The sequence below is a fragment of the Asterias rubens genome, chromosome 7 (assembly GCF_902459465.1).
Source record: "Asterias rubens chromosome 7, eAstRub1.3, whole genome shotgun sequence".
Classification (NCBI taxonomy): domain Eukaryota; kingdom Metazoa; phylum Echinodermata; class Asteroidea; order Forcipulatida; family Asteriidae; genus Asterias; species Asterias rubens.
In genome coordinates, this window is record NC_047068.1 from 14,382,026 (window position 1) to 14,453,175 (window position 71,150).

Consider the following 71,150-nt stretch of genomic DNA (forward strand, 5'->3'; position numbering starts at 1 on the left):
AACTTATATATAAAATAACAAACCTGTGAAAATTTAGGCTCAATCAGTCATCGGAGTCGGGAGAAAATAACGGGAAAACCCACTCTTGTTTCCGCACGTTTCGCCGTGTCATGATATGTATTTACTATAAATCCGTAATTCTTGCTATCGAGAATTACGGATATTGTTTTAATGTTTTCTCAAAAAGTAAAGTATTTCATGGAATAATATTTCCAGAGAAGTCTTTCACCAATACCTTCGGTAAACCCTGTAAATTATTTGTAAATCTGTGAACTTTTTTCTTTTTTTTCTGTACCGAAAGTGTATAATGGCTACAGCCATGATTATGTAATACAGTATACATGTATACTGCTTTGAACCAAGATAATGTACCACATTAGTGTGAAGTATTAATTGATAGAATTTTCCTTGAAGACCTGCTCAACGGACCAACTGTCTATCTACCAGCAACAACGTTTATACAAAATACCCAAAACAGCGAACAACGGAACACAAATTGCACAACGCACAATAAACACCAGCAGCTTGCCTACACGAATATCATCATTGAACCAGTAAATTTCAGTTCGGACCTTGACTGATTTTGTTTTCCAAGGTGCGTGTTTTTTTCCCGAGATTATTAAAGATTTGTACGCAATCAGTCTCAGTCGAAGTTGTGAGTAAAGCAACGAATGACAGGTGATCCATCACGAATGATAAGAATCGAGCCAAGCAGATAGGTTTGTTGTTATCCGAGAATAATATCAGTTGTCAGCTCGATCCCTTTGAGTGTATAGAAAGTTATATCACCGTTATCTACAACAGCAACCAGGAGTGTTATGGTACTAGCCTGCTGTAGGAGGCGGGCTAAAGTTAGAAGATCTGGAACAGGGTCGCTCACTCTGTACGGAAAAGAGAAGGAGAAAACATCAGATGACTATTGATAAGTCCCATATTTTGTTTTAAAGAAAATACTGTATAAGGGTTTTACTGTACACCTCTCAGTGCTTTTAAAGTCCTGCAGTATACTACTACATTGTACTACTACATGTAATAAGCCTCAAGAGTATTATTTCAATTCATAAAATGCCTACATTATCAAATTAAGATTAAATATTTATAAGTCTACTTGTTTTTTATATTCCTTTTAAAAAAGAATGCAAGTGCCAGCACGCCTACACTGGTGAATGAACACAAAATCTGATAGTGTTTTGTGACTTCTACTAGCACTATAGTACTACTATTTCTGTGCTACTACTACTACTACTACTACTATATACTTTTATAGCGCACTTATACTCTGATTTTAAGCACTACTGTGCTATTGTCCTTGCAAACTGTTAAAACCAGGGTAACATCACCAAGAATGATAAAGATACAAAATATGAAAATAATACATTCACAAGAGCAGATATTATAAAATGAGAAACAGCGGCAAAAATACAAGGATACAAAATTACAAAAAGAATACATATTCACAGAAAGAATGTATTTTCACAGAAGCAGATATTACACACGTATAACATGAGTAACAGTGCCCCCAAAATACAAAATAACACAAAGAATACATTCACAGAAGCAGATATAATAACACGAGAAAGGCAATCACAAAAGATGACAGAAATCAACAAGTTGCAGATTGGGGTTTATCACAGATATTTGAACAAGTGTGTTTTCAACAAGGATTTAAATAATGGCGAAATTCCCACTCTATGACCAATGTCATGGAGATGGTAATCAATCATTACATTGTGCATCTGGGAGCAATGTTTGTTGGGAGAGGGTTGGCAGAGCCCCTCGCCCCTCCCCCCACACACATACTCAGAGTCATAGCCCCCCCCCCCTACTGCCATCCCAAAACATGATTGAAAAATGCACAGATCAATTCAACTTTCATGTATTTCCAATTCATTTAGGTAAACAAAACACAAGGTAGTGAGTAATGAATAATATTTTACAAGCAAATACAGTAATTATAACACAGTGAAGTAATACAATATGAAACAAACATTAACAAGCAAAGGCAATCATATAAAAACCAATAAAAACACATGGTGATGGAGTTGGAGGGGGCCAATAATAAGCAAAGCTTGTCGAGTACAGACCACCCCCCCCCCCAACGAAGAAAGCAATACCACCATTCTATTAGGCAGTGAATGGTTTGATACATTCAAATGGAAAAAAATGTGTCTTTGCTCCTGCTTCTCACCCCCAACCAGATGGCAGTGTCCGGTTACGCCATTGCTGGTGAGCACACAATCTTGCTTAACACAGAAAAATCCCGCTAAGCAGAATAAAATTACCAGGCAAAATAGCATGTTGTGATTGTGTAAGCACAATATTATTAATATTATATTGTGTATGGCTGATCCTTGCTTCATAGAAGACAAAACTTGCAAAGCCTATTCTGCTTAGCAGCACAACGAAACCGGGCCCATTAATTTTGGTTTGAAAGGAGAACCTACATGTATATTTCTTATGAAACCTACCTTGCAACTACGACATGAAACTTTGGCCTGCCTGGCTGAGTCTTCTTGAAGGTTGGACTGGGATGGAAAACGTCAAATGCTAGCTTGACATTATTAGAGCCCTGTGTAGGGGACAACCTAAACATGGACATAGACAGAGAGAGAGTGAGTGAGGGGCCTGCAATTATAATGCAGGTATGAGACTGTTTGAGAAAGAGAGGTTCTGAAAATTAGAAAACCAGACCTTATTTTCATTTTATTTTATGCAAGTCGCCAGACACAATAATTTTTTCGATATAGGGTTTGGTATAGGGTTTGGTATAATCAACCCAAAGCCTGGCTGGTAGAGCAGAAAGCACTACCTCCCCAATTTTACAGAGCAAGTGTCACGAGTGGAATTCAAGCCCACGCTCTATTTATCAAACACCAGAGCTTGAATCCGGTGCCTTCCGCTCGGCCATGACACGCACAATTTATCAGAAGAAGTCTATAGATATCACTTCAAATAGAATTTAAAGATTTTGTAATAACACGAGCCATGTCTCTCAACCTTGAGATAGTGAGTTCACATCTGACGAGAAAATCTGAAGGCAAAGTGATGTCATGTTCACTGTAACCATTTAGCAATTAAGAATGCCCACTGACCGGGATCAAGCAGGTTTATAACGGCTGCTTGTGCCAAAAAATAAGTATTAAAATTAGTAGAGAGGGTCAGAAGAATGTAACGGAAGGATGATAAAAACTCACCTTGTATGTTCTGATGTCATGTAGGAACTTGAGATAACCTGTAGTTTATTAAGTATATTGCCTGTAGAAACAAATGATGAAATCAAATAGTTTCAATAAATTTATCTCGTATCAAGCCATTGGAACACTGTTAAGGGAGAACACTGATAATAAGCAATCAATCCGACAGTAAAAGCCACGTAAAATATAAAGATCCCGAACAAATTACCCTAAGAACCTACCAGAAAAATATTTCAAAATGACACCAGTAAAAAATGATAAAAGGAGAATACACAAAATACCAAGTCATTGGTCAACAATCCAAGGTAACACTAACCTGTGTAAGTTGCATCACCCGGCCGTACTAAGGGCTTGACATCTCCACGCCAGAGATGATCAACAGGGCTATCAAAGATGTCTTGATCAGCTCTCCGGGCTGTCTCCTCCATCGACAACATCTTCTTGTATTCACTCCAGTTGGTTGGAGCTCTTCCTTTGTTCAGGTGTGCGTTGTTTCCTTTATCCCCCGCGTTGCATCTGGTCTTTCCCTTAGAGGAGCAATCCTTCAGCATCTCACCGGAGGTGGCGATCATGTTAGCGGAAGTGTTCAACAGGTTCTGAGATGTCTTCATGAGTTGCTCTGCCTTCTCGTTCTCCGTTGAGCACTGATCATGCCTTCTTGAAGCCCTGGATCTACTCCTTTCCCATGGGTTCTCATGCTCAATCGGCTTATCTGCAAAGTTGGGAAGCTTGATCGTCTGGAAGTTCCAGCTGGAGTATGGACTTGAGATAGGATCATTGTCTGCATTATCAATCAATGATGGCAAGAAGGTGTCCAGGACATCATCGATATTAACGGAGGTACCTGACGGGTAGGATGTGCCGAGATCAGAGCTCTCCCAGTGTGCGTTGGCAGGTTTGATCAGTTTGTCAAAGTTCTCCTTCTCCACCTGGTAGTTGATCCGCTTCAAGCTTGAAAAATCACACTTGGTCGGGGAATCTTCCGACGAAGGCGGCCTGTTTATGACCTTTGCGCTGTCCAAACTCCCATCTTTGATGCTATCCGAGAAGATCACAAGGTCCTTTTCAATTTCAAGTTTGACTCTTTTCGTGGGACGTCTTAGAAGACTATCTCCATCTGTTTCTGATTCTGTTCCGCTGGTACTAGTCTCCAAGCTCCTCTTCAAGGGGTTCATATCATTTTCATTAGACTGCATGAATCTCTTATGATAATTCAATAGGTTAACTGAAGCACCGTACACAAGCGGTTCTGGTTTGACAGGCTGCACCAATACAGGACTGTCAGAGTACAAGGAACTTTCATCGCCAGACGATGGCAAGTTGTTGACGATGCTGCTGGTTTCAGAGCCGGGCAGGAGCGGGTTAGACCGGCAGGTCATTGGATCCCCTGTGACCGCCTGGTCGTTGGAAGCTCTGCTCGAGACACCGGCAAAACTGATACTACTCGTGTCGTTGCTGGTCTGCTGACCATCAGGCAGAGACGTGTTTGATGACGTGTCGCCATAGCGACCCATCTCACCGCTTTTGATATCCGTCTCGTTATCATCCCCCATCTGCTGGAACCAGCCCTGGACTTTGCGGTAGACTTTCTTCTGATTGTGACGATACTGATGGAGCTGGATTCTGTACTCATAGTCAGTGATGTCATTTCTATAGGGACAACAAACATTTTATCAAACTTGGGCAATTTTCTTTAAATTTTTACACTTGGGACCTACAAACGTCTCATCTGAAGGACGCAGTAATAATGCCTCAGTGTCTTGCTCAAGCACACAAGTGTCATGAACCCGCACTCTGTTGATCAGAAAGCAGGACCTGAGTCCAGTGTCCTTATCGGCATAACCACAACAAACCACAATGAAAACCCCTTAATGGGAAAAAGTGGATAGTAAAGTGGGCTATAGACCGTATTGAATAACACCTTTTTGCTATGAAAAGTCTATGAAAAATCTTGTAGGGCAAACCGTATGCGTGCCAAACGCATTCACCATGCAGCTCCCAACATTCCTGGTTCGATTTCTACGGCACATGCAAGCACACACGCACGCACACGCTCACAGACACCATCTTGTAGGTCAGATATTTGAACGGTGACGTCATATTCAATACGGTCTCGGAAGAATTCCGCAATCATTCTACACGAAGCCTGCAATTTAATCTTTTATAAGAAAAGGCCACATGCATGTTGCAACACTTCCAGTGAAGATTTGAAAGTCTGTTGGAAGGTTTTGAAGGGGCGGGTATCAAGGCCAAGACTGGGGCAATGGGAGACTTTCTGGGACGATAGAGGGCAGCAGACTTACCGGGTAAATCCATTGTTCTCAGAATTATGCGCATGTTCAGAACTACAGAAACAATGGAAATTTACCCGGTATGTCTGCTGCCACCTAGTGTTAGAAAGTCTCCTATAGCGGCCATGGCCTACATGTAATTCTGGGGCCTGCAAACAAAATAAAATTGATCTGTTTACGATAACAAATATTCAAGTGTAGTCACTTACTCTCTGTGCCTAGTTGTTATGTAGCCCAAGCGCATCAGATGGCAATACACCTGCAAAAATACATTTGCAAATTCAACTGGATTTTCTAAATATTTTGCCAACATTTTAATTTCATAAAGTAGCGATACTAAATCTTGGCAAGCCATTTGTCGTCATCCAAATCTTTAAGAACATTTTGTAACACATCATATAATGTTCCACTCACAAGGTTTCTATCAAATGCCAAACTTCCAGGATCCTACAGAAATCTCAATATGAGAACTCAACACACTTGAGCTTTTGCAAGGAAAAACTCCACAGTTTATACTTGCCTTGTTTACAAAATGTTTTGCCTAGTGCATTCCAGGTCAACTCATGGCAAGCAAGACATTACACTGATCCACCTAGCAAATTTACATTTTTATGTTACAATGACCACATAAAGATCAAGAATTGTCAAAAATAAAATTAAAATAAAAAACAAATTTTGTGATGTTTTAAAAAATTTGTAAATACTAGTTGCTTATATCTCATCAAAAATGTAAGATTTAATTTTCTTCCATTGATCTGTGTACAATTTTTGCCTGTTGTGAAGTCCAGGCTCTGATGTAAACCTGTGCCTAGTTTCATAGTTCGGCTTACTGCTCACCCCAACCTCACCCCAACCCCGGGCCTCACCCTTAATTCCCAACCTCACCCAAACCTTCCAGTCTCACCCTCAACCACCTGGCCTCACCCCTAACCCCCAACCTCACTAAACTGAATTGACACCCACGCATCATACCTGGTAATGTTCCAGTGAGAAGTGTTCTGGGATCATGAGCTCATACGCCTCTTGCTGTGTCAAAGGAACACCATGGTGCATAAGCTCCATACAATTCTGTCACACAGATTAAGGAAGAAGAACCTCAATTAAAGGACCTTGACACAATTAGCAATTACTCAAAATAAATATTAGCAGTAAAACTTATCTGGCAATAGCAATGGACAGCTGTTGATAATATAAAACACATTGTGAGAACGGCTCCCTCTGAGGTTACACAGTTTTTTATGAGGTAATTTCTATATGAAACCAAGAACTAATCTCGGAAACCCTGCAAAACATACTCCAGGCCTGTGAGCAGGTCATAAAAAAAAAGCGGACAATTGTTGTCCAGATTTTGGGCCAGCACTACGAACGTAATAAAAGGCTTTATAAATTAATTAAAAACTGAAGCGTAGACAACACATTCACAGAAACAAAGGCCACAATTCTTACATGTAACAATGTGTTGTGCATCCTCATTTCAAGATATTTTTGTAGCATTCCTTTAGGAATAAATCCACGAGCGCGATGAGTCCTCGTCGTCGACTGCCATAATTTTTACTTGTCGCAAAAAAATACACACAGCAAACACAACATACGTACACGTCGCGTTGGGGAAAACCATGTGTGCCTAATCTTGTCTCAAGGTGTTGGCTTTTTAGTAAAGCGCCCTCTATTGGTGCAATGGAACAATGACATTGAAGTACATGTAAAATAGACATCGCACTAAACGAAAAATTAACAACATCGGCTCCAATGAAAGACCAACACGGAGCATTTTACTGGTTCTAGCCCCCCGACTCACTTGTCAAAATCAAATTGCAATTAAAGTGCTTCCCAATTCCAGGTGCGTGCTGCTTGACGATCTACTTCGGATGTAAAAAAAAGAAGGTAAAAGCGGAACGGGAAAAAAGCGGAGCCCGCAAGGAAAACAAGGAACACGAAAAAAGCGGAACCCAATAAAAAATGCGAACTGGGAAAATTAAAAAGAGCGGAAATCCGCTTTAAAGCGGAGATTTTACAGGCCTGATAGTCACACACCAAAAAAAATCCTTCAGGAGAACCTCATTTGACCTTACCATTTCCAGAAGGAATAAACCTTCCTCCGCATACACATATTTCTTCCCACCCGAGTGGTAACCCATAGTTTGCCAGAATTTGCCCTGCAGAGGAGGAAAATATATCCAATTAGTTTAAGGTTCTTTAAAATATTATGTCATTTACTTTTTTTAAGAGAAAAGAGAAAAATGGGCGATGATTTTAGCCAAATCCCCAAGAAAAAAAAGAGAGAGAAAAAAGCAGGTTCATGGCTCTTGATCCATCTTCGATTATCTATTCTCAACAACCAAAACCTCTTGTTAATGTGGGATGTTGCAATTAAATAACGGTCAAGTTATATAATCAGTCTAACATCGTCACATTATTTTGTGTCTGCAGGGTAAGGAAGCCAAGGCAGACACAGTGGGGAGTTCTGCCCTGGGGCAAGTCTGCACATTCGTCAATTTCAGATCATCTTAAATAACAAAGAATTTATTTTGTTTGTAATAAACCTTGTTTTACCTTTTCAACTTTGACCTCGACCAGCTCTTTACAAGTGTTCCATTCTCCGACTGCCAGGTTTCCGCTGAAAGAGAATCCACATTCAAATTGATCCAGTTAACTAAACTGTAAGAAATTCAACATCAAACTTACTCCCTGCCACTTGTTGCCCTTAATGATTTATTCAGAAATGCAATTGCACAAAAACAAAATGGCCAACCACACTTAACTTTGTACAGCTAAGCACAGAATTGTGGTTAAGCAAAACAAGACTATCCTTGCCAGAATAAGACTACCAGCTAAAATAGAAAGTCCAACATACCATTTGTGACTGGTATCCTGCTTTATATTTGCATTGCAGACTTTTACTAAGCAATTAGTTTCTGCTTAAAGCAGCTATAACATTGGGCCCGTGTAAGCAGCTCCGTGAAATTGAAACCAGCCTTAGCTCAAGAGTTGCATACCATGACCAAATAAAAAAAATCCTGTCAGCATAAAAATATTGCCGAGCACGGAAAAATCTTGCACAGAGGACACAGCTAACCGGCCAAAACTCAATAAAGTTTAAATTTTTTTACTTAGCAATAAAAAGTATGAAAAAATATCACAGGCATGTTACTCGGGTGGGATTCGAACCCACGACCCTTGCAATTCTAGAGCAGTGTCTTACCAACTAGACTACCGAGGTTGCCCGGCAGCTAGAGGCAGTTCGAATCCTATGTTTTGGCAGCGGGTACCGCAACGATATAATAGATGTTAAATTTGCATCGGGGATAAAGAATATTAATTTTGGTTTTTACCCATACACCGATGTGTGTTAGCACTGTATACTCAGTACTTTCCCGAGTCCTGTGAAAAAATATCACAGGCATGTTACTCGGGTGGGATTCGAACCCACGACCCTTGCAATTCTAGAGCAGTGTCTTACCAACTAGACTACCGAGGTTGCCCGGCAGCTAGAGGCAGTTCGAATCTAGGCAACCTCGGTAGTCTAGTTGGTAAGACACTGCTCTAGAATTGCAAGGGTCGTGGGTTCGAATCCCACCCGAGTAACATGCCTGTGATATTTTTTCACAGGACTCGGGAAAGTACTGAGTATACAGTGCTAACACACATCGGTGTATGGGTAAAAACCAAAATTAATATTCTTTATCCCCGATGCAAATTTAACATCTATTATATCGTTGCGGTACCCGCTGCCAAAACATAGGATTCGAACTGCCTCTAGCTGCCGGGCAACCTCGGTAGTCTAGTTGGTAAGACACTGCTCTAGAATTGCAAGGGTCGTGGGTTCGAATCCCACCCGAGTAACATGCCTGTGATATTTTTTCACAGGACTCGGGAAAGTACTGAGTATACAGTGCTAACACACATCGGTGTATGGGTAAAAACCAAAATTAATATTCTTTATCCCCGATGCAAATTTAACATCTATTATATCGTTGCGGTACCCGCTGCCAAAACATAGGATTCGAACTGCCTCTAGCTGCCGGGCAACCTCGGTAGTCTAGTTGGTAAGACACTGCTCTAGAATTGCAAGGGTCGTGGGTTCGAATCCCACCCGAGTAACATGCCTGTGATATTTTTTCACAGGACTCGGGAAAGTACTGAGTATACAGTGCTAACACACATCGGTGTATGGGTAAAAACCAAAATTAATATTCTTTATCCCCGATGCAAATTTAACATCTATTATATCGTTGCGGTACCCGCTGCCAAAACATAGGATTCGAACTGCCTCTAGCTGCCGGGCAACCTCGGTAGTCTAGTTGGTAAGACACTGCTCTAGAATTGCAAGGGTCGTGGGTTCGAATCCCACCCGAGTAACATGCCTGTGATATTTTTTCACAGGACTCGGGAAAGTACTGAGTATACAGTGCTAACACACATCGGTGTATGGGTAAAAACCAAAATTAATATTCTTTATCCCCGATGCAAATTTAACATCTATTATAATAAAAAGTATGTTTCTAAGCAGTAATTTCTGCCTAAAAGCTGTATGAAATTGGGCATTGTGTAGCAAAATAGTCTTTCTCAAGTACTCACAGCTTAGTGACTCTCTTTTCTTGAAGTAACCCATCCTGTTGCTGATAAACTCTCTTCAGTTTCTCCAGATCTGTAACACGGAGTCTGTTCTCTTTATGGGCTCGCCGAGGGAGCCAGGTGTTAACGTGCCTGTAGCTCAGTAGCTCCTCTGCACTGTACGGCAAACGGAAAAGGAACAAGGGATCTTCTTAACCACGAATGTCACTCAATACTCTTTGAAGTGTTCCGCCCACAGTGGTCAGTGTCAGAAAAAATTGCTCCAACACTCGGAATTCCCCAAAACTACCACTGGGAAAATTTTCTCTATTTCCAAACACCACACATAATGTTCTGTACCTTATTCCATAGCAATGATATATACAATAGAAAAACTACACAACTGACTTAAAACAATGCTTTTCCGTCCATTTTTTCCCCCATGGTGGTAAAGTCCTTCATTCAATTTTATGCACACGGCTCACTACAATGTACATGTACATGTATGTAGGGTTTGCCCTTAACTCTTTCAGTGAGTAGCCGGCAGGACCAGTTGGCTTGTCATGCCACACGCCTATCATCTTGTTCACTTGTGCATAGTTTAAAATGTTTTTTGAAAGCAGGCCTATAAGCTTCGTTTTTTGTGGGGCAAGGGCACCATTTTCTTCCAGTTGAAGGGCACCTTAGGAGGACATTGTAAATTTCTACTGTAGCATTGAAAAGGTTACCAATGCAAAGACCAGGGGGCATGGAGGCAATCACCTTTGTTTGCCTCCACGAAGTATCACGCCTGAAACAGACTGGTCCTCATGTGTTTTAACTGGCAATGCCCCGTCTTGCCCTACTGCCACCTCGCTGGTTATGCAAGTTGCCATTACCTTTCTCTTTTTCGACACCACTAACCAAAAATGGTCTCAATCAGTGAGTAAATAAGCACAATTTGAGATGGATTTCCAAACAAAAGAGCCCTTGGCCAGTGGCCTAAAATAACATGCATGCCACGAAGGCAATGACCTCTGTTGCCCCTGGTCTTGGCCTTGGTGTCCCTTTGAAAGATTCCCATCAACTTCTAAGATTTTCCAATGAAAGTGCCCTTTTCAAAGTTAAAATGGCCTTGCCCTTTCAACATGTTCAAAGATGAAATTCCAGGTCTGGAGCACCCCCAGCCCCCAAATCCCCTCAACAAATTAAGAGCAAATCAAACAAAAACTTACCTTAGTACATCTGCCATATTGAAAATGAGTTTAGTATCTTCACATGAAGATCAGTGTCACCTTTAGCTCAGGTTCACGCTGTGAAAACCTCTTTTTATCAAGCGAGCTCCTTGCCTTTTGACAGCAATCAAAGGCAATTTTAAAGAAAGGAAAGTAGTCGAATGTTTCTGGTTACTAAACCCCTCCCAGAAAAAAAATTTGGAAGCCATGGTGTCCCCCAAAAAAACCAAAGGGAAAGAAAATACTCTTGTGTTTGGTTTAGTCAAACTATTGCCATTCGTTTGATTTTTTTGTGGTTGCTCATTACTGACCCCCTCCCCCACCTCAAAAAAATAATAAATAAATAAATAATAAAAAAAATCAAATTTTCACACAACATGCAAGTCAATGAAATGATCACAAATAGCATTCAAATGTATTTTGAGAAATGTAGTTGCAACTATGGTAACCCTCCACCCTCCCTCCCCAATGTCGGGAGAATGAAGGGTTAGATTATTGCAAATTCAGGATGGATAGTTTATGTTAAGAAACAATAACCCCTTTCTCTATAGGCTCACAAATGGTTTTCTGGGATATAGTGTTGGATGACAACATTTAACACAAATTTGCTGAAAAACATTTTTTTTATATACAATATTGGCCTAAATAAACAAAATTTACAATAACAACACGCATAAATCAGTACAAAATTATAAAGAACAATAGACAATTTGTAGTTGGTAGGCCCTACAATGTACACAGAGGGCACTAAAGGAGGTTAATGTGTGCAAGTGTTTACGCAAAAAGAACATCTATTGATGATCATCTAAACTTGATCTGCCTTCTTCGGCCGCGGTGAGTGTGACATCTTGCATGGGGTCTATTTTTAGTGACGTACAACAAAAATACAATCAATTTTGTTGATGTTGATAAATCGAATCAAAAAATTTGTTCTTTCCTTTTTAAATTTATAGTTAGTTTGTTATAATGTGTGACTAAATGCCAAACAGAATAACTGAAACTGATGGCTGGTCGATTTTGGCATCCCCAAAATCGGTGTCAAAATCCGCTAAACCACACAACAGTAGAGCGCTGTTTCGCATACACATACAGATACTGATACGCCGACACTTTGTGTGTTCACGTGACGCGTATCCGCGACTACCGTATTTTGTACACACGTTACGAACGGATACAGGAGCTCATCCATACACATCGTCGAAAACGGATAAGTAAACAGGACTGTTTTGCAGACTTTTAGTTGTCTTTTTCTCACGGACTTTCACTGGTATTGGAAAAACACTCACGATAGAATGGGAGCGCCCTCAACTCAATGACACATACCTAAATTTTGCGAAACATAATCCGTATCGGGTCCTACTAAAAGCCGACAACTCGCCGACAACGCCGACAACTCGCCAGAGCGCCGACAACTCGCCGACAACAAGTTGCAGACACCTTAAAAACAGCAAACAAACCAACGGTTTATTAAAACTATGTGCACTATTTTATATTAACATAAATACAACGGCTTTGCTTCACGAAAAGTCGTAGTTTTTTACCCGGAAAAAAAGCGAACTTCCGCGGAGCACGGTTGGACGCCATCTTGGCCTACAACCCGTGTTGCGACCATTCCATTATGGTACAGGGGTGACACAAGATCGGGGTGGGGGGGGGGGAGAGAACAGTGCGCGGGCGGGTGGGGTTGGCATTGGCCCGGTTTTATGGTAACTAGATTTATCCTCGCCTCATTCGTGACATGATTAAGATTGGGATGTTGATGATTATTATTAACAATAAAAAAACTTAGCCTACATCCAGTATGTGAAATTTATTTTATTAATTTTACATCCAATTTGTGAAATTTATTTTATTAATGTTATCAATTTTTCAGAGTCACAGAAAAATAATAGGAGACAAGAAAATTGCATGTGAAGAGCAGCATAAAAACGGTAAACTTTATGATTACTGCTGATCTTCCGATAAAACTTCTGAAATAAATTAAACAATACTTCAACTAACAGAGAAATATCCATCTTAAAAAAAAAAAAAAAAATACATAAAAATAAAATAAATAATGATGCTCGGTAAGGTAGACCAGTTTGTTGAAAATTGCATGCACGTTTCCCAGCACAAGTAATTCAATATTTTTTTAACGTGAAAACATTCTTGTTGGTTTTACATTTCACGCAATGGAGGTATAAACACTTTTAAAATTATTTTAGGATATTACCATTCGACGTATATATTGTCAACCCACATTGGTGTGTATTTTTCCGTTCCCTCACGGACCAAATACAACCTATGTCCTCCTATATTTACTCAACTCACATTTCTTAAAAAGAACTCGCTATTGGCAGACTTCATCAGCTTTCCAGAAATGAATACCGCAAGTCATGCACTAATTAATACCTTGTGGTTCCTAGTTTAATTTTAAAAAGTGAGGGCCGGCAGTCACATAACCCCAAAACTCAAGTTAACGGGTCTTATAATAGTTGTAAAAATATCCAGCTTATACCTTTTTTGCTATAATCTTGTTACTGTGACGTCCGTTCCTATAACTACTGACAAATATTTGATACAACTTTCAAGTTTGAACACAATAATTAATATAAAAATGTAAAGAACATCTATTTCCAATTCATTGATGTCCGTCCCTCACGCATAAAGAAAGCCGTTTTAAAATCGTTTGAAACTTAGCATTGGTGGAAATACGATATGCAAAGGTTTTCATGTGATGGCTAAATCTAATTGTTGAATTTGATTACGCTCCATGTAACTAATTTGCTTCTATTTTTGATTAGAAAAAAAAATATTCAATTATAATAAAACAATTACAAAATTAATTTGAGTGGATTTTCAAGTGTATCTTGTATGTGCCTCCAGGACTTGTATGTATGTGTTTTCACAGGACGCCCGCCCTCTGTTGTTATGGAAGTGCTAATTCATCTCACCCCTGTACCATAATGGAATGGTCGCAACACGGGTTGTAGGCCAAGATGGCGTCCAACCGTGCTCCGCGGAAGTTCGCTTTTTTTCCGGGTAAAAAACTACGACTTTTCGTGAAGTAAAGCCGTTGTATTTATGTTAATATAAAATAGTGCACATAGTTTTAATAAACCGTTGGTTTGTTTGCTGTTTTTAAGGTGTCTGCAACTTGTTGTCGGCGAGTTGTCGGCGCTCTGGCGAGTTGTCGGCGTTGTCGGCGAGTTGTCGGCTTTTAGTAGGACCGTCCGTATCTGTATCTGTATCGGGATGCTTGCGATACTTCTCTAGTGCCAGTGCCAGAGGCTAAAGGGCTAGGCTACGCCCATTTCCTAGTTTGCAAGTCAAAGCCTACGTTTTTGGCGTGCAAACTAGGAAATGGGCGGAGCCTAGCCGCTTAGCCTGGCAAGCCTACGTTTTAACATGCAGAATAAAGGTATGTGTCATTGAGTTGAGGGCGCACCCAGTCTATCATCATGAGTGTTTTTCCGACTGCATTTTCTCAACGTTTACGGTGGGCAGCGGAAGAGGAACAAAATTATTACGTCAAGCAACAGACTGTGGTAGTCATTATGATAAATAAAGAATGTATTTGTTCGATTGGGTAAAAAGAGGGATAACTTTCCGTATGGCGCCACCACCTTTTCACTCATTTTTACAAAAAGGGATATCTCATTAGTCATTGCGGTAAATTAGATACTAATTTACTATATTATTTCATATCGAATGAAAAAGTGGTGGCGCCATACGGAAACTTTTCCAAAAAGAGTGAGAAAAGGTACATCTTGGATTTGATATTGAGACAGAAATCAACAGAGAAAACTGTCAAAGTACTCACCTCGGTCTCAGCTCAGCACATCCGAACAATCAATCCCAGCTGTGAGTGCGAACTGAAAGACCCAATAGGCTATAAAAAACAACAAAACAGTTTTTAGTGAAAACAATTTTGTCTAGCATGGTTGGTGACGTTCAAATGTCTCTACAACTATGGAATACCTATAGTTTCACATCGATAGCTTGACAATGACACGTTCTTGACCACCTTATGTCACACACACGTTACATACAGCTAAGCAAAAGGTTAAGAAAATAAAAATAATGGAAATTCTACTCACGTGTTCGTCCACACCGCAGACGACCTGCGATGTATTTATGTACACATGTTATAAAAAGTGCGTATTATTCACATGCGGCGACACGTGAGGCCCCAAAGAAAAATAATCTTGTTGCTTATTTACATTTCTGCACCATTTTTGTCGAAGGGCATTTATGTCGGTACACTACACGCGTAGAAACATGGTACACAGCCAAACTAAGTGAAATCAACTCTAGATACTAAAACGATACGTACAAATTTATATGTGTTTTGGTGTTTTATCTATTAGATGGAATCAAAAGTCTGAAATTATCAAATTAATTTGTGTCACAATATATTGTGACTTAATTGGCAAGAAACACAATAATTTCTTTTTCCACGCTATTTTTAGACTTCTTTCCAAGTCTCATGTTTCCGTTTTGTAATAACTATGGAAATTACATTTCCCCCCTTTTTCTGATATTGTTAATATTCCAAGTATAGTGGAAATAGGTCGCTCTTCTGGTCACTCAAAGCATGGAGGTAGAATGCTCAAACTTTTCAAAGCATCTCAAAGTCCCTCGGAGCTCGGAGAGGGTAAGGAGGGGGACCTCCACTACTAGTTACCTCATTGCATGTGTGTGCATGTTAGTTTATCCCACGTGACCGTGTTTCATCATCATCATCATCATCATCATCATCATGTCGAGCGCCATCTAGAAGCTCGAGCCTGCCCAGTGATTTTTCTCCAGATGTTCCGGTCCAGCATGCAGGAGCGAAGTTCCTCAGCGCTGGTCAAGCCGGTGTCTCGTTTTAGTGTGTCTACAAAGGAGAGACATCTTCTCCCACGCGAGGCCTTGCCTTGGGTGGGCTCCCAGAGGATGGTTGGGCAAGCGGCAAGCTCCGAGTGGCGGACACAGTGCCCAGCGAGCTTGAGTCGGCGTTCACGGATCTTCTCTGTGGCCTTTGGCCAGCCAGCATACAGGTTGGAGTTTCTCATGTGGTCCTGCCAGGGGATGTTTAGGGCCATACGCTGCATCCTGGTGTAGCAGCCATCCAGAGACTTCTCCATACTGGTGGTGAGGGTCCAGGTCTCAGCTCCGTATAGTAGCACTGACTCCACTGTTGCGACAAATAGTGATCTTTTTCAGCCAACCAGAATACAGAAAAAGCAAGAGGTGTGTTATAATAAACAATAAAAAACGGTGTCCTGGGAAATATTATGTCCCCGGAGATTCTGTGACCCCCCCCCCCCCATCCCACCTCTCCGCCCCTCCATGGACTCTGAGGGAAGAAAGTCGGTTCAAAAGAGGGCGCACTATATATTATTAGCTATATTATTATTATTTTTTTTTTTTGGGGGGGGGTTAGTGGGTGGGCACAGAATTTTCTTCCACAAGGGTATTTCAAAAACTAAAGTATGCTGGCAAACAAAAATTACAGTGTTTGTTTTCCCACTTGACGCTGGAGTCCTTTTGCTAAAAACTGGGGTTGTATCATTTGCAGTGAAGACATATCCGGGTCATGTCCTTTTTGAGTAATTTGAATAATATGAGATAAGCAATTTAATCACCAATGGGTGAATGATTCGTATGCTGGACTTCCGAACCCCTGGATGGATGAGACGGCCTGCAAAAGGTAGACTTGACTCAAATCCCAATTAATCCCGTGCCATCGCTTGAAAACTGCTCTGCATCCCCCCCCCCCATCCCAAACCTGTTCCGCACGCGGGACCACTAATAGCTATAATGGACCTCTCGCACGAGAACGTTGAATAAAATCTATGCAAAAGGCAACCTGTCGGGGGGGGGGTGGGTGTCAGACAAGTCCCCTCGATTGGATTATTTGAATGAGAGGATGAAAACATTGCCATCCGCTGTGATGTGATAGGTTTAAAGGAAGTGGACACTATTGGTAATTGTCAAAGACTAGCCTTCACAGTTGGTGTATCTCAGTATATGCATAAAATAACAAACCTGTGAAAATTTGAGCTCAATCGGTCATCGAAATTGCGAGATAATAATGAAAGAAAAAAAAAATACTCTTGTCACACGAAGTTGTGTGCGTTTAAGGTCTCGAAATCAAATTCGTGGAAAATTACTTCTTTCTCGAAAACTATGGCACTTCAGAGGGAGCCATTTCTCACAATGTTTTATACCATCAACCTCTCCCCATTACTCGTCACCAAGAAAGGTTTTACGCTAATAATTATTTTGAGTAATTACCAATAGTGTCCACTGCCTTTAAGCCTTAAAAGGCAATAATATGGTCACACTATAAGTGCAATTTTTCAGGCAACCGTTTGGGTCAATAACCCCCCTGTATAATGAGAAGGAAATTTGGCAGCACAGCCTTTGATTGGCTGATTTCACAAAGAGTTAGGACTAGTCCTAGGAGATATAAAAAAAAAACACGTGTGGCTAGTCCTAAGTTAGGATGAGTAACTCATCGTCCTAACTTTGTGAAATCTTAAGACGAGTTAAGTTCCGTACTCCAAAGACGTAACGTATTGAACCCATCGTAAGTTAGGACATAGTTCGACTCGTCCTAACTCGAGATAGGATTAATCCTAGCGTTTCGTGAAATCGGCTGCAAAACTGAGGAGATGATTGTTGTTTTATAGCAAGCTGTACTCAAAATGAAACTGCAGTTTGTAACTGAATTATATTGTTTCAGGTTGCCTGGAACTGTTGCATGTTGCCTCGTGTGACATGTCAAGTGCACTTTGTAATTCTTCTTATGTACACAAATAATACACATACAAATCAATGACGAAAAGCCAATTATACTATAAAATATGATTTTTCCAGCCTTGTTTTAGTTATGTTAACATTAATTTGGGCCCCATGGAGCCTGACCCGAGACAAAGATGACCGGGATTCTGTGTGTCAAAATGACACAAAAAAGAGTCAAACTGACGCGCACAGAATTGAGTTAAAATCCCATTTTTAAAGCAACTTTCAGGATCAGCCTGAAAATAGAAATGGGTCAGGCCCTTGGATTCGGAATCCGGGTCAATTTCTGACCCTGAAGTTACTGACCCGGACCCGGAAGTGTTTTAGATGTGTGCAATACCTGGGGTGGGCTGTTCTGTTCACACGCTTTGATAACAGCCATGATTTCCAGTAATGGTATCCGTGTTTATGTAAACACTCATGGCTATAAGGGGCTCCCCCGTAGATATTAATAGCAGGCACCTTTGGCTGAATAATAAGGAAACAGCTCAATATTAATTGTGTTGACCACTCAAAAGGAGAAATAATTAAATACATAGCAAAAGGGGGTGTGATTATGCCTCCTACAAACCACCACAGCTGCGTCTGAGTGTTTTAAAAGTTGTTTAGAATACGCTTCCCCTGTATACCGGTGTGGCGGTTTCAGTCTTCCGCCGTGTTCAGTTTTCCGGGTGACGTAGTCGGACATATCAGCACGTTGTTCGAACGGTTTTAGCTTTCCGGCGTGTTCAGTTTTCCGGGAGACCTGTCAGATACCGCCGCGAGTACCCTGGCGAGTCATGTAGTTCTTTCAGCAGTGACCCCAAATTGTTTATATTACGATTCTTTTCTGTGTCGTCATATAATCTCTTGCCCCATCTTTACATGTATTCATGGGTACAACTTTAGGCAGGTCACACTCTGCTTGCATAAAAAACAACTCATACGATCCACGCGTTTGCCGCTAGTTGTACTCGACTCGTGGACGCCGCCATGACAGCTACCGGAGGGTAACGGATGACTCAATACGGCACTAAAAATGGACTACTTTCGCTTGCTGTGCGCAGGCATCGCATGACGTAATGCTACCGTATTTGGTCATTTGGAAAACTGAACACAGCTAAAAGTTGAAACCGCCACACCGGTGTTATCATTCTTAGTTTGAACGTTCAACCATGAGGACACCAACGGCCTCAATCAATTATTGCTGTCCTTTCTAATAAAACTGCCGCAAATCGAGATTTTACATTACAGTTAGATAAATCACTCGGTGTTAAAACAAGCAGAAGGTCCAGCGAATTGGAAGCTACTGTGAAGAAATTTTGACAGCCGTTTATTTAGTTCTTTACGTGGAGGGTAAGTAAGAATCCTATTGAAAACAGGTTTATGATTAACTGTTATTTGTTTGTTACTTTCAAATTTCTGAAGATTGCTAACGAAAGATTTTAAAGCAAACATTTTATTTACCATTTCTCCTCCAAACTGTGAAAAACATGCTCCAATTTTACGAAAATATCTAATTTTCTCAGGCTATACATTTTTAAAATGTATCAAACAATGTTGTCATTGAGCAACAAGGGGTAGACATCTACATTCCCGCCTCATTTCAGCTGGGTTTGTGCACGTCTCCCTGAAATATTTTATGAAATAAAACAGCACCATTATTTTAACATGTTGAATACAAGAAAAGTTGCTATAAATTACTCCCCAAAAAAGTGAAATAATATTTGAAGATGTAGTTGAAAATGAACCTGTAATGTTTAAATATTTATTTGTAAGCTTTGGTGTGAAAAGGGGGTTTCATATCTATTATCAAGAAATAATGGCAAATCTGGGCAAAAGGTGCGGAGAAAAGGTAAGGGGCGTTGTGTGATATGGGACCTTTTGCAAGTTGTTGACGATCTTGTTTGAGCTGAAAAGACAAACAAGGGACTTATAAAAAAATAATAGAAAGTGTATAAGCCTTTCTCAATAGCGTTACAGTTTACACAAAAATAATAACCAGTATGACCCTAAACCTCGAAAACGAAGTTGCAGCATCAATGAGTTCCTTTGCTTGCACCGAAGAGCAATACTTCTTAATTGTAGCCTGGGTTTCGTCGTTAAATTTTAACAAAAATCAAATCAACTTAACACAGGCTATTTCAATTTTGTTTTGTTGAAATAGCATTCAACAGTCAAAAGGGGGAATTTTCCCCAAGTTTGGCGTTATTTAATTCAATTTCATTCGGCCGCAAAACTCATTCAATTCCACAAAGCCATGCAGCAGCAAGAGCTTGTCAACCATTCAATTCCATCAAGGGTGAAGCAGGTAGCAGAACTTCAACTCAAGAATGATCAAAGTGAAAAAAAAATGAAAAAAAAATGACTGAAACAAATCTGAATGAGACAAATAACGGGGATATGTGCACGAAAACGAGAATAAATGTATTTTTCTGAAAAAATCTCACATTTCAGTGGCTTTAGGAAACATGCGTGGATGCGTGTTAATAAAATTGAATTTTTTGTTTACTTAAATTGGCCGGGGAAACCTATTACTAGATTTTGTAAGAAAAGTGGTCACATAAATATTACGACAAAATGATGAAAAATCTGCGCAAAGAAACGGCCAGGGGGCTTTGTATGAGATGGGGGCATATTCCTGTTGCTGACGAATCTCAATAGTGTTCAGTGCCTGAATAGTGTCTTAAAACAATATTCACTGTGTGCAATCTACAGGTAATTCTTAGGGATAAAGTGGAAGACACAAAGATTGGTAATCATGCCACCTGGTCGTTATCGAGAGAAGATGACAAGTGCTGTCAAGGACTACGTCTTCTCCTTAGATACATGGAGAGACAGATTCCCTATAACAAGATGGCTGCCAAAATACAGACCGAACAACATCATCAATGACGTCATAGCTGGATTGACCGTTGGGCTAACTGTGATCCCACAGGGGCTTGCCTATGCGAACATAGCCAAGCTTCCCCTAGTGGTAAGTCTAGCTCCACCCCTCCCCTTCTCCCCCTCAACAATTAAAAGGCACTGTACACCTTTTCACTTGGTGTGTTCCAATTATCTGCGAAAAATAACAAACCTAAGAACATTTGGGCTTAAATGGTCCGTCGAGGTTTTGCAAGAAAATAGTGAAGGGAAAAACACCCTTGTTGTACAACTTTGTGTGCTTTCACCTCTTTCCCCTAAACATTGTTACTACAGAGGGACCCGTTTCTCACCATGTTTTATCACAGCTCTCCATCGCTCATTACTAAGTAAGTTTTTAAGCTAACAATTATTTTGAGGTCCTGTGCCTTTAAGACTCCAAAAAGAAATATATAGTAGAAGTGAATTGTCGGTTGAATCATCATTCAACAATAAAAAGGAATGATTCAATTTCACTAGTTTAGCATTCACTGATCAATGCATGAGATCATTCAAATCTAAAAGGCCGCAAGACTGATTTCGTAAAAGCCAGCAGCAAGAGAGCTGGCATCGTCAACTATTCAACTTCATTATCTAAGAATGGTCTAAATTGTAGTCTTCTTGAATAGCTGAATATAGAATGGCTGAACAAAATCCGAACGAGAAAAACAAAATCATGTGTACACACGAAAACGAAATGGAATGCATTAATAGCTCAAAAGAAAACCCTAGTTTGAGTGGATAGGGGGAAATGAATTTTGATGCATAGTGTTAACGAAATTTAACTTTTTTTTTGCTGAAATTAACCGGGGAAAACCTTTACTTTTTTTATTGTAATGATAATCTCTAAATGAGTTGGGGTCGTTCTGAAAAATAAAGAAAAAAAACGTTGGTTTATACTCGACGTTTCGACCAGTATGCTCTGATCGTCTTCTGGAGAAAGACATCATGTAACACCATTTTTGTCCGCAAACCCTATTATCATATTTCCATTTTCCACCATGCAAAGTTTCAAACTTTTCTACTTATAACATCTGAAATTAAAACATATATATTTATTTTGTTTATTTCTTATAGTATGGTCTGTACTCGGCTTTTATGGGTTGTTTCGTGTACTGCATATTCGGCATGTCGAAAGATGTCACAGTCGGCCCTACAGCAATCATGTCATTGCTAGTGGCCGACTACGGCAGACCGCTTAGTACTGGGGCCGACTTGAACGATCCGACGTACGCTGTCTTATTAGCGTTCTTTGCTGGTGTCATTCAGATTGCTATGGGAATCTTACACTTAGGTTAGTATTGACACACATTCTAAAGAAATTAATCCTTATGGAGCATTTTTTTATGTTTCCTTTGTCACTGCCTTTGAATAGTTTCCCGTATACACAAATTTCTTTGTGGAGCAACCAAGTCTTTAAAATTTCACTGTATGGAGTCCTTTTGTTTTCCTTTTTTAAAGTTTTGTCATGGGTCTACTTAAGGTATCGAAAATGAGCACAGTTCATTCTGCCTTCGGTCATGCTCCCTGTATCCTCGATGCTAAATATTCATCGTATAAAAAAGACCAGCCTCGATTTGGTTACATTTATTTGAATAAATGAGAAAATCAAGATGGTCGTTCCATGATAAAAATCTAATTGTTAATAATACCCTTACCCCTCCCGCCTTTCTTCCCCGAATAACCAAAAACAGAAAACCGTTTGTGAATGCTGCGGCCAGAGATGCAGTTGTCTGGTAGGCCGGCCTACCGACTGTCTCACCTCGCTAAACTGTTGACGTACTCCAAGTTCTTGATGAAAATACCATTGAGACAGTTTCTTTCTGTTTTCTTAACAAGTAGCTACTATCTCACCTCGCTAAACCTTTGACGTACTCCAAGTTCTTGATGAAAATACCCTTGTGACAGTTTCTTGCTGTTTTCTTAACAAGTACAGCTACTATCTCACCTCGCTAAACCTTTGACGTACTCCAAGTTCTTGATGAAAATACCCTTGTGACAGTTTCTTGCTGTTTTCTTAACAAGTACAGCTACAATCTCACCTCGCTAAACCTTTGACGTACTCCAAGTTCTTGATGAAAATACCCTTGTGACAGTTTCTTGCTGTTTTCTTAACAAGTACAGCTACTATCTCACCTCGCTAAACCTTTGACGTACTCCAAGTTCTTGATGAAAATACCCTTATGACAGTTTCTTGTTAGCCCTATATAGGACTCTTCCTCTGTAGTACAATACGAAAGTGTTAGGCCGCCAGGGCTAAGCTACTATTCAGATGGAACTTTCAAAGGTTACTTTTAGTGTATATTCCTTCATAATTTGGCCTTAAAATCTGCATTACGTTAAAACCAACCATGACCCAATACGACCCTACCTATATCAGACAGAATTGGTTCTATTAATAAGTTATTTTGTTACTCCTGTGTAATTGTAAAGCATGTGGTAAATCAATTTATGTACAAAAGGGGTTCACTGCAAAATGGTGGTTTTAAGAATTAATATTTTACATGATTTAGAATAAAAATGTCAAGTGGCAAAAAATCAAGAAACGTTTACTTATTTTTTAAGATAAGAGATACACAGTTTTTGAGTTTATAAATTAAGTTTAAGATTTGTTTTCCCCGTCTAGGGTTTGTAACAAACTACATTTCATCAGTGGTTATATCTGGCTTCACGTCAGCTTCAGCGGTGACTATCGGCTTTGGTCAAATCAAAAACATTCTCGGCATACAGTTCCACTCAGATGTTTTTACGTATGACTTCCTTAACTTAGTGAACAACATCGGTGAAACAAGGTAAACATTAGACTGGTCCCCGATGCATGTCCTTATCCGCAAGGAAAAGAACAGGCTTGTATGATGTTTGTCGAATTTAACTGCAAATCTCCGTAAATGTGAAATGATGCGAGGTCAAAGGTGATTATCAAACCCTCATCACTTACACAGAGTTTGTATCCACAGCCCCGACCGCTCGGTGCTAATAAGCAGAACTAGGAAATGTGCCGGGGCCCAATTTCAAAAAGCTGCTTAGCATAAAATACTGCTTGACAGATTTCTCTGCTAAGCACAAAATGAGTGGGGCACCAGTCGCAACAATGTAAACTTATGGAATGTTGGCTGGTAACCTGTTCTTGCTAAGCAAGATTTTCCTGTGCTTAGCAGGTTTTTCACGGGCCTCGAGATGTGACGTCCGATGTTCAGGCTAGATCGATAATAGAAAAACAACATAAAAAAGGATGTGAAAAATAAGAACTGCTTATTATTATTACTATTAACGCCGCATTGGAACCAACCCCTCTAAAATCACCCTGGACCATGCAGAATACCGGGTAGGCCTACCCAGGGGCCTGATAACTTCCGGGTCAGGAAGGTCACTGTTAAACATAATGGATATCGCACGTCGTTCATTGTATTTTCTGCAGTTGGAAAAGTAAACACTGTATTCAGTGTTTACCTTGTCTTGATAACCAAGCCTTTACAATGTGATCATGTTTGAATGCTTACACGTGACGGGAAAGTCCCTTACCATGTTCAATGGTAAACATACAGAAGTCAAGGAAAATAGTAATGACGTTATGAACTAAAAATGAACACTATCTGCAAAAGCTAACAATGACGAGATTAGAAAGAAAAGAAAAACAATATTACAAGAATTTATTTATTTTGAAGAAAAAGTTTCCGGATGTTTGTCAGCAAGCATGACGTAAATAATATGTACAATGCAAGGGAGCTCGCCGTTAGAAATACAATGATGTACGTGTAAAACACGAGTTCGACACGAACTTGCTTTCTTAAGGTGTGCTATAATCACTCTTGAAATAAATGGCAATAAAAATATAGAAACTTATTTGGTTAGAAGAACAGCAGCCTGATCGGCCTAGAATATATTTTTTTTTACTGGATCAAAAATGTTTCGGTGGCTTTAAACAAATGTGTTTGATTAACCAAATGTGTTTTTACTTGTACATGTATCTTTATTGTTTTATGATCATATTTTATGAATCTTATTTTGAACCTTTTATTAATTATTTTGTTTTTGTGGTTAAAATTTTCTTGTAAAGCGCCTGGGAGCATTTTTAATGGATTTGGCGCTATATAAATGGTTTTTTTTATGAAAAAAGATATCAGTTATCATCCCCAAAGTTTGAATCTGAGAAACATAACTGTGTCGGTAACGTCTCTCAGAACGTGTATTTCAATTACGGATCTCGCAAGGCCATAACTGCTCAAGAGTTTCGGCGATATAACAAAATCTACATTGGGGGCCTTTACAAAATTATTGTTCCAAATGTTCAACCATGTGAAACACGGCATAGTGTATTTTTAGTTTTGATATTTGCATTTAGGCCCACTATTGTTTACGCAATATGAGGTCACCTCGCCATTTAGAACCCCCAGTAATATTCAATCACAGAGCTATATATATTGACTAGAGCGCTAACACCCCGTTATACACGCAAGGTTTTGAAGCCGTGTGGGCGCATCCATGTTTATGTACACACCAATACAAAAGCTTGAAATTTTGTACGGCAATTGTACGGCTATTTGCATGATCGTGCGTCTGTTCTTTTTTATGTGCCATCGAAGCAAAAAAAACAGCAAATGTGAACGCAAAATCTGCTGATCAGCGCACAAACTGCGAGCGTCATGTGCGTCATGATTAAAAGGCGCGTTTACCTTTTTTTAGTACGGCAACCAAGTCGAAGTTACGGTTTTCGTAGCGCGGACGTACGCGAGTGGACAGCTGCGTACGTATACGCACACGCAGAATGTAAAATAATCGCGGCAATGTGTGTTCTCTTAAAATTCCGAGTTCACGCAACACATCAAACATGTCTGCGCCCAGGGTGGCTTCAAAACGCAGAGCAAGTTAGCGCTCTAGTCAATATATATAGCTCTATGTATTCAATGGGAGACTTTCTGGGACGATAGAGGGCAGCAGACTTACCGGGTAAATCCATTGTTCTCAGAATTATGCGCATGTTCAGAACTACGTAAACAATGGAAATTTACCCGGTATGTCTGCTGCCACCTAGCGTTGGAAAGTCTCCTATTGAAACGGGTCAAACCGAACCCAAAAGACCCTTCCCATGAAATATGTAAATTGCACATAGCGCGTGCACACTAACGTTTTGGTTGGCAAAATAAGGGAACATCGCGCTGTTTTGTACACGGCTAATGGGTGCGTGACGTAGACGCAATTGCGCGTCTGCTTAGTGCAAAACTCTATAGACCTTTTCGCAAATACCGGGGCGCGCGCGTAAAGCTTGGAATTGGGTGCATTGTGGTCCAGCTGGTATCCAAATTTGATCCATATCTATCCCACAATAAACCTCATTCAACAGTCTGCGCTTGCGCATTGGTATTTGCGATGAGGTCTATGGCGTTTGCCAACCTATAGGGTCTGTACGCATGCGTGAATGTGATAAGCATATTTCATGGGAAGGGTCCATTGAGTGAATCTGAATTGTAATAAAATATTGACTGATTTGATAATAATTGAATGGCTGTGTGTTTCTCCTGTTGCTTAGATGGCAAGATGCAACTCTAGGATTCAGCTGCATTATTGTGTTGATTGTGTTAAGGGTGAGTTAGCTATAGGGATACCCCCCCCCCCCCCTTGCACTACGGTCGCACCACAATTTCCCCATTTATGCATCAATGCTCAAACTAAAATACTGAAACATATTTTTAAAGACTCTCTGCTTCATAAGAAGTATCAAATCAAATATAAACTATGATATAAACTATGATATACGATGCTTTGTGTACCGCATTCTTTTTTTCAACAATCTCAAACTAAAATACTGAAAAATATTTTTAAAGACTCTCTGCTTCATAAGAAGTATCAAATCAAATAAAAACTTTTGTTGGCATGTAAAATGTCTTCCCTTCCATGGTTTAACAAACGCCACCTTCAAAATATGAATCTCGGGACTCCCGGGGCCTACTAATAAACAAGTCACTTACAAGATGGAGGCATGTAGAATACTTGTAACTATGATATATGATGCTTTGTGTACCGCATTTTTTTTTTCAACAATCTTGTTTTTTTTTATCACTATGTTGGTTTGACTCAGATTTCACAAGAATCCCTTGCATAGCGAGTTTTACATTATGTTTTTTTTTTAAATTAAAATAAGTCCGAAATCCCTGTCACACGGCGCTAGTTCATTAAAAAATAACATGTAAAGGATTTAAGTACCTCTTGTAACACAAAACACAAAGCCCATAGATACAGGCAGTGGACACTATTGGTAATTACTCAAAATAATTATTAGCATAAAACCATACTTGGTAACGAGTAATGGGGAGAGGTTGACAGTATAAAACATTGTGAGAAACGGCTCCCTCTGAAGTAACTTAGTTTTCGAGAAAGGAGTAATTTTCCACGAATTTGATTTCGAGACCTCAGAATGAGATTTTGAGGTCTAGAAATCAAGCATTTAAAAGCACACAACTTCGTGTGACAAGGGTGTTTTTCCTTTCATTATTATCTCGCAACTTCGACGACCAACTGACATTGACCATAGTGTAAAGCGTCTCTAAACTTACACTGTTTGAAGATAATGATTGTAGAAAGCCTCCCGCAATATTTACTTACTGAGGTGCTTTGGTAACATTGCTTTATACTCATTTCTCAAAAACTTCAGCACCTCAGCAAGCAATATTTTAAGGGACGCTTTCTACTATCATTCTTTTCAAACTGTATAAGTTAAGTGTAAGTTTAATGTAATTAACCTGTGTACATTGTGTTTTGTGTTACAAAAAGTACCCCAGACCTTTAAAGGCATCTTCATCAATGTCACAATCACAATACCATTATCTTTGTCATTTCCATCAGCGTCACCGTCGTCACATACACCCCCGCACAATGTCACCATCTCATCACCAGTCACTGTCAGAATCTCTCCATAAATCCTTGTCCCAGGGAATGTGGTATCGTCGTAGTCTCTTACACCATAGCGTCATTGTCATTGTCACTGATGTCAACGTCACTCTTTTACCGTCGCCATCTTCATCTTCATGATCGTCAATGAAAGGTTGTATTCATATGTGAGTCGTCCTCAACTTGCTATTTTCCAATACGTATAATTATTTGATTTGCAATTTTTTTTATTGACGGGGAAACTAAAAACGCATTGTTGTCGTTTGTTTAGTTGGCCAAGAACAAAAGTCAGCACATCATTAACCAGATGACCAGCTCATCTCCATGGTTACAGAAAGCAAAATGGAAGGCCCTCTGGATTCTCGGCACAGGTTAAGTTTGTACCCCCTTCTAACCCCCACCCCCACCCCATTACACGTGGTCAATCACAGAGCTTATTTTACGTGAACATTTTACAGCTGACCATTTCAAGCGGGTCAAAGGAATATACCTCCGTGTCTAAAAAAGTTAATTGTTTTAGACAGATGCAACGAGATAGTACCTTTAAGCATAGAGTAAAAGGAGACTGGAAATAAGACGTAGTTCTTGCATGCGCACATTCCGAGAATTTGTTTACGTACATTAGTCTGCTGTTCCTATAGGGTCCCCGGCACATCGAATCTCCATAATAAGAAGTCGCCACTGCAGATAATGTCAAAGCTGAAAAACTACACTGTTATCATCAAGTACTTCCGTCATGTGCCCAATTTCTTAGATGGAATATCAGCTAACCACTAACTAAACCGTTATCGAGAGGAGTCATATTCATTGATATCCTACTCTACACCCTCTTCTGTATCTATTGTGACAACACACAGTTTAAAGGCAGTGGACACTATTGGTAATTACTCAAAATAGTTATCAGCATAAAACCTTACTTGGTAACGAGTAATGGGGAGAGGTTGATGGTATAAAACTTTGTGGGAAAGGGCTCCCTCTGAAGTGCCACAGTTTTCGAGAAAGAAGTAATTTTCCACGAATTTGATTTCGAGACCTCAGATTTAGAACTTGAGGTCTCGAAATCAACCATCTAAACGCACACAACTTCGTGTGACAATGGTTTTTTTCTTTCATTATTATCTCGCACTTTCGATGACCGATTGAGCTCAAATTTTCACAGGTTTGTTATTTTATGCATATGTTGAGATACACCAACTGTGAAGGCTAGTCTTTGACAATTAACAATAGTGTCCACTGTCTTTAACACCCCAATTTCTGCAGTGATGATGTATCAATACCATTCCCAAGCTGAACTCATAGGATGACTCTTAATACTTTGTTTTGTTCCAGGACGCAATGCTGTCGTGGTTGTGCTTGCTTCAGGTGTATCCTTTACTCTGGATAATTATGGTTATGATGGTGAATTAACTATTACTGGTAATGTTTCGTCGGGTCTACCATCCTTTGCAGTTCCGGATTTCCAAGCAGATGGTATATTTACGGTAAGTTGCTGCATCATAGCATATTAAATGTATGTAAATTTACTCTAAAATAATCTGTCCTGATCCGAGGATCAGGACTATCAACCAATGCATTTCTGATCTGGCTGTTCTGTGATCCGAGCTGGTCTTTCATTACCGGCCTATGGTCATGACACGTGCCCGCCCATGCGGCACAACCATTATTTGCTTCGTAAAAAGTTTGGAAGGTAGTGCATTCTGCTCTACCGGCTCCTGGTATAGATGATACCCATGCGGCCTCTATCCTTACGGACTATGACGTGGAGAAGGAGGCACTTCAGCACCAGTTTATATTACGCGCGAGACGTGTACGATCCATTCCAAGTGTCGGTAAATGGAAAATAATTGTCTGTTCTCTCTAAACAGCATCTACGGGCTGGCCTGGCTATTATTCCCCTCATTGGATTCCTTGAAAGCATTGCAATCGCTAAAGGATTTGGTGAGTTTATATACCAAAATTTCAAATATCAACTCTAATTTTAACACGAAAAAGGGATCGGACTCCCGTCCAGTCTCAGTCTTCATTTGATGTTTAGGGGAGAAAGTTATTTCACTTACAATTTACAGATTAAAATAACTCCTTCTTTGGTTATATTATTGGCTTCAGAAAAGTATTTTTTCAAGCAAGACATTTGCTGTCAATCTTCCTTCGCACACCTGGTTTAATTTGTGATGTCCTTTAGGCCCTTTTGGAAACGAAGGCTTCGTGCTTGATCTCCAACTAGGCAAAATGAATTTTGAATTTGCCGCCAATCAGCGTGTGTTGCCGTCAATATTGTCGCTGACGAATCCGCTAGCGACCGCAGACGGACGAAATTATCATTCGCGTGTTTTTGCCGCCACTGTTTTGGGATTTTCACGTTCGTCACCTTCCGTTGGGTCTTTGCCGCTACTATGTGAGCCAGCCTGGCTTCGTCAGTTGTTTTGAAAACTTTGATACGGCGCTAGAAACAGGCGGGCGGAACTAGTCAAAACTGTGGTTGCGAAAGGGCCACAGTGTCGTTAATATATACAGTACCTTTTGTACCACCTTGATGTCAAACAATGGCAACGCGCGCACATGTACAATACATCATGCTCGGCTTCGCAAGAGTCTTAGTCAATGGTAGCTCTTCATAGCGGGTGTCAGATGCAATTGTGTCCGCCATGCAATACTGTCCGTTCCGGGCCACTTTTGCATGCAATTATGTCCTCTGTGCAATACTATCCGGAGTACACTATGCAATAATGTCCGCTGGACGGTTTTGCATATGCAATCGTGTCCGCCCGGACGCTGCTGCATAATGCAATTGTGTCCACCCGGACAAATTTGCATATGCAGCTGTGACCGCCCCCGTGCAAAACCGTCCTTGCACTAAATTAAATGCCCTTGGTCGACGGAACACGTTCGCCATGTTTTTTTACAAGCTAAGTGCATGTCATGAATGACTTGGGAAATGTTCGGCCGTTGGGTATTCGCTGTAATCATAAAACAAGTGAATATTCATGCTGCATATACGTAGGTTCAGTGCATGCGTGCTCGCTCACGCGCGCACATAATGTGCAGTCATGTACATGCCCGCCGGGACGGTTTTTGCATAGTCCCGGACACGATTGCATATGCGAAAGTGTCCGGAGCGGACAGTATTGCATGGCGGACACAATTGCATCTGACACCGGCCTCAGGTCGACCTTGCGTCAACAAAAAACTTAACAGTCGGGACTGACTTTTCAGGATCACACTGCGCCTGAGCTAAGATCATCAGGAATTTTTCAGTCGGCGATTATTTACGACCTGAGCGTAACTGCGATTATTTTAAGACAATCTGAAACAGTCACCTCTCGAAAAAGTTAACAGTCGCAAGAGTAGAACACTTTTAAATTGTACGACGTGATCCCAACGGTCGGGAACCAATCGCAGGCACACGATTTCTCAGTTTTTGTGACCTGGGCATATTTTGTCTGCACGTTGCCGACGGTTTGTTGCGGGCGCAAGAAAATCGTAGGTCGACCTGAGGCCGGCTGGCAGCCGAGCTCGGGAGGGGACTGTATAGGGCTTGTGACGTCATGCAAAAGAGGCCTCCCTAGGAAACGTCCTTTCGTGCACGCGACAATCGCAACTTAAAACCAATTATAAGTTTTCAAAATGACCTCAGTGGTGCACTGGCTGAGCTTGTTTGACGTCACATGCAATGGTTCCACTGCAGATGTGAAAACTTACTAATAACTTTTGGGTTTTTTCTTCCTCAGCTCGACAAAATGGCTATCGGGTGGAATCAAACCAAGAGCTCATCTGTCTCGGTAAAAGGATATATAATTTATTTTCGTAATTTTTTTCAAAATAGAACTTGGGATACAACACTCAATATTTATTTATTTACTATTTGTTATTTATTGAGTGCCTGGATACAGCTAAAGGATTCTCCAAGTGATTGTATATTATTAGAAACATTCTCAAAAATGTTGTTCAATTAAGAAACCCAGCAAAGACGATGATGTTGTCTCAGAAAAACCAGCAAATGGAGAATCTCCATCATTACACAGGACTGGAAAAATAGTCCAGATAAAACTAAGTCACATGGCTGGATTCGAACCTGAAACTCTTAAAGCGACAGTGGGAAGGTATACCACTACAGCCGACTCCCTTTATTACATGATTGGTGGCCTGGTACTAGCCAATTAGTCTCCCCATCACAATAGGAGCATTGTTATAAGAGGTCAGTAAAGAATGGAACACAAAGCAGAAATGAGATTCAAGTCTGGATTTAATTTTGTTTCAGGTTTCTGCAACCTTGGAGGCTCTTTTGCTTCGGCATATCCTGTAACTGGGAGTTTCTCAAGGTACCAAAATCAAAGCTGTTGTTCCATTTCAATGTTTTTCATCTTGTCGGAGTGACCGGAAAAAGTAACCGTTTGATTCGTGTGGGGATTGGGCATGTTGGGAACCATCAAGTTCTATACGGTTTTATAAAATGTGTTCAAACGGGAATTGAGCCCATCACTTTCTGCATTCTAATGCCAGAGATTTACAAGTCCATTTTGAGATAAAAAAGGGTTCCTTTTTGGCTGGTGCAAGTACAGAAATACTGGATGGTATCTAAACAATTACTGCTGCCATTGTCTACTAACAGGTCTGCAATCAACAGCCAGTCGAGTGTTGCGACCCCACTAGGTGGTGTATTTACGGGCGGTCTGGTCCTGTTTGCTCTGGCCTTCCTCACACCAGCATTCAATTACATCCCTAAAGCTGCTCTGGCTGCTGTTATCATCTTCTCGGTCGTCTTCATGTTTGACTATCAGATCGCAATTTGCCTTTGGAGAATCAACAGTAAGTGTAATGGCATGATGAAATGTTTTTATACCGTGTCCATTACGTGCGGGGTATTTTTTGGTCCTATGCGCCTTGAGTAAAGACTAAGCATTTTACTTAAAGGCAGTGGACACTATGGGAGACTTTCCAACGCTAGGTGGCAGCAGACATACCGGGTAAATTTCCATTGTTTACGTAGTTCTGAACCTGCGCAAAATTCTGAGAACAATGGATTTACCCGGTAAGTCTGCTGCCCTCTATCGTCCCAGAAAGTCTCCCATTGGTAATTACTCAAAATAATTATTGGGATAAAACCTCTCTTGGTGACGAATAATGGGGAGAGGGCATGGTATAAAGCATTGTGAGAAACGGCTCCCTCTGAAATGCCATAGTTTTCGAGAAAGAAGTAATTTTCCACGAATTTGATTTCGATACCTCAGGTAATCAACCATCCAAACGCACACAACTTCGTGTGACAAGGGTGTTTTCTTCTTTCATTATTATCTCGCAACTTTGATGACCGATTGAGCTCAATTTAGTTATTTATTTTGTGCATTTGTTGAGTTTCATACTCCTTCGCTGCGCTCATACGCATGAAAAACATTTCCACTTTATTGTAGGACACACAATAAACACACCTTGAAAACATTATTTAGTTTCAGAATTTTACCAATAGTGTCCACTGCCTTTAAGACTACTAATACTATTCAACTGTTAAACGGGTCCTTTCCTGGGTTTGTCATTTGCAACAAGGTGTCGGAACTGTACGGTCTCGTGAGAGTATGGGCGTTTTCAAAAGATGTATTTTCTGATAAAGTTTGGCTTAGCCATCAAAATTGCATCGTTCCATTCTCAGCATGGAATACATTCCTTTCGCGCCCTTTTGCTTTACAATTCAAACTCAGCCCCACGTGGAATGCTGTATAACGGTACGTTAGTAAATCAACGCAGTTCCGTTGTAATGTACGACTGTGGGATAGATATGAAACTTCATTTATACACTAAACCACACAGGTTTTGGATTAGAAAATCTGTATTATACGTATACATCTTTTTCGCAAATAATGCAATATTGTTCTGTTTTTGCAGAATTTGAATTGCTGACATTAATGGCTACGTTTCTCCCTTCCCTTCACCTCGGAGTAGAGTATGGGACGATCATTGGTATCGGTGTAGACCTACTCATGTTAACGTTCCACCATGCAAAACCCTCTGTTAAGGTATATAACAAGTGGAATTTTTTTTTTTAGACCTCTGAGCCCTATTTCATCAAGCTGTTTTATAGGCAGAATGAGTGCTGACTGCTATTAGTATTTACAGGAAACCACAGTGCATTTGGAATGGTATAGGCTGGTAACCTTATAACCTGGTAAAGTTGCTTCCCCGCCGTGTTGGAACACCAAAAAGTTGTATAAGTAGAACCACCGTTCCTTGCACTACGTATACGTATGCACCAATCGTCTCACTGCAAAGTTGGACTGCAGGACTTGCAACCACAAGGTTGTGGGTTAGAATTCTACCAAGCTAACCCCTGATTTCACAATGACTAGAACAAGTTACCCTATCACAATTTCTTGACTTGTGCGACTCATAATCATGTTTGTATGACAGAGATTGGCTGTTCACCTTGTAAGGAGTTTGCCGAGTTCCCTGGACGTGAAGATCATAAATAGACCTTATGCACATGAAGTCATTTTAGTAGGGCGCCCTCACCTAGAAATCAAGAGGAGGTTGTTCATTGGCCAATCCTGTGCGCCGCGCGTACAAATACGTGCGTTTCGATTGTTTCGTCACCGTTTTTCCACTAAGATGGCCGCTGGATGACGTCAATGCATAAGGTATATTAATAAACAGACAAACAAACTCTGTTTTTCATTATCAGGTGGATAGAACGAATACGGTACCCATAGTGTGCTACAAGGAGGGGCTGCGCTACCCTGCATCCGATCCTCTACAGACATTGCTGGACCGAGAGATCACAACATCCATTGTGCTTGATATGAACTATATCAACAGAATAGATTTCACTATAGTTGAGGTTGGTGTACTTGCCCTATGGCTTACCCTATGGTTTACCCGTGATTGATAGACAGTGGCGAAACCCCCTTCTGCTCCAATTTAACAAACTTGTGACCATCACTCTACCATATAAAAAATTCGGAATCAACAAAATAAATTTCTCTTGTAAGCGGTTTCACTCAGTTTCAGTCTGTTTTACTTCGTTTTACTTGGTTTTACTCGGTTAGCATCCAGACTTTTCCACTTTTTGTTTCTCTCTCAGTTTATTGCAGTCGTTTCATTATTATCTTACAAACAAACAAACATGTGAAAACAACAAAAGCAGTTGAATTTATGGCGTGTTTACCCTCATCGCTTTGTTACTTTTATTTTCCAGGGTCTTCGGGAAACTGCCGAATCTTTCAACAAACGAGGGAAGCGTATAGCAGCAGCCAATGTGCGGGTAAGTATTTGGGATTAGTGTTGAGGCTGATTATTTGTAAAAATTATTTGTAAAATAATTACCGGGACTTCTTCTGATTGGTGCGGTATCTAAAAAAAAAAAAGAACGCTGTGCATGTTGACAGTCACAAGATCTACAATCGTTTACGTTCACGAAAGCTCATAAGATATAACTTGTTATTTTGGTGATTTTTAATCTCAAATTTCCATAAATAAATGGAGTACTAAATACAACACAAATGTAGTATTAGGCCGGTGGGGACGGGGCACGGACACATTGTTGACCCCCCCCCCCCTAGTTACGTTGTTCCTCACAACATGTCCAGACAACTTTAAATACAGTACAAACCACACAAGTTGTGACTTTTAACCACCTTCAGCCTGCAGTAAGAAGAATGTTAAACCGGGCAGATATCAGACATCTTGCTGTTTATGACTCGGTTGAGGAGGCTGTACAGACACTGGCACCAATAGCACAAATAAACCTAGCTACTGATCCAGACGGTAAGTGTGTTTGTTTGTTTGTTTGTTTGTTTGTTTGTTTGTTTGTTTGTTTGTCTGTCTGTTTGTTTGTTTGTTTGTTTGTTTATATGATCTACCCAACAAGGGAACTCTGCAAACTCAAACGGGGATATAAACACCAAGCTGGCACAGCCAATCTCTCTCATAAAAACATTTGTTTAACGTCTTCGACCATGAATTCTGACTCGGTACCTAAATGACAACACATATTCTAGTCATTGTGACATCAACGGATACCTCTCCCTTGCTTGTTACAAAGTAATTTTATACTAACAATTATTTTGAGTAATTACCAATGTCCAGTGCCTTTAAGGCAAAAACGATAACACCATGTTGATCTTGGGTTGTTATTTCTCGTTACAGAAATGGATACCTTTGATTCGGTCGTTTGAAGTTGGATCCAAATCCGTGAGCTTGGGCGATGTTTTCTTCAACCTAGAATAGTCTTGATTTGGTGAGATGCTAATTGTGAAGGGCAGTTAATTTATATTTTAAGGGCAACAAGAGCAGCTATTTTTGTGTTAAATTTTTACTTTTAAGAGCAGTTGTTTTTATTTCCGAGAGCAGTTGTATGTATTTTCAGTTAATTGTGATTTTAAGAGCAGCTACTTCTACTTTCGAAGGCAGATTTTACTCTTAACCTCTTTTTAAAAATTTGTTTGTACATTTTTTGTACATAATTGTTTTAGAATAAACAGGTTGGCAATTCCACAGTTGTGGAGACATGATATACTCGCAACAGTTTTTGCCTTTGAGACTGAGCAGGGTAAGACATCGGTCCCCATGCACTGTCTTGGAACTGCCATCTTACCAGGGCTAAGAATGACTCTGCTTTGGTCGAAACATGAAACCACACTAACCATTTTAGCCATTTTATCTTTTCAAAACATATTTTAAAGATTTTTAAGCATATCAAGTATAAAGTAATCTTGCAGAGACTAGTAACAAGTTTTCTTATTTCTGAGGTTAATTTAGACTAAGTATAAGTAGCAATACGCAGTTTGTTTATTTATCAGTGTAGTTTTATCTGAAATAATGTAAATATGAAATCAAGATTATATTTTTATTAACAGTGTCTGGTCTGAAATACTGTTATCAACAGCACTATTTTTTTAGAGCAGTTATTGATAATTTCAAGAGCAGTTACTTTTATTTTCAAGACCTGGGTAGTTTATTAGCAGTAATTTTGCTCTTTTTAATTATTTGCATCGAGATAAAGATTTGTTTGGTTTTTACCCTTACACTAATGTGTATTCATAAATACTTCATACAGTTTCGCTATTCCTATTGGTGGAGAGCGCATCACGTGGGTGTGTATAAACCTTTGTTTATGACCAGTAAAAAGTGTTGAAACATGGGCGTGACACGCCAGCTTGCACCTGTGATTATAAGACAGTTTCTTCATTCCTATTGGTCGAGAGCAACGGCCGGGACAGTTGTGCCACATCACGCGATACGCGCGACGCGCACAGCATTCCTTTATAAGGAGTTGTTTAACCGAGGGCGGCGGAGGGCCTTACCATATTTCATAGCTGGAGGGGTGTTGTGTTGAAAGAAATCATTGAACAATTATAATTTTTGCATTTGTTTTACTTTTTGACTCAAAGTGTTGATGTTTTTTTACCGAAAAGATATTTATGATTGGGAATCAAAGTGTGTTGAATCGGTTTTCAACTAGTGGTTTTAACCCGCCGAGGTCTGGTTCTTGATAATTTACCTCGACTTCGTCTCGATAAAATTATCAAGAACCAGGCCTCGTTGGGATTAAACCACTAGTTGAAAACCTCTTCACCGCACATTGATTCCCTTATTAAGCACTGTATACTCCTTTCTTGAGAACTACTTTCTCGGGTTCTTTAAAAAAAAATTGGGTGGTTTTCAAATTTTGCGCATGTTTATTTTTGGGGCTGGTGTTCATGCTGGCCAATGGGAAACTTTAGACTATCTGCCAATCACCAAGAGAGGGCGCTCTTCACCAGGTAATGTCAACAACTTAGGAATAGGAGAAGCATGAGTGACGGTCACTGACAGCAAATACCTTGTGTTTTGCGTGTTTTTGATTTTGTATTTTAGATTTAGCCAAACTGTATTTTGTTTTTCATAACACATTGCCAGCATAAACCAAACTGTTCTGGAACAGGACGTACTGGACACGAGTTCCCCAAGGATAACAAGCGGTGTGCATGAGACTGAGAGACTTCTAAATATGTTTTGAGTATTTTTGAATTTTTAGCATTTACCATTGTTTGCTAAAGGAGTTGTGAACCCTTACCTGGTAGGTCTGCTGCCCTCTAGTGGCAGAGCTTTCAAAAAGTCTCCCATTCAACTTTTGCTACTTATGTAAATTGTTGGTCATGGTATTCATCTCTCAGTCCTCCATATGATGGTGTCTTGTATTCAATCAATATGTCTGAGGTGTATATAATTATTCGCCAATTCAATTTTTTTTATTATCTACTCTTACAGACTGTTTTGTCTTTTTTAGTGTGCATTCTACTGTATTATTTTGTCTCAGATTTACAGAATTTTAATAATGCAATTTTAGGTGTGTTTTTATCTTTTGAATGTCATGTGATTCAGACTTTTTTGGCTGCAAAGTAATTTTACAAGTAAACCAACTAATAAATAAATATGAATACAGTATATCATATAAGTTTGGCATTTTGTACTTGAAGAGAGAATTTCTCAAAATTATTCAGAATATTAAAACGAACAGGTCACTTTTCAAAAAGAATCTAGAGACATCTTTCTGCCTTTATTATGTTGTATTTTGTTACTCAGCTGAAACATGTTCTCATTTAAAGCAATCTACACATAATATATAAATAGACCAATATGGACGGCTAGTGCCTAAAGCACTCGCCTCTTTCTAATGTGACCCTGGTTCGATTTCCCACCTTGGTCGTATGTATGCAGAGTTGTGGGGATGGTTCTCTCCTAGGCGATGATGATTTGTTTTTCGGGTCCAGTTTTCCTCTTTCTAGAACTATCAAGCACATTCGATCTTAGGCGCTCATGATCACCTATCAGTCAACATAGCTGGCTGCCAATAAGGCGCCCCTATGCATGTCTGCAGCTCAAACACGTTGTAGCTGCGCCTTCACAATTCAGGTTTGAGTAAGAAGGATCATCCTCCCAAGTCATAACTGCTATGAAATACTAAAGTCACTTTGTATGACTTCCATTCTTACAGATGTAGCCAAACTGAGCTTGAAAGGGGGAAATGGCATCCCATTTCTGACCAAAATGACCCGGGAACTTAGTACCGATACAACAAAATCACAAATATTGCACGAGACATCTTAGTACCGATACAACAAAAATCACAAATATTGCACGAGACATCAAATAAATTACTCCTGGATTGATCAATCTCTCAGGATCCAGCTTTGCAGTTGACTGATAACCACTTGATTACCTCACTCAGTCCTTGTCCGTCCTTTGCGCTGATTTCGAGCACTGTGATTGGCTGAGGTGCTGTGGAGACAACGTCCTCTAATCGAAGCAGATATCGCAGCTCCCCGAGGGGCATGGACAGGGGAAGATCTCTGAAATATGGAAATGAGCAAACTACAAGTTAAACAAGTTCTTTTATAAAATGGTAAAATTTTGACTTTTGTTTAACTGCAAGGTGTGGACACAACCTCTTACTGTGAAAGCATGAAATAAAACCAGGTTGTGTTTCAGAGAATTTTTTCTTCATTTTTGTAATGGTTATATTCATTTCATGTATATAAATTCACTAATACTTAGGTTTATTAAAAACATTTCAAAAGTCACGGCCAGAGGCCGTTTGGAATTTAAATTACAATATTTAAATATATCAAATGTACATGTAGTATATAAAAATATTAAAGTCCAAGTAAAAAACCTACTCTAACCCTAAAACATGAAAGAACAAATTAACAAATTTAATCAAATTGACAAGAAATCAATGAAAAGAAAATACACAGTAATTACAACAAGAAAAAGGAGAAAAGCAAGTGCATGAATATGGACCAGCAAGAAGTGATCCAGAAAAACTAAACTATTGTACGGTTATTTAAAATGTGAGTGAGATAGGGAATAGTGCTTCTGTCATATCTATCTATTGAAGTTGTATACAGAAAAATACATAAAATATAAAACAAAATAAAAAAAGCATTCAATTAAGTTTAAGGCCAGGAATTTCATCTTTGCGAGGGCAAGGCCAATTAATTTTTTTAAGGGCACTTCCATTGGAAAAGTGTGTGGGAAACTTTTAAAGGGAAACCAAGGAAAAGACTGATGGATACAGGGGCAATGGCCTCCAGGCCTGTAGTTCAAGCTAATTATTAAATTGGTAGAGCGCCGACTCTTTAATCCAGAGGTCAATGGTTCCAATCACGCTTTTCATTAAACATTTACTCAGTCAGTTTCCCTTGAAGGTTTATCATTTGTAAAAATATTGAAAGCTTTTCCCACGTCTGATTTCACAAAATAAAAATACCTGGATTTATACAGTGCCCAAACACAACAGGATAAAAAAAGGGCACTTTACGGAAATAGGCAAAATACATAGGGCAACCAACTATCAGACGGAGAATGCTAAAAAAGATGAGTCTTAAAATCTGTATTGGCACAAAATAGCGAGACCGCCAACATAGGGCTAGATAGCTCAGTTGGCAGAGCGCCGGCACATTAATTCGGAGGTCATTGGCTCAAATCCTGCTCTAGTCAAGTTTTCTTTGTTAATCCCAAAATCAAAGATAAATAAAACTTACACTTTGTTGAGGAGGATAAGTACATTGACCTTCTGCATCTTATCTGATGTAAGAGTGTTCAAGAGCTGAATGCAGGATGCAGATATCTGAGTGGGGCAGGATGCGTCTATCATAAACTAAGAAGAGAAATAAGAAAGAAATTGAAAGGATTTCCTGTGACTGATTTCACAAAATAATAACTATATTAAAACAGTACAGTGCCCAATCACAACAGAATAAAGGGCACTTTAAAGGAAAACAAAATTAATTGGGCAACAAATGAAAGAACACTAAAAAAAGTCTTGAAACCCTTTTGAAAGGCAAAACCGTAAGTTTTTCTGATAGAAGGAAGAATGTTTCATGAGCAGGAAACCATTCATAATCACAAAAAAACATAAATACAGTCGTTATAAATTATAGGTCAAATGATTGGAAGTAGCTCTTTTTGGGACATAACCTGCGATCCAGAACAGAGCAAAGTCACAGGAAAATAATAAAAAAATATTATATGGGCAATTGTGGTGCGCCAGGAGTACACTCGAGTGTGTCTATCAGAAAGACGCTCCTGGCGAAAAGAAAAGGAAACTCTGCTAATGATGGCACTAGACTGAACAAGTGTGTTTTCAAGTGGGTGATTGAAGCTGGAGAGAGTGTCTCAGATTGATTCATTAAAGGCAGTGGACACTATTGGTAATTACTCAAAATATTTATTAGCATAAAACCTTTCTTGGTGACGAGTTATGGGGAGAGGTTGATGGTATAAAACATTGTGAGAAACGGCTCCCTTTGAAGTGCCATAGTTTTCGAGAAAGAAGTAATTTTCCACGAATTTGATTTCGAGACCTCAGGTTTAGAACTTGAGGTCTCGAAATCAACCATCTAAACGCACACAACTGTGACAAGGGTCTTTTTTCTTTCCTTATTATCTCGTAAGTTCGATGACCGGTTGAGCTCAAATTTTCACAGGTTTGTTATTTTATGCATATATGTTGAGATACACCAACTGTGAAGGCTAGTCTTTGACAACTACCAATAGTGTCCACTGCCTTTAATTGACATTCTTAGTTGCTTACAATAAGGACACTGCAATCTGAGAAGTAGCTGGACCAGATGGGTGCCATGGCACCGCCCAACTCCCTGATGGTGACCTCCGTCTTTCTACCAATGGTAACATTCATCAAGTTGGTGCCGACCTAGGATAATCATGAAAACAATAATAGAGATAAATATCCACTGAAGAATGAAGAGAAGTCTTGGTTCCAGTTGATTGTCACATTACTGGCATGTGAGGGTGCACAAAAAGGCTAAGAGTGTACGGATACTATCTTTTAGACTCACATTCACAAAAGTATGAAAGATGGGTGGTCGGGTTGGCGTAGTGATATCTTTTCCTCATCTTCCAACTCAAGGATTGGGTTTTCAGTCCCGACCTGACTGCGTGGGTCCCTGGAATAACGTTTTCCTCCCACATCTATAAAACTGAAACTTACTTCATTTTATTCTTTCCATTTGGGTTTCTTTGCGAGTACAGTTATTAAGTTTGCTTATCTGAAAGTCCTTGGATTCACAACCAGAACAAATGAAACTAATACAATGATGGACGAACTAAGATCAAGTCCAAGTGACGAGTTGCACAGGGCCCTTGAGCAAGAAACCCTCCCCATGACGACCCCATGCAGACCAGAGGTCATCTTGAAGCGGGTTACGATCATTGTAATCATGATGGAGGTTAATGGTCAATCAATCAGTTTAAACCAACACACTATATGTAGCAGACATGCCAACTAAATTGCTCACAACAAGGGAAGGTTCAGAGTCACAAATCAAATGTGCCAAAATTAGCAACCTTTAGTTACTGTATGAACGAACAATTGACACCGTAATTCAAGCAAGCAAGGCACCTTACTTTTCTTAATCCACTTTATATTGAGACAAGAAGTTCAGTAACTAGTCTTGCAAATACCAAAGCAAGGTGTTTTTCAAGAGATGGGGGATAATTGTGTGTTGTGTTCTCACTGGTGCAAATATTTGTGTAAACCATCCATATGTTTCTGAAGCTTGACCGGTTTGATTATTGATCATTACCTATTGACTGTTTAGTACAGATAACAGTCATTTTGGCACATTTTGATTTGTGACTTTGCCTTATTGTCATTCAAGTAGCCACGTCCAGCAACATGTCATCATTTCAAATGTGGTATCATTTTTAAGAGAAACACATCAACTTTTCATTGATATATAACTTAATACAAACCGAGTAATAAATGATACAAATATACTTGATTGAAAAAAGTTTCCTAACTTTTTGTGAGCAGTTTACATGTACATCATCTCATTCTCACTTACTGTTGGAATTGTAGGTGGGTTGTCCTCTGCATCTGTGAATGACCCTTTACTGGTATAATGTTTTTACTAGTCAAGAAATCTAAGTCGAACAATGTGGTTGAAAATTAAATCAAAGGTGGTTGAATTATAATGTAGCTTACGTCTACTTCTAAAGTTCTACTTCTACTAGTACTTCTACTTCGTTACTCGGTAGGATCCATAAGTTGGGACAAAAAAGCCAAGTATAAGTAGTAGTACTGCTATTATGTAAATTGTGCCATTTTATTCTCTACCTGTCATGTCAGAATGGGCACTGAGTGTCACTGAGTGTCACTGTGTCAATGTTTTAGTTTTACTTTTAGTTACCTAGGCCCCCCCTATAAATTTGATTTTAATAATTTTTAAATTAAAAGTTTTATTATTCTTTACTTTTTGCCCTATTCTTTTTTTAACTTGAAAATTAAGTTCTGTAACACCTAGCTGTATGCTAACACCGCTATGGCAGGGCTTGATGCACTACAGTAGACCATAGAGTACAGGGATAACTTTGTATGTTGCGCCACCACTTTTTCACCCATTTTTACAAAAAGGGATATCTCATTGAGATATTTATAAGGCCAATTAAAAAAAGAAACATGTTTAGGGTCCCCGCCCGCTCCCTTTTTCAGAGGCTGCCTCCTCCTTTTTTCTCCTTTTTTTTATGATTTTTATTAATTTATTTTTTTATGATTTTTTTTTTGTAAATGGAAAAAGGGGTGTATTTTAACAGTTTCATCAAGAAAATACTTTACTTTAACATGTTTCTTTTTATACATGGCCTAATATATTACTTCATATCGAATGAAAAAGTGGTGGCGCCATACAGAAACTTTGGAAAAGTTTCCAATTCACGCCACCACTTTTTCATTCAATATGAAATAATATCGTAGCATCATATGTTATTGACCCTCATTTAAAGTTTTCGCACCCATACCGCGAGACTGTGCAAGCTCCACCGGTGACAGAAGCTCTGCTGTTTACTCACAGTCTGAATTTTCGTCAGGCTTAATCATGCTGAGAATAAAGTTTCCTGTTGTAGGTTATGCTCAAACATTTATAAAATGATGAATTTTTGGTATAAATCACTTGTGCATTATTATGCCAACAATTTATTGAGTCTAAGAAACACCATCCAACCTCTAAATTGAAAAACAAAACTATCATCTGCTAGATTGAGTTTCATTCTCCTTTAGTCACTAGATAGATCACGTGATGTGGTTGCTATTTGGGATTCTATGGTGTGCCAATATGGGAGAAAAATTAAACCATTTTAAAGACAGTGGACACTATTGGTAATTGTCAAAGACCAGTCTTCTCACTTAGTGTATCTCAACATATGCATAAAATACCAAACCTGTGAAAATTTAAGCTCAATTGGTCATCAAGGTGGCGAGATAATAATGAAAGAAAAACATTAGAGAGAAAATATAACAGATTGGTTTCTTACTCCTGAAACCAAACATTGCTGGTCTGAAATGGGGGGAAAACAGATTATTTTGAAGTGTTTGTGCTTCAAGGGGGGTTGGGTGTTTTACCGTCATGCCTTGCGATCTCCGGATTCTAACCAAGTAGCCATATGTCTTGGGACAAAAATGTAATTAAATTTGTTTAATAGTAATTTAATGAGCTTTTTTTATTTATTTTGCATGCCATACTAGCTTCTGAATATTCAATAAAATACCAACCAATGGAAGGTTTGAAAACATACGACAGTGCTCCAATGTCGTACATGCATTGGCACTGTAAATAGTGGATTATTTCTCGCAACAGAAAAACAAAAATTTTAAGATTTCAACACATGGTCATGATGAAGTCTAAGTGTTCTGTTATTGTAAAAAAAGTTGGATAGATGATTTCTTTTAAAATCATTTAGTTTTCGAGGCGGGCGGGGACGAGTAACATGTTATTTATTTTACTTGGCCTAATATTTAATAAATAGGCCTAGGACGATCTTACTAAATTCTAATTTACCTCAATGACTATGAGTTATGACTGTGAGAATTTGAGATATATCCCTTTTTGTAAAAATGAATGAAAAAGTGGTGGCGTGATACAGAAAGTTATCCGAAACTTTTCCTAAAGTAGACCTAGGTTAACTAGATAAAGAACCGGCAGTTGACATGACATCATGATCATATCATGATTATTATGAGAATCATATCACAACTGGGTAATGTAACCCTGCACAGTTAACACAAAAATACCCACCGGTCATGCCGGGTGCGGTAGGCTAGGCATCCGACCGAAAGAGTATCTGAGGTCTTAATACTAAAAAGGATATTTTGAAGTCGTTTCAATAGCATAGTCTTGCCGACCCCTGTCATTCCAATAAGTAGACACATCCTTGTTGAGTGCTCCGAAGATAGTTGTGCAGATTATTTTGAATTTTAGATAATATTTTTGTTTACTTCGTTTCTTTGACACGGCAGCGCCATCTTGAAATATCTGGGTGCAAATAACTATATTTTTATGAACACTTTTGTTGCACTATATTAAATATCAAATCTTAAAGTGTTGACGAAAAAGATTAATTCCGATCAAAATGTATTATTTTTATATCAAGTTAAGTTTTTAAACAACAAATTTGCATGTGATTCATGATTTACAGTAACAGTCACATGATAAGCCTCATAACCTATTTAGGGTCAATGACGTAATGGTTCAATGTTTAGATGGTCTCTTGACACGGGTACCAATGAACACATACGTGTAAAGTATAGTAAACGTCGCAGGCCCAGAGTTATCAATCATCAATCGGTGTTGATGAGTTTGTTAAAGTCCTAAAAAAAGGGGTGTAATTAGCTGTAAAAAGAAGATTATTCCATAAAATCGGGTGAGATCATTTGGTAAACATGTTCACACCATCAGGCAAAAGTGGATTCGACAAAGCTTTGGGTAAGTGAATTAAATTACAAGTTTTGTACATTATTGTTATTACAAAATTGTATTGTCATTGCTCCTGATGTTTGTGTACATTCATGAGTCTGAATGTGATTGATCATAAATAATGAAGATAAAATTCGATTTTTGTTTTCATCATGAAAACTTTTTGTTGTTTAGGATGGTAAGTAAACGTCATAATGATTGTAATGTTAAAATAAATAAATAAATATACTTTTACCAGTGTTGGTAAAATCATCTGTTTACTGCAACTTTTGACTTCATTTCCCTTTGCTTTGGCTTTAAAAAAAATCCTTGGATGGAGCCACAACTTGGTAACTACCTCCATGAGTAGTCCGAAGACGAAGTAATAACGGACCTAACTATGCCTTTTTAACATTTTGACAGTATACGCATGATAATACAGTTTTATGTAGAGCTTGTGATCGGATTTTCCTCCAAATGACAAAAATTTACTCCACTTTACCAAACAAAGGTATACACTTCCTATTTATTTAAACAACAGCAGCTGCAAAAATGCACTCTCCATGTTGAATGACAGCTAGAAAAACTTGGGTTGTTTTTGAAAATCTAAATTTTCCAAACAACTGTTTGATTTATTTGTTCTCTCCGGCAGAAAAAGCTACAAGTCAGCTTCTGTTAGAGCCGGACTGGGATGCCACTTTGCAGATATGCGATTGTATCAGACAGAAAGACGTCAGGTACAGTTAGTGTGACATCAACCTTTTGGATAAACAATTTTTAAATGTTTCCCACCGATCCAGAAAACACCGCTTTGATTCCCAACTCGAATCAGAGCCTTGCATCTGGATTGAGTTCAACCCAAAGCACCCGCAGCAATTGCAGTGGTGCCCTGTGCTTTTGCCGTGGTGCCCTTTGCAAAGTTCCAGTACAAGATTGAATTATTCTCATTGAAGTGCCACTTAGCAGAAGTTCAAGACCTGCTCCCTTCCTAATGGGAGACTTTGAAACGCTAGGTGGCAGCAGACTTACCAGGTAAATTTCCATTGTTGACGTAGTTCTGAGCATGCGCACATTACCGAGAACAATGGATTTTACCTGGTAAGTCTGCTGCTACCTTGAGTCCTGAAAGTCTCCCTTTACGTTGGTTTTCGCTAACCAATCAACGCTTTTCCTCCTTAGTTTAAAACTGACATACCAAGGGAACTTTAGTCCCACATTTTACAGTGCTAGTCTGGTTTGAGGAACCATTGGTTTCAAGGAGATTTACATGAAAAGGAAACAGAAACCTTGCAGAATTTTTGGAAGCAAAACTTTTTTGCTAAGCATGTTTACTACTGTATGTGCCGAGCAAATTATACTTGCTTACAGGCTTTGTGAAATTTGGCTGTGTTGTTAAATTTTGTTTACTCTTACCATTTCTTACAGCGTCAAGTATTTCATCAATGCTATTCGCAAGAAATTGTTTGACAAAAACCCAAGAGTGACTCTGTATGCTCTGCAGGTAATTGTTTAGTTTGTAAAAGCCATTAACAGATATAATTATGAGGAACACTTTGTCACAGTCATCTAAAACAGTTTTACTTCAGTGAAAATACCGAATGAACTCAAACAACTAAACAAAATGAACAGAATTCTCTCACTTGAAATAAACAAAGTGTTTCAATATAATGGTAGAGTAATATCGACAAAGATTTCAGGAAAATACAGAGTGTGGTTTAGCAAAATTTACACAAGAGTTCATCTGTCGGGCATCAGTTTGGTTTGTGAAACTACAATTTTGAACCTAAGTCTGTTTTCCACTCTTGTGGTATTGGAAAAACATACACCTCCATATTCAGATATGACCTTTACTTTGACCTCTTTGTTTGAATGGAAATAGGTCAAACCTTGTGGCAATGTGCAGCCGCTGTGGGCATTTTTGGTATAAGCCGCTTGTGGCTGCTGAGGTCTCTTAAAGGGTTAAAGGCAGTGGACACTATTGGTAATTGTCAAAGACTAGCCTTCACAGTTGGTGTATCTCAACATATGCATAAAATAACATAATAATGAAAGAAAAAAACCATTGTCACACGAAGTTGTGTGCGTTTAGATGGTTGATTTCGAGACCTCAAGTTCTAAATCTGAGGTCTCGAAATCAAATTCGTGGAAAATTACTTCTTTCTCGAAAACTATGGCACTTCAGAGGGAGCCGTTTCTCACAATGTTTTATACCATCAACCTCTCCCCATTACTCGTCACCAAGAAAGGTTTTATGGCAATAATTATTTTGAGTAATTACCAAAAGTGTCCACTGCCTTTAAAGAAGGCAGTGAAAACAATCAGCCATTTTGAGGTTTGGTGGACATGGACACAATACTATGACACTACTCTGTAAACACCTACAGCAAATACTGTCTACCATATCTCTAAAAAGGCTGTGGTTATACATTGACTTACTGTAGGTCACAATATATTTTGCTGCTTTTCAATGAATTCTTGTAGGTCTTAGAGTCATGTGTCAAAAACTGTGGAAGTGGTATCCATGAGGAGATAGCCTGCAAGCAGGTTATGGATGACATGAAAGAGCTGACCAGAGTAAGTGCATTTCACTTTTTTATTTATTTATAGAGCGCTCAGGGTTCTCTCCAAAATTTTGCAAAACTGGGGGGGGCATTCTGAACCCAAATTTGTTGATGTTTGGCCGAAGCACAAATATTTTTAGTGAGAAATTACTTCTTTTTCAAAAACTAAGTTACTTCAGAGGGAGCCATTTCTAACAATTGTTTATACTATCAACAGCTCTTCATTGCTCTTTTACCAAGTAAGCTTTTAAGCTTACAATTGTTTTGATTAATTTTCAAACGTGTCCAGTGCCTTTGAGGTATATGTAAGGCCCATTGAAGGGGGATATTAAAATACAGAAAAGCACTGTGAGGGGATACAAGTCTCAAAATTGTTAGTCCATTACCAATATTAGTTGTCGTATACTTTTTAACCTTCCATAATCTCTAAGTTTCAGGAAAATGGATTCATGACTAATTTCTCTTTACATCCACACAGTCTGGTAATGATGCAGTCAAGAACAAGGCTCTAGAGATGATCCAAGCTTGGGCGCACGCCTTCCGTAACGAACCCACCCTGAAAATAGTCAATGATACCTTCAATCAACTCAAGGGCGAAGGTATGTAATCAAAAAGAAATTAAAAACCTTGCATAACGCTAAACGCTACACGGAGGCAGAGTACCGAGGCACGTTTCCACGCACAAGGAACAGCTACTGTCCAATCATTTGCCTCCTTTGACCCCAGTGGGTGCACTTTTTGACCCCAGTGAGGGTGCTTTTTGGCTCCAGTGAGGGTGCTTTTTGACCCCAGTGAGGGCGCTAGACATGACATGCAAGGGATCTATAAAAACAACACCTCTTCAGGTTTAAAAAAAATAATAAAAAAAAAAACGATGAAGCCCTTCTTTTTTCTCTCTCTTTCTTTTTTTTTATCCAATACGGAAAATTGTCCTCCATGGTACTTTGCTGCAAGTGATATTTTCCAAATAGAATTGTTTTATTGTATGCTCCCTAGGGGTCGAGAAAGGTAGAGGAATTGTCCATATTTTTTTAATGCGTGACGGCGCTCTCAATCACTTCCAGCGGTATATTCATTCATACCCAAAACAGTTATTAAAGACTGGGACACATTACCACCACAGACATCTAATCCATCATAGACAAAAAGACTTTTAAAGGAGCTGTTATAATCCACCTCTAAAACTTAAAACTATGGCGCAACAAAAGTGACAAAAGGCCTGTTAAAACTGTGCAGGAGGTATCGCGTATACTCTCGGCAGTGATAAAATACTATTGAGAGCGCCCTCACGCGTTCCAAAATATAATGCATTGTCGAAGACCTGATGAACAGGGATAACAATGTTGTAAAACACCTTGATCTAGCATCATGGAAATTAAAACCCAATAATCCTAGAAGCAGTAAAAGTTATTTGTTTGTCAACTTTCATTTTTTTATTTTGATTATTTTTGCAGGGAATTCATTTCCACCATTGCGAGAGAGCGATGCAATGTTTATGGCTGAAAAGGTAACGATATTATGTAGTGTTATGTTAACTATCATACATGCTGAGATTTATAACCATAGGCTGTGATTCTTCAAGATGACTTTCCTGATTTTGTGATTTTTCCCTGATCTCACTTCACCTTTTAATTTTCCTGATACAGATGAAGATGTTTGGACCAAGTAAACTTTAATTATACAAAAAGTGACCTTACATTCTGGCAGGCAAGATTTTACACTGGTCGTACTCAACATAATTCAAAGTTATTTTTTTTGTCAGACTCCTTTATTTATTTATATATATATATATATATATTTTTTTTTTTTTTTTTTTTTTTTTTTTTTTTTTTTTTTTTTTATTTAGTTTTTTATTTATTTATTTATTTAGTTATTTATTTATTTCTAATGTTTACCCTGGGGAGACCTCTCAGTGAAACTCTGTTTTTCAGAGGTGCCCAGCAACTACAAACACATCAACATTTTTAAATTACCAAAAAGGTATACTTGACCTTTAACTAGTCTTTTCATCTATTCCCCCAGGCCCCTGAGTGGGTGGATGGGGACCTATGTCATACCTGCCGTGTTGAGTTTGGGGTTGTGCAAAGAAAGGTAAGCCATTCTTCTTTCATTTCTCAGGAGGAAAAAAAATCAGAGAACTTTTAATTTGTTATTCTGTAATTTGTGCAAAGTATCTTTAAACTCACTTCTCTGGAAACTGATTGCATGAAATGTTCTCTGAATATTTGGGAGTGAACAAAGAAAAAATGACTGGAGCGGTATTTCATCCACAACCTCCGGATTAACCTGTTTCGCTCGACCAAATGAGCTATCTAGCCCTTTGTTTCGGTCTGTCTCCCTATTTAATATCAAAATCTTTGTTTGGGGGTGCTGGTCAGAAGCCATATAACTTTTAACTGCTGTGTAGCCAGGGATCACACCCAAGTTTACATGCGCAATATATTTGGCAGCACAGGTTGTATACTCCCAAGGGAGCTGAAATGGTTTAAGGAATTAAACAAATGACCCAGTGACCAGGGGTAATAGTGTTTAAGTGCCATGACCATCACTGAGCGACAGATATGTCCGCTATTTAAGAAGCCACTATAATTATTATCATTATTTAATCCTAAAGCATCATTGCCGTCATTGTGGACAACTCTTCTGTAGCAAGTGCTCCTCTAAGCAGCTGCCTATTCCAAAGTTTGGAATCGAGAAGCCCGTCAGAGTCTGTGAGCCATGTTACACTAAGCTTACCAGGTTAGTAAGCTCTTATATCAGATGACAGACATAAATGTATAGAAAGCAATTGATCAGGATTTAGTGTCACTATGGTCCAGTGGTTAGACTACAGTCACCTAGACATCACTAGGGGGACCATTTCACAGCGCTGCTTATCAGTTAGCACATTATGTTGTGCTAGTTACAGCATTCACCATGGATTAGCATTGTTACATCATTTATTTTCCTGTAATTAGCATGCCTTTTGTGTGCTTCTGGGTAGCAGTGCTATGAATTTGAATTGCACAGTAGGCACGGAATCAGCCGTTAAGCAGCTCTATAAAATTTGGCCAAGGTTGTGGGATTGAATCCTAGTTATTGTTGACTAGTTACTGAATCACAGTTAGTTGATTTGTGCCATTCATAATCATAGACGTTAAACCAATGTTTGTATGAGAGATTGGCTCTTGCCAGCTTGGTGTTTGTATACCTTTGTGGTCATAATGCCACCTGAAGTAGGAAACATAATTCTTGCAAGGGTCGTGGGTTCGAATCCCACTTGAGCAACATGCCTGTGATATTTTTTTCACAGGACTCGGGGGAAAGTACTGAGTATACAGTGCTAACACACATCGGTGTATGGGTAAAAACAAAAATATAAAAAAAATGAGCACTATTGTGATTCCTTTTATTTATGTAGCCGTACCGAGACCACAGCTGCCCCCGGAACCGATTCTGATTTGCCCCAGGAATATCTGAACAGTCCGTTGGCTCAGCAGTCTCAGACTCCACCGCAGCGCAACGAGAGAGAACTGCAGGAGGAGGAAGAGCTGCAGCTTGCTATGGCGTTGTCACTCGACGCTGCCGAGAATAAACACATTGTAAGTCGCACTCCGTTGAACCATTTTTAGTTTAAGACAGAAAGTAGAGAAAAAGAGCTATCATTTATTGAAGAACTTTAAGTTGCTTTAATTTTTTATTTTATTGTTTTATTGCATTTTCTGCTTGAACATCAATTGCAGCTGTAAATTACTTTTGCTAAAGCCATATATACCTTTAATCATGTGTAGCCACTCTTTTGTATGTGGGTGATCAAAATAGTCTGGCCCCTTGTTGGAATAATTTAAGCAGTAGCTTGTGACTTGTCATTGTACCAGACTTGATTAAAATCTAATTCACAAATGGCGTACAGATGGATTGCACATGATCTCATTGACCATCATGGGCTTAGTTTAAAAGAACAGGACAAAATTACGCAGCAGAGCATCGGGTAAAGCCTGAGGATTTGGCACGTGCATTACAGAGATTGTAAAATCAAAAGGATGAAGTCTACAAGCAGATAATTTTAGATCCCCCTTTTTTTGTGTTCTTATTTGGAATGACAGATTCACAAGGAGAAAGGGAATAGTCACTCTAGCGCCGGGTCCTCACCTCCCCCAGCTGTAAGTCTAGCCACGCCCCCCCCTCAGCTCAAAGCCAAGTTTATAGTTGATGCAAATGTGCAGCAAAAAACATGATTGAAAGTAGAGATTCAGACAAAAGCTAACCCTAAAAGCGATTTGGCCAAATTTAGTCTGTTGTGAAATATATATATGCTAAAGTTGTAAGCTTTCACATTTGCATTGAGTATGATTTGGCAATAAGGGCTACCTAATCTTCTTAAGATTTTGTTTCGTTTGACAGATATTTGACCAACTAAAAGTAGGTAGGAGTCGTTCAAATATTTGTCAATCGAATAAACCCTTGATTCATGGTAAATTATTTATTATTTTTAAAACCAGTTGCAGTTAGAAATATAATTTTGTGTTTTATTTATACTACATCATTATACAGTCAACCCTCGTAGAAGAGCACCGTTCTAAAGAGGTACATGAACTGCTTTGTAAAGAGTAAATTCTGAAGTCCCAAATCTTATTTTCTGCTTCGTGTTTCTTTGTTTTGCTGTCTTCTTATATCAATGTTCCTGTTGTGAGACGGTCATTTGGCCAGTCCCTGCAATTTTAATATAATGAGAGTCGACTGTACATAATTTAATTGACCATTACATGGCTGGACATCGCCCATGGGGTGGGGGAGGGGAGGGGTAAGGGTCACAAAGCTCAGTATTGTTTTGCTTGTAAAAGTCGGCCTAAACTTTTAAGCAATATGTGGACATGGTATTTCGGACGGTAGGCCTATAATTTTCTTGAGCATAATTTTCTTGCCCTTGTATTTAGCTGCTTTTTTGTGCTCAATCAGCTGTTTGATGTTTACTGAGAAGTGTATGTAATGGTCTACAGGCAACTTCTATGTTTTATTTCACGCACCGATTCATGCAAGTTTTGTTGTCTCTTGCATTTCATATCCTTGTGGTTTGTTTTTATAAGCCAATGGTTGAAGACCATGGGTTGATTTCTTTGTTAAACATTTGTGGGAGTAGCTTGTCATTGATGTAGTGCTTGATATTTGATAAAACTCTGCATTCAAAGCATTTTTAGATTCAATTCACATCTTCATATATGTTTAATGCACTTTAACAGTTATTTTATTTTATTTTTATTTATTTTTTCTTATTTCAACTGATAGTGGTGATCACTGGTCACCATGGGTCCCATGGTATTTAACAAAGCAAACAGTAAACAAGGACGCAAACTTATTACAGTGTTTAAACAATTTGTTTAGTAAAAGTACAGCAATCAAATCTAGGAAATACTGCTCCGGTCAAGCTTTTTTTTTAGTTCAGGTTCTCAAAGCGGAGCCATTAGAGTATCTGTTGGCATTCCCGTCGAGACCCTTGAAGCCTTGAGCAAGACACTTTACTATAATTGCTTCTTGGCATTATTATATCCTGGCTCAAATATTACATAGAAACAAAATCATGAAATGCATGCAAGTTATGTGATCAAAGTGATGATGATTATCCATAAATGGCATTTTTATTAGATTGGTACATTTGTGTATTCATGTGTTGTTATTTTTTTTTTTTAACAGCCGTCCTCGGCCCCAACTTTAGATGTTGAAGGAGATCCAGAGGTGAGCTTTGAGTTTGTTGTTGCTTTTAAAATTAACTTGTGAAGATAATGGTATACCAACATTTTAAAAATTCAAAAGTTTCCAGAGTCAAACATTTTTACAAGTTATATGATACCATTTGATGAGGTTGTTACAAAAATGTATACTACTGCTGGGCCTAAAGACCTGCTTGAACGAAAATGTCAAGTCGTGAACCTTGCTGAATTTCGTTTAAAATGTTTTCAATCATTAAGGAAATCGGGTCGTATGACTATAAATAAATTTTAATTGTGTAAAAAAGTAGTCATTTCAAATACCGTTATCCAGCGCTTTTCTGAAAGATTCGCGAAAAGCTCCGCTACGTAATTACTCATACTATGTCATAGTTGGGAGCTCCAATTTGTATAGCCGCTTTGTTGCAGCGGGGAGGTATAACAAAGAACACTCCCAGTCAAAGCATTGTCATTTTTACACTTGCCGTCAACGGCAGAAGTGTTTTTGTGTTTTTCAAAACCTTGAGGTTGGGGCCTGATTTTTTTAATCGATAATTACGAAAAATTCAGAAGTTTGCACATATCAATATTACATTTAAAAGGTGATCAAACGCATTATAAACAGATTTGAAAATGTTGTACAATTTTTACATTTTTGTCTTCCCTCTCGAAAATGTGTGTGAGTGTTAGGTCAAAGAAAATTAGTTTTTCATGTAAATAAAAAAAGAGAAAATAAATAGAAAACCACACAAAAATCAAAGAGGATTCGTCCAAACTGTGGGGGTTGAAAAATAATCAAATTTAATTATGAAACTTCTGAAGGGCTGCTTCATACTAGAAAAACATATCGGAGGAAAGTTATAACCAGGTATTATTTCCTGAATGTCAAAATAATCGTTTCCCTATTGTACCTCTACCCTCCTCCAGCTGGCCCGCTACTTGAACCGCCCCTACTGGGAGCAGAAGCAGGAAGACATTGTGAAGACGGTGTCTACTGTGACCCCTTCAGCTCCGGCCAACGCCCCTGAGCCGGCGCCCACTGCCACTGCCCCGCCCATCTCACAATCGGTGCCCGCACAGCCGCTTTATTCTACCAGTAAAGTTCAAGAGGTAGGCAAAGAGAAAGTCATGGTGTAAATTTGGGGTGTCGTTGCTGAGCGTTTAGGAGTACCGGAATCGAGCTCTGGTGTTTCTGATTAGCAGAGTGTGGGTTCGAGTCCCAGACATGACACTTGTGTCCTTAAACAAGAACAAGGTTCGTTCTTCGGATGGGACGTAAAGCCATTAGTCCTGTGTGTTGTGTAATGCACGTACAAGAAACCAGTTCTGAAAGGGTTCTGCCACAATATTTATAGCTCTGGCTGCTGAATGCACAGCACCTTGTAAACCACATAAAGGTGTACTTGAATTGCTCTCATAATTCAAAGCTTTTAGATTTGGAATTGGAGACTATAATTTTGGGGATCTTTTGCTTTCATTTCAGTATTCCCAGAATGGTGAGGTCCCCGATGACATTGACTTCGTGCGATCGTTATCCACCAACGTAGACGTGTTCATCAATCGTATGAAGAGCGATTCATCTAGAGGGCGTAGCATCGCTAGCGATACTGCGGTACAGAGTCTTTTCCATACACTGACTCTGATGCATCCACAACTGCTTAACCTACTCCAAGATAAAGAGGACAAGAGAGGTACGAACTGGCCCATTTTCCTTGCATTATCCGAACCTTATCTTAAATGCAGCAAACTTTACACATGTCATCATAGTGGATGCACTACACATGTGTACAGGCAATTTGCTTCCTAGTACAGATCTTAAGAGAATCCTAAACACAAAAGTATCAGTGATAGTTGCGTGTTTAGTTTGTATAACTCAAGGTATATATCATAGCAAAGTGATGTCAAACTTGCTGTTCATGTGACAAATTTGATACTGCGTTGCGTCTATGCTAAACATTGTTTGTTAGAGTGGTGAAAGTGTACATTTCATGTATACGTTACCAGCGAAATGTTTCTGGTTTTTGGATCGGATGGAGCTGTATGGCCGATCTGATCCAATGATAATTTGGCAACGAGAATGATATTTTCAAACCTTAACTGAGCGGAAACCTTTTGGTACAGAACAACGTTTCCAGATATCGCTCCGCAAGTATAACAACAATACATATTGTCATCACATGGCTGCATAAATACTGTTCTCATTACGACTGTGCTCATATCTTCCCTTTTTTTTAAGACATAGAAACACGCATGGGACAGTTTGGTACTGGTGCACCCTGTCAACCTGTAGATTATAATAGTCAACCTTAATGTAACTCATTTTAAACTTCCGTGAATTCTTTCTCTTTGAAATCTTGCAGCCAAGATGGAGAGCCTGCAAGACAAGCTGGCTCAGATCCAAGATGCTCGAGAAGCATTGGATGCATTGAGAGAAGACCACAGGGAGAAGAAGAGACGGGAAGCTGAAGAAGCCGAGAGGCAGCGACAGATACAGCTGGCTCAGAAACTAGAGATCATGAGGCAGAAGAAACAGGTAAGGAGAGGGTGTATACTGTGGCTATTTCATTTCATTTATTCTGTTGTGGAGCCAAGTACTCTCAGAAAAGTGACTTTAATCGCTGCACTAGCCAAGCACCCAATGTAGAGAAGTATAGGAAGGAAGTTTCAGTTTTGGATGTGGGAGGAAAACCCCAAGTTTTACTCGTGTTTAAACCTTCCGTCGTTAACTTGTGGGGTGTAGCGGCCAAGCACTCTGGTTCACCGGACCCAAGGCGATATAAACAATTAATATCATTTCTTCTTGTCTGCAGGAATATTTGCACATGCAGCAGCAGCTAGCCCAGCAGCGTCTCCACGAGCACGCGAGAGAACTAGAGATGAGACGAGAGCAGCAGAAACAGCAGCACCAGATGAGGCAGATTCAGTACACTGCCTACGCACAGGGTGGTATGGCACCACCCCCTCAAGGGGTCATTATGGGCCAACCACCACAGGGAATGATACAACAACAGCAACCAGGAATGGTGGCCCCACCACAGGGTGCAATGATGCCTCCTGGGCAGTATGCTCCCCCACCACAGGTTAGTATTGAAATGTTAACAACTTTGATGTCCACTGTGACGTGTTGTGGCTGAGTAGTCAAGCACACTGAGCTCAATCTCTGGTGTTGTGCATCCGAGTCCCAGTCTTGATTCTTGTGTCTTTATTAAAGCAAGACCCTTAACCATTATTGCTTTGTCCTTCTGGTGTGACGTAAAGTCGTTGATCCCACCCGTGGGTTTTTTAGGTTAAACAATTGTCATGTATTCAGTATTTGGTTGTAAAATTTCTACTTGGTTTTTAAGTATTTACGTGTTTGAGTTTGTGAAAGGTTAACATACAAAAACATATTAAAGTTGATGGAAATTTTGTTATTTAAAACAAGTTTTCTAAATTTCGTTTTGACATGATTTTGTTTTTCTCATAGACATTCAGTCCCTCGTCTTCGATGCAAGGTTCGCCAGCACACAGTGGCTACAGCCAGCAGCAGCAGCAGCAGCAGTCGTACCCAGTCCAGCCCCCACCCATGGAGCAACAAGCACCCATGCAGACCCCATCAACAACCCCTCAACCCGGGTACACCCAAGGGTACCACCAGCAACAGCAGCAGCAGCAGCCACCCTCATACCAACAAGCAGCGCCACAGCCACCCCAAACGGTTGCCGGTTACCCGATGGGCTACCACCAACAACAGCCCCCTTCAACTCAACCGCACCCCGGTGGTCCACCCAATGGCAATTTCTCCCCTCTATCCTCAATGGATTATTCCCAACAACAACAGCCACAACAACAAGCCAACAATCCCTACAACATGCAAGGACTGGCGTCGACTCTACCACCCCCTGCACAGCAGTATGGAGCCCCTGCACCCCAGGGGGTCATGTACCAGCAACAGACTGGTGTTGAGATGCAGTATGGTGGGCAAACCCAGCAGCAGCAGCAGCAGCAACAGCAGCAGCAGCCGCCGCAACAACCAGAGGCTTCCCTCATATCCTTCGACTAGCTTCGCTTCTTTATTCCCAGAATAGACCTTATGCACATAATGTCATTTTGGTAGGACGCCCTCACCTAAAGGTCAGAGTCAGGTTTTTCAATGGTCAATCCTGTGCGCCGCGCATAGGAATCTTTGCATGTCTATTATTTCATCATCGTCGGTTTACCTCTAAGATGGCGGCTGGATGACGTCAATGCATAAGGTTTAAAGAAAATTGTATATTCAATAGAAATGCCGGAAATCAGTCAAAATTTTAAAAAAAAATTAATCGGTCCTGATTTTCGTGCACTAATTTAATCACAATATGAATATAATGTGCATTTATATAACTATAGCATTATTATTATCCATGTCATTTAGTTTAAAACAAGAAATGGGCAAGAAAATGCTGTGAAAGATTCGTAATTTTTTTTTACACTTGTAGAACTTTTTAATCCAAAATCCGTTGTTCGCACAAAGCTATCGGGTCCTGAATTTCAAGACAATTTCAACTAGATCTTGTGTTGTTCAGAAAGTTTGCAGGGCTTGTGGGTGATTGTGGGGTCACCGTTGTGGTTTATATTTTCACTTTGCATTATTTGACAACAAGCCAAGAAACTGGTGTACAGTGGACGATAGTTTTTTTATAAAGTCTGCTTTTGTCATGGATGTGCGCTGTTAGTGTCAGTAGTACATGAAAGCATTGTTCTAACAATTTACAATAGTGAGTACTGAAAGATATTGCAAGATAAGTAGATGATATTCTTAATATATCCTGATGTCATGCATGGTAATTTTGTGGGACTGAGCGCACCACATTCAAGTAATTTACTCTCTAAAATTTGGGTGGATTTGGCATGTCAAAACAGTACCTACAAAACCAAAATAATCTTCTTCTTTTCTTTGAAAACTGTCCTGTTATACCTGTAAGTCACTTCTTTTGTAAAGAAAATTGTTGGTGGCCTGACGTTTCAACCCTAGCAGAAAAGACTCTGCTAGGGTCAACGTCAAACGTCACCAACTATTGTTTTTTTGCATTCTACCAAAGGTCCTTTCGGTTGATAAGCAGTTTGCAACAGGTTATACTATTTTCACATCGTTTGTATCTCCAAACTAGAATATGATCTTTATCAAACTCAACGATAATTTCATAAGTATTTAGTAAGTAGCTTTTTTTTCCGTACTCGCTTCTTTCATATAACAAAAGACGTCACAGATATCTAAGCGGATCCTTGCCATTTCATTGGAGAATTGTCCGTCTATAATTTCACAAGAATGATTCTTAATGTTACTAAAAATTAATCAATCATATAGATATTATTTTGAGACACAACGGTAAATTATCTGATTATAAGAAGCCTAATGTTAACATTGCATGTATGTAAACAAATAATACAGCTGTAATAAATTGTGATAAACAAAGCAAATAAATAATGTTTCGTTGTGTGTTTATGATTAGTTCAGGATGATAGTTGCTTCTTAGCGCTCAGGTCCGTCACGCAGCGACGCTCATGTCACTTCAACATTATTACCCCTGGTCACTGGGCCATAAATCATTCCTTAAATCATCTCAGCTCCCTGAGGAGTATACAGACTGTGCTGCCAAATATGTAGCGCACTAAGCTAAACCAACCACGAGAACCATCTCTGCCCTCACAGGTGCCTATTTACCCCTGGGTGGAGAGATGCAATTATAGTTAAGTGTCTTGTTCAGTGACACAAGTGTCATGACTGGGATTCGAACCCACGCTCTGCTGAACAGAAACACCAGAGCTTGAGTTCAGTGCTCTTATCTGCTCGGCCAGAACACCCTACATGATGTACCTCGAGCTTCTAGCCACTGTGTAGGTTAAGGCCGAATAAGCGGCTACAGCTACGGCTAGATTTCTGCATCATTTTGCGTTGAAGTATTGTCCTTACTTAATAGCAACACCCTTAGCAAAAGCTGAACCGTAGCAAGTCGGGTTTTGCAACTTAAGTCGGGTCGCTGAATCTTTTTATTTCGCAGATCATATTTCCCCTTTTTCGAAAAATTACCTTCCACCTTGGTTTCGCCGTCTAAATCAGGGGCCAGGCTTTTTTAATGGGATATTTGTGTTGCGAAGATTCACTAGAATTTAGATCAAACTTGAAAAAAGAAACATCAAAACTTGCCAGTCATTATACTCTACAATATTTTTATTTCATTTTCAGTCTTTGGATAATACAATTAAAGAATAATAAAATGAAGAGTTCACAAAATAGGATCATAATTGGATACTATCGTCATCTGAAACAGTTCATACATTTATTTATTTTTAATACAATGTACACATAGATATTTTAAAAATAGAAACCCTGTTTTTGTGTAAACAGTTAAATTACCTGTATTTATTAGCAAGAAATATATATACTTATTTTTAAAATTTGTTTTTTTGCATGATACAATTACAAAACCCTGTGGAATGCTGGTAAAATATTGCGATATATGTAAATTTATGAATCCCTGCCCCAGCCCAGTGACATGCACTTTACTCTGAATTGTAGATTCTTATTTACTCTGAAATAATAATAATAACTGGATTTATATAGCGCCAAATTACCAAAGGATGCAAGATGCAATGGTCCCTGCTTGTTAGCATTTCCGAATAGGATCATAGCATGTCCCGTCTTAACTTCCCTTGCAATTTTTTTTGCCTGAAATGCTATAGTTATGAGAAATTTTAATAAAGCAAAATAATTTTTTTTAATTTTTTTTTTTTGGGGGGGGGGGGGGGGCGACTCCGATGACAGATTGATCTTAAACTTCCACAGAATTGTTATTTTATCATAAGCTAGGTGTCATAAAGTGCAGGCACTGTTTTTTGATGTTTACATATCATATTTATGTGCGTTATAGTAGCACTAGTATATAATAATCATAATCATTTTTTATATCGCCCTTTTCACATCCGAAGGGCTTCTCAAAGGGCTCCAACATCGATACCTCTGGGTCACTGGGCCATTTTATAACGGACCGGGTCTTCACGTAACGCTCGTGGGGAACAGAGCGCCGCTGGCCCGCACGAGCCACCTCTCCCACGAGTGCCTCCGACATTTAATTCATTCCTTTAACCATCTCAGCTCCCTGGGGAGTATACAACATGTTTTACAAATATGCGCTACTCGGCAAAATCAATCACAAGAACCATCTCTGCCCTCACACAGGTACCCATTTACCCCTGGGTGCTGGAGAGAAGCAATTATAGTTAAGTGTCTTGCTCAGGGCCACAAGTGTCATGACCGGGATTCGAACCCCTCCTCTGCTAAACAGAAAAACCAGAGCTTGAGTTCGGTGCTCTTGTCCGCTCGGCCAAGACACACCGTAAATGGATCAAATTGCATAAAGGTAAAAGACAACACCAACACATTTTCTTATTTTAAAAACTAGGGGTTACAAGTAATTTTTTGCTATAATAATAAGAAAATTTGCCAGAACTAATTCTGCTTCTTCCAGAAAACATTTATCAAAAGTATTATTTTTATATCTTTTTTTTTAATAGGCAACCAAAATATTCATAAACAACAGCATGTATACTATTACAATGCTTCTATATATTCTCGCTTTATAAAATAATTGCACCAAAAAATACAAAATACAAACACATGACCAAATTTTACGAATCACAGTCACTTGAAAGGCTTAAATTACAAGCAAAAAAGCTTCACTTATCATAAAACACCCATGGTACAACGATTGAGCATCAACTCTTAAAAGTGAGGCGGATTACAGACCCATTGAATCCTTTAACTGTTTTCAAATCTTACTAAATAGATTTTTTGTAATTTTGTGTATCAACCGGTTTTCCCAACCAGCATAACAACATTACCCAGTATAAGGTTACCAGCCAAACTACCATGTCACAAGTACAACTTGTGAATGGAAAGCGCTCCGATCTTTGTGCGGCGCTATATAAATGTTAACATTATTATTTTTGAGGTTTTTTAATTTTTTAAAAATTTACCCAGTCAGTTTCCCTTGTGGTTTATATTGATATCTGAAACCAAAAGTCGCTTCCCCTTAAGGTGATCCCCTAGCTGCTGCTTCCCAGGTTGTATCGTAGTTTGGGTGTGATCCCTGGCTACACGGCAGTTAACGGTTGTATGGCTTCTGACTGGCACCCCCGAACAAAGATAGGACAAAAAAGGGACACCGCCAATATAAGGCTAGATAGCTCAGTTGGTAGATGGTAGAACGCCGGCACGTTAATCTGGAGGTCGTTGGTTCGAATCCCACTCTAGTCAATTCTTTGTTCAACCCCAAAAATCATTATTTTTAATTATTATTCTTGTTTGTAGCGAGGTGACAGCGGGTACCAACCACATCCGTTGCCGCAGCATTTTGAAGCAGACACCAACCCTCTGAAATCTCAAACATGTCTAAAATTCAAATGGTTTAGGGGTGAAAAAGCAGCCCAAACCATATGTACTTCAAATTCTCTTCAACAGCTGCAGTTTATCAAAAAGTAATTTTTTATGATATTTATTTTTTGAGTATTTACCAATCCATGACCATGCCTTTAAGCAGCTTTATGAAACAATATTCTGCTTAGCAGAAATGAGCAGGATACCACTCACAAATTGTACTTGTGACATGGTAGGTAGTTTGGCTGGTACTTTATTCTGGGTAATGTTGTTATGCTGGTTAGGAAAACCGGTTGATACACAAAAATACAAGAAATCTATTTAGTAAGATTTGAAAAAAAATGTAAAGATGAGTCTTTGATAGTAGGAATTTTTTATAAGACACATTGGAATATGAATCCTTTTTAACTTTTAAAGCTAATATAAACTCCTTCTTTTAATTAAAAAGCACACAAAAAATATACGTTATCATTGTTTCATCTTTTCCACTAAAAATTTGAAAGACTCAGAAGTAAATATACTCTGAACAACAGAGGTGCATGATGTACAAATTTGCTTCCCAGTGTTGTTTCCACTGTAAGAAGTATCAACATTTTTGCTCATTTTAAAGGGAAAGCATACCTTTGTTTTTTGGAATTGTTTGATTGTTTTAATTCTACATATATAAGTATAGATGTACACAATAAAACTAACAATGTAAACATTTCACAGGTTTTTGGAAAAGTGTAAATTTTAGGTGATTTTATGTTTAAAACATGCAAAAGAGTAAATATTAATTTCAGCTGAGCATTGAGTGATGAACATAACCTGTGTATCAATGATAGAGCATCGTTAAAAGTAAACATCATAGAGCAAGCTACAACACTTATACAGCTTACAGCTTCCAGCTTCCTCCTGAAGACGATCACAGCATGCTGATCGAAATAATGAATTGTTGCACTGGTTTTAGACCATTATTTTCATGCACATGTTTTTTATAAACCTTACTAGATTGTATCTCCACCATGCAACGTTTCAAATCCTACTCATGTACATGGTGTTATTGCAAACCTTACTAGACTGTACCTCCACTATGCAAAGTTTCAACTCCTACTCATGTATACATGGTGTTACTGCAAACCTTACTAGATTGTATCTCCACCTTGCAAAGTTTCAAATCCTACTCATGTACATGGTGTTATTGCAAACCTTACTAGATTGTACCTCCACCATGCAAAGTTTCAAATCCTACTCATGTATACATGGTGTTACTGCAAACCTTACTAGACTGTACCTCCACCATGCAAAGTTTCAAATCCTACTCATGTATACATGGGGTTACTGCAAACCTTACTAGATTGTATCTCAACTATGCAAAGTTTCAAATCCTACTCATGTACATGGTGTTACTGCAAACCTTACTAGATTGTATCTCAACTACGCAAAGTTTCAAATCCTACTCATGTACATGGTGTTACTGCAAACCTTACTAGATTGTATCTCCACCATGCAAAGTTTTGAATCCTACTCATGTACATGGTGTTATTGCAAACCTTACTAGATTGTATATCCACCATGCAAAGTTTCAAATCCTACTCATGTACATGGTGTTACTGCGAACCTTACTATAGATCGTATCTCCACCATGCAGTGTTTCAAATCCCGAAACCTTCTCAACTCCTTAGGAGTATGCAGCAACGCTAGCCAAATTGACACACAGAATATACTAATCATTCACATGAACAACGTCTACCCTCACAGGTATCGGTTTACTCCTAGGTGATGAGAAGCAACTATGGTTAAGTGTCTTGCCAAAGGACAGGAGTGTCTTGACTGGGATTTGAACCCACACCTTGGTGACTCAGCCATCAAAAGATACTCAGCAACAACAACCCTTTCTTTGGCCAGTGCTTCTCATGTAAAAAAAAATATTTTCAGCATTTCAAAAAAAAAACAGAGGCACGGATAAATTTCCCCATGATTTCTAATTTGTTTTTTAATACCTGGACACAATTACTCATCAAGCTGGAAAACATGGAAACTAATGACTTTGTAATTGCACAAAAAAAGAGCAAACTGCCTAGCACACAAAAGTGTTTTCCAGTTTTCTCTGACACTAGAATAAAAGAAAAAAGAGGAATCAAGCTGATTAGCTGAAAAGCGGCAAGACTGTGAAAGAAATTGTTGATAAGGTATGCATAAATAGTTAAAAACTATAACAAAATTGATTATCAAACTTGATACCTCAAGGTGGAACTACATCAAATCATTGGATTTTTAACCTCGTCCTCTAGCTATGGTGGGGCGAGATTTAAAAACCGTCAGCAACTTGTGACCAGGGCCAAATTTCAAAGAGACGCTTACGCAGAAAATGTTGCTTAACAATGTTGTAATCGGCAGAAATGAACAGGAAACAAGTCATAAATTGTACATGTGACATGGTAATTTGGCTGGTAATCTTATTCTGATAAGCATGATTTTGTTGTGTTAAGCTACTTTTTTGTGATTAAGCAGCTCTAGGAATTCATGCTCAGAACTTTCTTTCAGAATCTGTAAGCAACTTCTTTATCAAACACCAGATATAAGGTATTAAGAATAGAGAACTTTTATCCTAGTTGCTGTTGCCAAAGGAGCAAGAAACCCAGCCGCTGTTGATGGTTGAACGATCAAATCGAGGGCCCTCGGATTTCCGTCGTTGGTCTTCGCTACCAACAAGTGACAGATACGGAATGATATGGCGTGAGCGCGTCCTATAAAGATGGTATCTGTGAACTTCACGTCACGAGACTGATTCGGATCCCGGTTGACGCCCTGGCAGTAGATGTCGTAGTGAAGAGCGCCCGGGGCGTACTCCCACTTTAGGGTAGCACAGAGAGACAGGTGGGCGTCCCCCTTTGAGAAGATGGGTAGTGGTGGGTGCCAGGAGAGGTCAACACACTCTAGGTTGGTGACTTGGGTAGTCTGATCACGCAGGGCTAGAGGGTGACATATCTGCAATGGAAGGGAAGAGATAATTAGGCCTACAGCTTGCATATTCCCAGATTATGCTAAACACTCTCAAAAAATAAATACATATTCATAGGTTATAATAGTCAAAGACTAGCCTTCACAGTCGGTGTATCTCAACATATGCATAAAATAACAAACCTGTGAAAATTTGAGCTCAATCGGTCATCAAAGTTGCGAGATAATAATGAAAGAAGAAAACACCCTTGTCACACGAAGTTGTGTGCGTTTAGATGGTTGATTTCGAGACCTCAAGTTCTAAACTTGAGGTCTCGAAATCAAATTCGTGAAAAATTACTTCTCTCTCCAAAACTATGGCACTTCAGAGGGAGCTGTTTCTCACAGTGTTTTATACCACCAACCTCTCCCCATTACTTGTCACCAAGAAAGGTTTTATGCTAATAATTATTTTGAGTAATTACCAATAGTGTCCACTGCCTTTAAAATAAACATAAGCATATATTTATAGGTTATAATAATGCAGATTTTTTTCTATTACATAAATACATATTTAAAAGTTATACTGATCACTCAAAAAGATGTCTTGTAGCTATGGCATGTATTAGGGGTCAAGCACACCAGACTCAAGCTCTGGTGTCCCTAGAGTGTGGCTTAGAGTCCCTAGTCTTGACACTTCGTCCTTAAGCAGGACAATTAACCATTACTACATCATCCTTTGGAAGGGATGGGTCATATGTGCTTTGAATGAATGTTAAAGAACCCAGCACATTGTTAATAATAGAAGGGGTTTGCCTCAGTGTTTCTAGCATGGTCTGGCAGCAATATGCACCACATCCCCTTGCATCTCTTTCAAGGTGTCATATTATGGTTGCTTCGTCTCATAAAAACATTCTTAGCAATCTCCACCAAATTAGATAATTCGGTCCCAAGAGTGTCATTTGTGATGGACATGGCGCATTATAAATGTAAAAATTAAAATTTATAAAGCGCACAAATCCAAACGGACCCTTGGCTCTGGCTGAGATTGGCGCTTAAACATAACAAGTACAAGATTAATAAAATAACAAACACAAAGATAAAACTAAAAATCCATAAAAAACACATCATACAAAATGGCTCATTAAAAAAGATAGACAAATACATATTCATAAGTAACAATGATCACTCAAGGCGATTTTGCTACATATATCATAATTATCCATAAATTCATAATCATAAGTATAATGGAGTAACACTGGTCACTCAATGGGAAGTTGTGATAAATACGCATAAATACATATTCATTGGTTATACTGGTCACTCAATGGCTGGGTCATACTGGTGCTCTGGTTAGTAGCATGTCTGCATTAATTCATAATCATAAGTATAATGGAGTAACACTGGTCACTCAATGGGAAGTTGTTATAAATACGCATAAATACATATTCATTGGTTATACTGGTCACTCATTGGCTGGGTCATACTGGTGCTCTGGTTAGTAGCATGTCTGCATTAATTCATAATCATCAGTATAATGGAGTAACACTGGTCACTCAATGGGAAGTTGTTATAAATACGCATAAATACATATTCATTGGTTATACTGGTCACTCATTGGCTGGGTCATACTGGTGCTCTGGTTAGTAGCATGTCTGCATTAATTCATAATCATAAGTATAATGGAGTAACACTGGTCACTCAATGGGAAGTTGTTATAAATACGCATAAATACATATTCATTGGTTATACTGGTCACTCATTGGCTGGGTCATACTGGTGCTCTGGTTATGTAGCATGTCTGCAATAATTGTTCAACTTTGTGACAGACCACAGGAAATTACTGAAATATTTCCACTAGGGCCCAATTTCATAAAGCCTATAAACACACAAAATTGCTAGGCACACAGATTGCTTAGCAGAATCAGGTAACCAGCCAAAATTTCATATTATATTGTTGCAATTGGCTCCAAACCTATTTGTTGCCCTCTAAAATACTGCTTAGCAGTATGTTTTGCTCAATGGCTTTATGAAATTGAACCCAGAAGTGATTGCCTTCATGAACATTTGAAAATTGATTAAATTTCAGAAACAAAATGATTAAATAATTGTTAACGTACCTTAATTTCCCCAACCCGGACGCTGTAGGATATTTTGCTTCCATCGGACGTCTTGTGGAAACACATAACTCCTATCTCAGTTACTTTACAGTCTGATGGGAAACTAGACTCCTTCAGTAAGAAATGCCTGGTAAGAGAATGAATCAGAAAATGCAATTTAAATGTGAATTTTCATTTTACCCTTCAGTAACATGTTATGTAGAAAACACCAATGTAATTAATAACAATGAAATTATTCTTGGTTAATTTGTGTTAAAATTTGAACTCAAGAGGCAAAATTGCATCAAATTATACATGGTGTTTAAATAGGTGGAAATGGCAAAACCGAGTCAAAACAAAAGAATATTATTAATAATGATTACATACAAAAATAAGTATGAAACACTACAGGTTAAAAAAAACACTCTCAATAATACCCGGTAATGCACCTATGTAAGATAACAATAGAGAGTAGAAAGATAGAAAATGTTTAATTAAAAATGCACCTATAAAAGACAACAACAGAAAGTACAACGATTAAAAATATTACATTAAACATACACCTATGTAAGATAAAAATGAAAAACACAGCAATGGGAAATGCGCGATCTTTTAGCCTTTGAGAAAGACTCTGCTAAGGTGAAAAAGTCTGGCCATTAACTATTTGCAATTGTACTATAGGTCCTTTTGGTTGGTATGCAGTTTGCAACAGCTAATTTTATTTTCGCATTAAAGCCATTATACACTTTCGGTACAGAAAAAAAAAAAAAAGTTCACAGATTTACAAATAATTTACAGGGTTTACAGAAGGTAATGGTGAAAGACTTCTCTTGAAATATTGTTCCATGAAATGCTTTACTTTTTGTGAAAACATTAAAACAATATCAATTCTCGATAGCGAGAATAACAGATTTATTTTAAACACATGTCATGACACGGCGAAACGCGCGGAAACAAGAGTGGGTTTTCCCGTTATTTTCTCCTGACTCCGATGACCGATTGAGCCTAAATTTTCACAGGTTTGTTATTTTATATATAAGTTGTGATACACGAAGTGTGGGACTTGGACAATACTGTTTACCGAAAGTGTGTAATGGCTTTAAAAATTCTTGTGACCTATAAAACACAATACAAGGGGAAACACAGCAATAAAAAATGTGACATTAAAAATTCACTTTGAAAATACAAAGGCAAAACACAACAATGGAAAACCTTGACACTGACAGCAATGAATAATCTGACATTAAAAATTCACTTTGAAACAAAGGAAAAAAACAACAAAAGAAAACACAGCATTGAAAAATGTGACATTAAAAATTCACCTATAAAAGACAAAAATTATTAAGAAAACAATTTAAAAAATGTGACACTAAACAAATCAGCTGTAAAAGTACCTTACCAAATTCATTTGGAAGATAAATAATCAATATATCTCATCATAACAAGACAACGTTTAAAATATATTGCAATGTACCAATTAAAGAATCAGACCTCATGAGAAATATGACATTTCTAGTATTATAAAGTACCAAAATAAAAACAAGAATTACAAATATATGCAAAGAGATTTGAGTAAGTTTTGTTGTTGTACCGTAATTTCAGTGATATCACATCCCAGAATATAATCAATTCAACTTACAATTTTGCTCTGTTTTCCAAACTGAAATTGCTAATCTCTGCCACTTCAGCTCCTTGCTTCCAACAAATCGCTCAGAAAAAAAAAACGTCCTAGAACAGCCTGCAAAAATCAGCCTCTGGCTTGGCAATAAAATTGCAGCACAGCAACAGCAAAGCATTTTTTGTTTTGTTTTGCACGACATTGGTGAAACATAGCCACCACACTGAAACTAAATTCTCTCTCACTCTCAAAATAATACATGTTCCTCTTACAAGAACCTATGTCAGTTTGCTGGCACTCCCTAAAATCTTAACATTCCACAAATTTTATACAAATTAGCCCAACTCCTTCATTGCACACTATGCATATTCATATGCAACCTGTGTGAGCACACAAATACAATAGACAGTGCATGAGGTGGATCATGCAACTCTTTTCATAAACAAAGTTACAAAATTAGCATATGAAGAACAGTTCATGACTTTTGAGGAAAATAATACATATTCATGAGTAGATATCTGCCCCTGTAAAATAACATTGGAGGGGACAAAATACATATTCATGAGTAAATCTACCTCTGTAAATTGAGGGAAAAAAATGAGTAGATCAGTCCCTGTAAAATAACCTTTGAGGAAAACAAAAATACACATTCACGAAAAAAATCTGCCCCAGTAAAATAACCTTTGAGGAAAAAAAATACATATTCATAAGTAGATCTGAAAATTACATTTAAAAAAAATAATGAAAAGATATGGATAATTGATTTAATAACAATAATAATAATAATCTTTTATTGATTTTGTATTGCACTCTCTACAGGACCAGCCTGTTCAAGGGCACATAACATTCCAAATGGCATAAGAAAATTACATACATGTAGTAAACAGTTAAAAAAAAGTACACCAGTAAAAACATTGGATACAAACATGACAAACAATGACAAAACTTTGGCATTTACAAAAAAAAAAAACTTTTTTTAAATTAGTTACTAAAAATGGATTATATAACACCCAAGCAGATCCTTGCCATTTGATTGGAGGATTGTCCGTCACGTGATAGCAAATAAAAGTACCATTGCACGATGAGTCACTCACCGTGCTTTTTCGTTCCATCCGAAAAGTACCATTGCACGCTGCCAGCGTGCAATGGTACTTTTCGGATGGAACGAAAAAGCTGAGTAAAAACATCACTGCGTGCTTGTGTCTTTGGTAACGCAGCAGTGCCTGCAAGGCATAATTATTAGTAAAATTACTAGCATTCGGCTTCTACAATTAAAAATTGTAGGCCTACGCTTTGTTTGTTTTGAAAGTTGCATCTTTCAATCAAAATGAAGATCTACTTGGATGTTATATATAAAAAAAAATGAATGTTTTTCATTCGTGCAATGGTGCGAATATGTTCATTCAATGAAAGCTGGAATGTTCCATTCAACTCGGCTCCGCCACGTTGAATAGAACATTCCATCTTTCAACTCATGAACATATTCGCACCATTGCACTCATAAACATTCATTATGTGTATACTATTACATTCTATGAAAAGTTAAAGACCTGCTTGAACGAAAATGTCAAGTTGTGAACTTTGCTGAATTCCACTTAAAATGTTTTCGATGAATAAGGAAATCGAGTCATAAGATTATAAATAGGTTTCAATTGTGTAAAAAAACAATCATTTTGTATGCCCTTGTCCAGAGCTTTTCTGCGAAAAGCCCCGTTAGGTAATCACTCTCAAAACGTCATAAGTAGATAAAGCCGCTTTGTTGCAGCGTGGATGTATAACAAAGCAAACTCCCACAAATGACGTCAGCGGCATTGTCCTTTGACGTCCGCTCTCAACGGCAGAAGTGTTTTTAGTTTTTCAAAAAACCTTTAGGTAGGGGCCTGATTTTTTACTCGATAATTACGAAAAGTTCAGAAGTGTACACATATCAAAATTACATTAAAATGGTGAACAAGTGCATTAAAAACAATTAAAAATACCATTTCTGTTGAAAACATTCCGCTCAGGTAGCTGTTTAAAAACCATTTTTAGTCAACTACACAATTAACAATGCCAAATCAAAATAATGGCTTTAGTGGTATTTTTATTTCAAGAAATAAACTCACCTTGTTTTCCAACCTCCATTGGGGATTCCCACGCCATTCATCCCTAATGCTGCATCCTGCATGGCGCTATGGCTGGTGCCTGCCAAAGGAGCAAAGGATTGGCATTGGTCTGTAATGCCTGCCAACTGGGGAAGTCTAGGATCCAGACTCTCAGACTCGTGGAGACCGTAGGCTGTGACTGGCAGTCTGTCCTCCTTTGAAGAACCTAAAGTTAAGACAACAAATTGTGTGATGTGCTTGTAATATCATCT

The 71,150-nt window shown here is 38.8% G+C and overlaps 5 protein-coding genes across 8 annotated transcripts in view; 2 read left to right on the forward strand and 3 right to left on the reverse strand.

The window, feature by feature from the left end:
* Nucleotides 1-276: 276 nt before the first annotated feature.
* On the reverse strand, nt 277-15,361 carry LOC117292494 (tRNA-splicing endonuclease subunit Sen54-like). Of its 2 annotated transcripts, XM_033774555.1 has the most exons (12): nt 15,333-15,361; nt 15,056-15,124; nt 11,254-11,367; nt 10,064-10,216; nt 8,039-8,102; nt 7,558-7,641; nt 6,458-6,553; nt 5,695-5,744; nt 3,511-4,844; nt 3,195-3,255; nt 2,469-2,585; nt 277-881 (listed from the first exon to the last, which is right to left on the reverse strand). In XM_033774555.1, the coding sequence occupies exons 3-12, from the start codon at nt 11,268-11,270 to the stop codon at nt 728-730; spliced, it is 2,130 nt and encodes a 709-aa protein (XP_033630446.1). In that variant the 5' UTR covers nt 11,271-11,367; nt 15,056-15,124; nt 15,333-15,361; the 3' UTR covers nt 277-727. The 2 variants fall into 2 exon arrangements, with proteins under 2 accessions (XP_033630446.1, XP_033630447.1); XM_033774556.1 differs by lacking the exon at nt 15,333-15,361 and having other exon boundaries at nt 15,056-15,256.
* Nucleotides 15,362-19,104: 3,743 nt separating this feature from the next.
* On the forward strand, nt 19,105-35,944 carry LOC117292437 (sodium-independent sulfate anion transporter-like). The gene is made up of 16 exons (XM_033774473.1): nt 19,105-19,362; nt 20,725-20,983; nt 21,988-22,204; nt 23,537-23,702; nt 26,438-26,492; nt 28,067-28,166; nt 29,125-29,276; nt 29,661-29,733; nt 31,524-31,574; nt 32,054-32,114; nt 32,405-32,601; nt 33,673-33,803; nt 34,466-34,621; nt 34,979-35,044; nt 35,424-35,623; nt 35,929-35,944. The coding sequence occupies exons 2-16, from the start codon at nt 20,768-20,770 to the stop codon at nt 35,942-35,944; spliced, it is 1,857 nt and encodes a 618-aa protein (XP_033630364.1). The 5' UTR covers nt 19,105-19,362; nt 20,725-20,767.
* A 2,339-nt stretch (nt 35,945-38,283) lies between these two features.
* Nucleotides 38,284-45,118, reverse strand: LOC117292641 (ADP-ribosylation factor-like protein 16). Its single transcript, XM_033774768.1, has 5 exons — nt 44,932-45,118; nt 42,633-42,691; nt 41,360-41,479; nt 40,308-40,423; nt 38,284-39,113 (listed from the first exon to the last, which is right to left on the reverse strand). Exons 1-5 carry the CDS (start codon nt 44,990-44,992, stop codon nt 38,942-38,944), a joined length of 528 nt encoding a protein of 175 aa, XP_033630659.1. The 5' UTR covers nt 44,993-45,118; the 3' UTR covers nt 38,284-38,941.
* Nucleotides 45,119-45,355: 237 nt separating this feature from the next.
* Nucleotides 45,356-58,483, forward strand: LOC117292547 (hepatocyte growth factor-regulated tyrosine kinase substrate-like). Of its 3 annotated transcripts, XM_033774638.1 has the most exons (17): nt 45,356-45,545; nt 46,168-46,252; nt 46,941-47,016; nt 47,997-48,089; nt 48,555-48,675; nt 49,531-49,583; nt 50,099-50,167; nt 50,691-50,815; nt 51,477-51,657; nt 52,162-52,218; nt 52,610-52,642; nt 53,747-53,788; nt 54,688-54,870; nt 55,244-55,451; nt 56,121-56,293; nt 56,571-56,840; nt 57,227-58,483. In XM_033774638.1, the coding sequence occupies exons 1-17, from the start codon at nt 45,503-45,505 to the stop codon at nt 57,800-57,802; spliced, it is 2,388 nt and encodes a 795-aa protein (XP_033630529.1). In that variant the 5' UTR covers nt 45,356-45,502; the 3' UTR covers nt 57,803-58,483. The 3 variants fall into 3 exon arrangements, with proteins under 3 accessions (XP_033630529.1, XP_033630530.1, XP_033630531.1); XM_033774639.1 differs by lacking the exon at nt 52,610-52,642 and having other exon boundaries at nt 45,357-45,545; XM_033774640.1 differs by lacking the exons at nt 52,162-52,218; nt 52,610-52,642 and having other exon boundaries at nt 45,357-45,545.
* Nucleotides 58,484-63,710: 5,227 nt separating this feature from the next.
* Nucleotides 63,711-71,150, reverse strand: part of LOC117293076 (cytosolic endo-beta-N-acetylglucosaminidase-like) — a 17,702-nt gene continuing 10,262 nt past the window's right edge. Inside the window, exons 11-13 of the mRNA XM_033775290.1 lie at nt 70,900-71,104; nt 67,198-67,324; nt 63,711-65,125 (exon numbers count right to left, since the gene is read on the reverse strand). Coding sequence (XP_033631181.1) covers nt 64,724-65,125; nt 67,198-67,324; nt 70,900-71,104 — 734 coding nt within the window. The 3' untranslated portion in view covers nt 63,711-64,723. The remainder of the gene's footprint in view (nt 65,126-67,197; nt 67,325-70,899; nt 71,105-71,150) is intronic.

Bases quoted from the DNA above. Each gene is read 5' to 3' on its own strand.
- LOC117292494 (XM_033774555.1), bottom strand. The intron at 4,845-5,694 runs GTAAGTGACTAC...TTGTCCCTATAG, and splicing joins ATAACAACTAGGCACAGAGA to AAATGACATCACTGACTATG. The intron at 882-2,468 runs GTAGGTTTCATA...TTTTCCGTACAG, and splicing joins TTTCATGTCGTAGTTGCAAG to AGTGAGCGACCCTGTTCCAG.
- LOC117292437 (XM_033774473.1), top strand. From the start codon at position 20,768: ATGCCACCTGGTCGTTATCGAGAGAAGATGACAAGTGCTGTCAAGGAC. The intron at 23,703-26,437 runs GTAAACATTAGA...CCTGTTGCTTAG, and splicing joins AACAACATCGGTGAAACAAG to ATGGCAAGATGCAACTCTAG. The intron at 34,622-34,978 runs GTTGGTGTACTT...TTTATTTTCCAG, and splicing joins TAGATTTCACTATAGTTGAG to GGTCTTCGGGAAACTGCCGA.
- LOC117292641 (XM_033774768.1), bottom strand. From the start codon at position 44,992: ATGTGTCTACTTATTGGAATGACAGGGGTCGGCAAGACTATGCTATTG. The intron at 42,692-44,931 runs ATATCCTTTTTA...ACTAGTAAAAAC, and splicing joins GCTATTGAAACGACTTCAAA to ATTATACCAGTAAAGGGTCA. The intron at 41,480-42,632 runs GTAAGTGAGAAT...TGATTATCCTAG, and splicing joins ACCCACCTACAATTCCAACA to GTCGGCACCAACTTGATGAA.
- LOC117292547 (XM_033774638.1), top strand. From the start codon at position 45,503: ATGTTCACACCATCAGGCAAAAGTGGATTCGACAAAGCTTTGG. The intron at 52,219-52,609 runs GTAAGTCTAGCC...ATCATTATACAG, and splicing joins GGTCCTCACCTCCCCCAGCT to TCAACCCTCGTAGAAGAGCA. The intron at 52,643-53,746 runs GTACATGAACTG...TTTTTTTAACAG, and splicing joins AAGAGCACCGTTCTAAAGAG to CCGTCCTCGGCCCCAACTTT.